The sequence below is a fragment of the Lepisma saccharinum genome, chromosome 7 (assembly GCF_977018435.1).
Source record: "Lepisma saccharinum chromosome 7, izLepSacc3.1, whole genome shotgun sequence".
Lineage (NCBI taxonomy): Eukaryota > Metazoa > Arthropoda > Insecta > Zygentoma > Lepismatidae > Lepisma > Lepisma saccharinum.
In genome coordinates, this window is record NC_139235.1 from 37906366 (window position 1) to 37978454 (window position 72089).

Here is a 72089-nt window from a genome sequence, read left to right on the forward strand (position 1 = left end):
AAGGTGAAAAATTTACTACGTCGCACTTACCGAATAATAATAAAGTGTCAACAATCGTCAAGATATTGCAAAAAACGCAGCTAAATTACTAAGTAAACTGTTTAACGTAAAATTGATAGCATTAACTTGAAATCTTCGGTGAACAATAAACACAACGACGTTATAGTTACGTCACAGCGCAAGGAATAATAGTAACTGTATAATAAGTAACGCTGTGCCTAGGCGTCTGAAATTGGGGCTCCAAATTTCATTCTAAGATTTATTTTCAGGTTAATATAGCAAAAGAAAACTGTTCAGCTTTCGGAAAATTCTCGTGTTTTCATCTGGGCCTATTTCAGGAATGGGCCTAATGCTGGAGCATCAATAGCACCCACCTTAATCCGGCCGTGCATCAGGTAAGCATTTACTTCAATATCGTCGAAATGAGCACTGCTCCTGAAAACAGCAAAACATAGGACAAGGCAGTATGAATTTCTCTCCATGTTGCAAGAGGAAGCTTTTTTGTAAGTTTATTATTAAGCTAGATACGATCTATAAAAATATGACTAATTATTTATAGAATCCTATGTATTTCTATCTTATGGACAAATTTTCAAGTTATGGCTCATCAAATGGAAGTTTCAACTTTTCCTAACACAAGCAAAATGTTCAACCTGTCTTGTTCCCGCTGATGTATTTTTCTATACCATCGGAAGTTTGATATTCCCAAGAGAAAAAGTGAAACAAAGTTTTTCCCCCTCCTACCACCAACCATCCAGTTCATATACCTCTCTCTTTCCCCAGCTTGCCGTGTGGAGAGATCGATAAGGGAGGAAGAGTTTCGGTTTCTCGCGACGGGCTGGACGTGAAAACTATTCCGCGTGACCTTGAAGTCCTGACAAGGGTTCAAGGAAAATGTTCTGAGATGGGTGGCCTCATGCACTCATTAAAAATAATCAAAAAACATACTTATATATCGCCTGGGCAATTTTTACCCATACGCACAGTCCTTACGGGTTAAGTTCACTTTATGCACAGCTAGGCTAGTCGAGGCTGGACGTAGATTTTAAAGTGGGAACCACCGTATCCTAGAACCACTTGATTACCACTAAGCGGAGTTTAAAGCACGATAGCTTCCCCGCCCCCTATTAAAGAGAACACGGATTAAGGGAATATGCCTTTCATCGGTCCTGCGTCTCATGTAGAATTGCTCATTAATGATGCGCTCGTGCTATTTTGTATTGAGTTGTACCTCTTCGTCATTTGCGTCGTTGATCGCACTCCAGCAAGATTGTTTTACTGTTCTGCTCTTCGTGTAGGTTCGTACGTGATTGTATTGTCGTGATGGAACATTGTCTGCTTGTGTGTCTGTCTCTAATACTATGTCAGCAGCTTCTTCTAATATCCATAAACACCAACCGGAAAGTTATTTGTATCGAACACATATTTTCGCCAACGCCTACCGCGGCACCGTGATGTCGCGTCGAGGGACGTGTTTGGAAAGGCGAGTTTATAAACAAAATGTAGCCGAGGTAATGTTCGGGAGATTCATGTGCGTAAGCAGTGGCGGCGTGAGGGTGCAGTTGACTCCTACTTTTTACCACTTGTGCCTCCGCACTATGCTAAACCCTATGCACAGTCGTGGAAAGAAGTACTTCCCCCATAAGACTACTGGTATGAAGGGTACGTGAGGGGAAGTATTTCTTACCATGACCGTACAGTCAACGGCAAATATAATGGTAGGCAAATTGACCACCACTATTTTCATTACTTGTATATTCTGCTTCCTGTGTTGTTTTAAGGAATGAAACTATGTTGGTTCGAAGCAGGCATTGTTTTCTGTTAATTGACGTCATTATTTTGTCTAATTCAGACCGAATGAGAATAGTGGTGGACAATTCGCCTACTGTTTCTTTCGCTGCTTTTAAATGGGATTACATTTATTTAGTTTTTCATGTTTGCTACGGTCCATGTGGCGTCCATTTCAAGTAAAAAGAGCTACTTTTGCATGTCAGGTGCTTACACACTGCGTGCCGACATTGCTTTTGGAGGAGCTCAATGAGTTGTTGTTTTAAGTCCACTTCATATACAAATAGGCTAATGGGGACTGAACCTACAGTTTCAAGTAGAATCCGAATCCTGCCTCTACCGGGTATCGAACTCGGAACTGTTGATTACAAGTCAGCGACGTTACCACCACGCTATCGGGAAGGCATTGGAGGGGTTTCAACCCCCTCGAAGTAGTACTAAAAATGAAACATGTATTATTAGCTATCATTGTGTATGTTTTTTATACCAGTAATATATTAATATACATCGCAAAAATTATCACTTTATTGCACTAGCTCTATAGGTAAATTTTAAGTGAAAACTAAATCGATTTTACATTATAATTGAAGGAGAAAATTTCATCACACTTGTCATTTTTCAAAATCAATATAGGAATATCAGGACTCGGAAAATTTGATACTGAGATTGGAAAGATAATATTTCTCTCTGTTACGAATCTGATTTTGGGAGATCCTTTTCTGACTTTTAGGTAATATGAACAATCAGGATTTCGAATGTTTCTTCTGTTACAATAGTTCTTAAAGAACTTCCCAGATGGCGCAGTGGTAGCGTCGTTGCCTTGAAATCAAGGTGTCCCGGGTTCGATTCCCGGTGGAGATACATAGTGGTTCGAATCCCACTTTAAAATGTAGGTCCAGTCCCGAAAAGCCTTACTGTGCATAAAGTGGACTTGAAACACTAACTTGGGAATGAGAATGCTTTATTCCAGAAATGCAAACATTTTCAATTCAGGAGAAAATTATAAAAGCTGGGCTTCCCAGATGGCGTAGTGGTAGAGTCGTTGACCTGTAATCAACAATTTCGTGTTCGATACCCGGTAGAGGCGCATTGCACAAGGGTTCGGATTCCACTTGAAACTGTAGGTCCAGTCCCGATTAGCCTTTCTGTGCATGAAGTGGACTTAAAAATTCGAACTCTGGAGCTGTGGCCTGCGCATTGCAAATGCAATGGAGAAATGATTGCAGGTAGGGCTGCCCTATGTAGAGGTGATATGATCAGCATCATGCTCCTGCCGAATTTACCTCTATTATCCCTGGTTGTTCCCGGGTAACCTTTTACTAGAGGCTGGGTGAACCCCACATCCGCCACATTCAGAGAAAAATTCCCCGCCTGACATCAACTATCCCGGGAATCCAACTCGAGGGTCAACGTAGCAGTAAAATATCTCATCCAACCGACTGCATCACCGCCGATCCGATACACAATTCCATTGGGTAATCCAATTGGTTTTGTATATATTTTCTTCTACCTAAATAAAACCAGTGCTCGAAGTGAGAAGGGAAGCGAGGTATGGAATCCCTCCACCTAGCAACATTTTAGCAGATCATCCACCCCCCCCCCCCCCCCGTTGTCTCATTGTAACCATGTTAAATCATAGGAGCAACTAACCCCAAACATTCCTCCAGCTAACATTCTGCGTAAAACTGTCCTTGATAATGTTAATTTAATTTTTTCGAACTACCATTTTTGCCATTTGTTTTTTGGTAATGCAAAAAATGCTTTTCCCAGTATTTCTAAATGGATTCTGACTAATGGCCGCGTGCACCAACGCCGATTATTTCGAAGTTCAGATGAACAAGATCAATTTTAATCCACTCTAAATGAACTTGGATTAAAGATTTGCATTGCACTAACGAAAAACGATGTTCAAGAGATTCCGTTCAACTGATCCGAGATTAATTTGTAAGGCTATACCTGATTGGTTGGCTAAAACAAATGACAATCAAGAACCCCATAGAATAATGATGTGTTAAAGTATCAACATGTAGGAGAAGAAAATAATTCGGGCTGCAAACTTCTCTGAATTTGAGAGATGTACTAATCAACCTTGTCAATATGTACAAGGATGTAGTGGAGTGTAAAAAAAATGATAATATTAAAAGAGAACTGACGGCACAACACAAAAGGAGAAGGAGAAAGCATGGAACCTTCTTCTACGGGACTTTAATGCCTTACGAAATGCATACGATTTGAGAGAACAGCGTAGGCTGAACCTCGCCCGCTCAAATAAATATATATTATTATTATTATTTATATTATTACTGTACTGTGGTAAGTATTTGAATGTTTCATTTCTTAATTCTTATATATTTATATTGTCGTGTCGTGTAAATAGCCAGTAACATGTATTTTCGTAAATTTATACAATCATATTTGCAACACCATGTAGCAATATCGTAAACATTGCTGTGTTCTATATTACCTTGCACGTAATATATGACATTTATATATGTTTTTTGTTCTGGGATAGAAAGTACAGTATTTATAAACATTACGACTTTGCACCACAGAACCACAAATTATTATTATTATTTTGGCAGTTTTTAGTTTACATAGTTCTCGAATTATCAGCATTGTACATCCAACATCTCTAGCCTTTGCACGCCCTCGATATAACTTTCCGCTCATTTTATATTAAAAAACAACTGCCTGCAGTCGAAGCGTCAGTATCGTGAACCACGATCAGACACCAAAACGGTCGCGAATGGCCGATCAGAAGATAAACTCGTTTTGATGTTCCTAGATTGCGATCAAGTGTTGAACCGTCTTCGTGCAATGGAATTTTGCAGTGATCCTTTCCCGATCCGAGTTTCAAAATTTGATCTTCGTTCGTGCACACGACCATTAGCCAACTTACGAGAGAGCTTTTCTACATTAAAAAATCAATTTCCACTTGAACATTAAGAAAGTTACAGAAGATAAAAAAAGAACTGGAGCTCCCAATTTTGTCTTTTACACACACACAATAGCCATATATATATTGCGACGTGACTCTGGTATAGCAGGAATCGGAGTCACGGGGGAATTAGCTTGAAATGAAAGAGGAAGCTTTTATTTACTCGCTTGGCTCTTGAGGATACCAGAGGTTATATTTTCAAAGGATGATGGTCACTCACCTTCGTGGTTCCTGGACAGTCACCCTGGTTCCCTTGGTGTCTGGACTCAGGCAGTAGGCTGGCGATGGATGGCGGCTGCAGTGGTCGGCCTTGTGGTCACGGTTAGCTCAGTGGTGGCAGCGAGCGGCTGAAACGACGGTGATAGGCAGCAACCCCCGATCGGGGTATGGAGAGCAGGAACGTGGTCTGCATTGGTGCAAGACGGGCTGCTTCCCAAGTAGCTGGACAATTCTCGAATGTTCCGAAGGGCTCTTCTTCAGCTTTATGGGGTTCTGTGGTCTCTGCTGAACGGCACCTTGGTCAGCTCAGGTGGGAACCTCCTGCTTGGTGAGTTTCCTCGGATGGTGATCGCTCAGTTCTCTCTCGTTTGTCTCCTGAATTTAGGTTTTATCGATCTTGATTTTGTGCCGGAAGTTGCTGACATTGCCTTATGTTAGTCGCCACTCGCTACTTCTTCCCGACGATTGCAACCCAGCGTTGCGGCGTTATTCAGCTGAAATAGCGGGAATTTGTTGCTATTTCCTAATCCTGGTTTTGGGGTGAATGTTCGGGGGTAATGTCCCGAAGGGTGAGCGACTCTCGGTGTTAGAGGCTCGGATCTTTCTTGGAGCCTGGTCTTTCATCAAAATATATAGCTACGAGATGTATGTATCGCGCTACGACGCTAGGGATCCCGGGTTCGAATCCTGGCCTGGGCATGTATGTTTGTGAATGTCCATTCATCAATTTCAGCATGTCATCACTCATCCCCATCTTTGCTAATTAGCCAAAGGTGGCACAAAAGGCGAAGTAAAATAAAGCAAATCAATTAATCAAACGAGATGTATGTATGTGCGTGTAAACAATACAAGTTCAGTAATTTAAACATACTCACGTGTCACTTGTCAAAAGTCTAAGTGAATGTTTTAAGACCACCCTGTGCTCGGATAACTAATGGAGACTGGATCCGTACTAATATGAAATACACTCCCAGCTGTGATCTAACCCATGTACCCTTGATTACAAATGTTATTTTCGGTAACACTGCATTCCTTGAACTCAGAAATCTTGGGTTCGAAATCCAAGTTAGACATTCATACGAGTCTCTCTGCCGCTGCTGTCCTGTGAGCAACTTGTTTGTTCGAAGGTGGGAAGTGGGGGGTTGCAAGGACTGCTCGATGGAGTCCAATAGTGTGACGTCACAGCAAACGACGCGCTGGGACTGAGTCTTCACAACAAGAAAACGTGTTTCTTCGTATCCAATTCAATGCTATTTTCGTTCTGAAGGGGTAGCTTTAATTATTGTGACAGCAGTTAAGGAACAAAATTGTGATATGCATCGTACATCAATGTAAGGATGGGATTTCGGAGAATACGTCTATATATTACATATACCTTGGATATGAGAATGTAAAGAATAAATGGAGTAGGAAATCGAGTAAAGCGAATGCTCCAATATAAATCTCATCCAATGGGCGTCGTCGGTTCAATCGCCTGAGGCTGCTGGTCTTCCACGGTTTCCCATCATCCATAGCGGTAGCGTGGCCGACTTCAGATCGGGTGAACTTCGGGTCGTCTTCGGCTGTGCTCGGAACTGAAATGTTTTGAAAATGCATTATTTTCTTACTCCGGTTATTATTTATCTTATCCTCTGTAAGGCATGTGTGATATATAGTCGTATTCTCCGAAATCTCATCTTTACACTTATATACGATACGCATCATAATTTTGTTTCATAACTGCTGTCACAATAATTAAAGCTACCCCTTCAGAAGGAAAATAGCATTGAATTGGATACGAAGAAAACACGTTCTCTCGTTGTGAAGACTCAGTCCCAGCGCGTCGTCTGCTGTGACGTCACTACTAATGGACTCCATTTCTGACATCTTTTCAATGTTGCCAAACTTACATGGACGAAAGGTCATTGAGTTCGAGTGCGTCTGTTGTGTATGTTGTTTGTACCGAAATGAAGGGCAAAACTGTACATAGTGAGAGCCGAGAGGTGATTTCGAACGTTGTTAAATTTTTTGACAACGAAGCGAGAGAAGGTTGTTACACGTTTCCGGTCAATCAATCTACAAAGCGTGCGGCGGCTGCAGTTTGAATGTCGGACACTTTCATAGAGAAAATTAAAAAGGAAGGAAATTCCGGGGGGAAATTTACGACACCAGGTAAGCACACGTCTGCCGAAAAGAGTAGAATTGTTGTAGACGACTTTGACAAGTGTTTGATTCGATGATTGATTGGTTTGATTGATTGGTAATTTTTATACGACTGAACTTAAAGTGCAAACAGCAAAACAAAAAAAAGTGCTTTCGAAATTAAAGAAAGAAATTAATCTTCGGGGTAGTCGTGAAACTCCTCGCAACATTATTTGCAATGACTTACGATTTTGTTTCCGAAAGTGCAAAAACGCGAGAACTGCTTTGGTGGAAAGGATTGACATCGTGTCTAATCGAGCAAGTTTTCTGAGGGCATTGAGGCAAAATGAGAATAGTGACGTGAAATTGCCAGTTATATATACTTAGATAAAACTTGGATCCATGAGAACTCCACGGTGAAAGAGTATTGGCAAGGTGAAGGCAGTGTACATTGTGCTTTATCAAATACCAGTGCTGGAAGAAGAGTGATCATCCTGCACGCCGGGAGTGAAAACGGTTTCGTACCAAACTCTCTACTTATGTTCAAAGTTAAACAGAAAACCGGGGTACCCTGGTAACGATTAGATAAGCCGGAGACACATTTCTTCAAATTTACAGGAGAAAGGACGAGAAAGTACTTACGGAATTGAGTTCTTGTGGACTTTCTGAAGCCGGGGAAATTGTTTTTTCGAATTGTGCAACTTATTTGGCCTGTAAGTAAGGTATTTTTCGTCATTGCATGATTTTGTGTAGGAACCCTGGTGTAGCAACCACGCGGTAGTTTGACAAGATCACTTGTCAAGGTTGCGTTGTGAAAATGTTCCCGGATATTGAAGGCCCACGAGAATTTTTAATTGAACATGGAATCGTGAAGGAAGAAATGGAATGTCCTAAATGTTCTAGTATATGTAAGCTACACATTGCACGGGATGGGAAGTGGCTCTATATGTGTACGAAAGTTAATTTTTTTTTGTTCAAATTTATTTTTCTAAATTTTCCTAACCTAACTGAACCAAACCTAACCTTCCGTGAATGGTTTGTGGAACAATTTTCGATTGAAAACGTTTTGTGAATAGCTTGTGCGGCATATATAGGTTCATAGGTTTGGAAACATCAGCTAACGATACTGCATATCAGCTGACGACAGACAACGTGAGTCAAGATTTGCCCGCCGAATTAGCAACGACCAATAAATAATTATAATGTTAAAAATAACGCTTTTTTCATGGAGAAAAGTGATTCCAAGTTGAAAAATGTTCCGCTATGCATATGATGTAAGTAGAAATGAAATTTTATTTGAAAATAAACGAGTTAAATGTGTCTCCGGCTTATCTAACTGGTACCCTTATTTCGAGTTCTCTACTTTTTAGGAGTTTAATGCGTTATAAAATTATGAGCGCAATGTAGTACGTACAATTGACTAGATTAGCTACTGTCAAGAGTTGACTGCTTTCGCACCAACCAGCAGCAGCCGAAAGACATAGGGCCACAGGCTTTCTGCCGCTCGCCGAGGAACCACGGCGGTCATCCTACAGACAAATGGGTGAGGGTGGATGGGGCAGTGAAGTGAGGGGCGGCGAAGTTGCGAAGATCGGCGAGGACTGAGGAACCAGCAAGTTGTTCCTCAATCAGCGTTGCCAATCACAGCAAAATGGTACTAAACCAAGCACAGTTTTATATTTGTTGGCACTTAGCACCCTGCTTTTGACATAATGGCAAAATCTAATTTCGAAGTTTAAGCAGCACTTTTTATTATCGTGAACCCACTCGACGACAGGGAGGGAGAAGAAAATCGAAATTCTTGAAAAATCTGAAATATCGTTTATGTTATTTTCGTCGGTTTTCATAGGTTCACATTTATATATTTCATAGTTCAAAGTGAGGAGCAAGGGCTCCTTGATATACCTTGAACATGGGCCTGCAGCTAACATTCTAAATGCAAAGGATAGTACGTACAAGCTATACGTGTGAATGTAATTGAACGCATTTTTCAAACCTTCCTCGGTTTACCATAACTTCTTCCTACGCTCCGAAAAAGTCACGAGTCGCCACTGAATGCAGGACTGGTTGAAAGACAATTCGATTAAATTTTCAGATAACCTTCGAAAGGCTGAATTATATGAGCTAATCAAAACCAACAAAAAGCCTCCGCAATATCTGCACTCTTGCAGCAGAAAACGGCCAAACCGTACTTCGTCTTCCACCATATCATTGCGATCTAAACCCTATTGAGTATGTTTGGGGTATCATAAAGGGTCGTATTGCATCACAAAATGTGCATCGTAATTTGGGCAGAGTACTGGAAGTTGCAAGAGAAGAATTTCAGAACTTCCCCAAAGAAGAATGGAAAAGGTCTTGCGAAGAAGTAAAGGGGAAACAAGAGGAATATTGGGTCCAGGACGGAATTGTTGAAGTAGAAGTTGACAAGTTGGTAATCGAAGACTGCTCGGAGGATGAAAGCGGCGTGGATTCGGATTCAGACGAAAGTGGAAGTGCCATTGAGGTTGACAAACGGTGCGATAATGACAGTCAGGTGAATGTTAGTGACGAGTCGGATTTGGGTTGCACTCCACTGTAAATGGTAAGTTTACAAGAAAATCATTCTTTAATAATTCTTGAAGCTTTCCTGTCGGCGAATATTGAAGAGGTTTTCTCGGGCAATCAGCCACGTGATTTCCGGATAGGCTTCCGAGCTTTCGAGAGCTAACGTCACTCATCTTCAGGGATTCACTTCACCTGGCTGATTGCCCGAGAAAACCTCTTCAAATCATTCTTTTTTTTAAAAAAAAAAATTGTAAGCTGTGTGTATATTTGACGGGTTATTTATTTACATAAATATTGTTTATGCGAACCTTGCCCCCCCAAATTTATATTAAGTTATCGCTTCTGGCCTGGTCCCCCCAATCGCCGCCACTGTCTCAAAGGATATAATTAATAATTAAATTGAAGATAAAATCTGTTTCTTAGATGGTAATATTTACTATCACATAGTAAGAATCACAACCATGACAACAGATTATCCATTCGTCTTCAACCACTGACCGCGCCACCCTGAACGTCGCGTTTTGCGGCATGTCCGCCAGAATTCCATCTGTCAGAGAACAGCTGTGAGGCAACTTGGCAACAGCGTGTCATTTGAGAGCAGAGATAAGAAGGATTTCCCCCAGATTCTCGTCTGTTGATGTTCACCGGGACAGAAACAAGTGGGGGTGAATTTTAGTTCCCATATTTTCCCGGGGGTTTTGTCTTCTTTGCTGAGCAGTACCTCTCACGTAAGTGATAAACATAGCAAATCATAGACTGAAATTTTCCTCAGCAGGGCCTTGAAAATACCTTAACATCAAATCCTCGCACTGAACAAAGATCTTGAATAAACACCACTCGATTAGCAGATGTCGCTGAGTTTCCTGATCGATTGAATACTGAAAGAACGCGGATAAACGAAAGATTTCAGGCAGAAGGAACAATGGACAATTCGAACAATGCTTTGAAGTTTGGTTAATATCAATATAACATCCAGTGGCGCAACCACAGGGGGGCAGAGGGCATTACCCCCCGAACCCTAGATGGCAATCAATTCTAGGGGTGCAAGAGGGGAAAATTTGACAGGCAGGGGCACCTGCAAGGGGGAAGAGAGGGCCAATTGCCCCCCCCCTAGATTTTAATTTTTTTGCAAATAAAAACACATTTCTTAAAATATTCTTGCTCCCTTCGCTCGCAATGTCATTTTTTTTGGGCATTGTAAATTACCAGAGAGAGAAGTAAGACTTTTTTCTTCCTTGACAATTTATATAATTCTTGCTGTTGGTTTATTATGAGGTGGATGAATTGATTATGTAATGTATTTAAATAATATATGTTGTACATATATGTATTAATGAAACTTCGAATACATACACAATTTAGTGATAGCATGTTGCATATGTATTTTCTTCTTTTAAGTCGCTCCATTTTGCATGTGTTAAACATAATGTACAAAAAAGTTATACATTTTATATGTACAATAAGAATTATATTGAGAATGCATTTATCATGCATTTTCTGCCATTCAGAAATACAATTTTTGTGCTTGTTTTCCATTATTTGTTAATGTGAGAAGGTTTTTTTTAAAAAAGGCTTTCAAATTGTTTGTTCTAACATAAATACTTTAGCACAGACCATTTTTGCATAATTTACGAGGATAGTAACGTTTCTGATAATACTACTACTAATAATAACAATAATATAATTACAGTATTATTATTGTTATTATTATTATTATTATTGGTACGTTTATCCTGGTACTTGCCCCCCTTCCCCCAGACAAAAATTCGTGGTTTCGCCTCTGGTAACATCTTCCTCGAATGTGAAGGAAATTGGAATACAAATGGTTACCGAACATTTGTGTTTGTAATATAGGGTTTACACAAAGTGTCTGACACATTTTAATTATTAATAAATCAGAGAATAATGAAAGTAGAATTAGTTGATTCCTTCTGGCAACAACCTTGTCTAAGTTCAATTGTTACTATAGCCTATTTTGGCTAAAATTAAGCTATATTTTCATATCTTCTGGTGGATTTAGCTAATTCATAGGTGTAGCAAATTGCCTAATCATGCTACGAATTCTAAATCCTCGTACTAAGATGATTAACAAGAGTATAATTCTTGAAATATTTAGCTTGGGAATATTCTACTCTCAGGGTTATGTGACCCCCCTTGTTAATTGGTTGAGAGTGTACTTGGGTTATGCTTCAAGCAGGTGGCTAGTCTTGTTTGAGAATAATGGCTAAGGTTTGGTTTTGTGTCTAACTTAGGTCAAGAATTATGTTGAGGTAGGTTATTACTATCTAACTTAGTTTTCTAGGTATGAAAAACTAACTACTTGGTCACTAGTTATTTTTTAGACACCCTGCTTTGCTTATACATTTTATAAGTACTTTGACTATTTAGTATTAAGAAAATTGGATAATTTTAAATGTATTCTGTAGTATTGTTAGAACTGAGTTAAAAGTTCAGATCAGACAGTAGTATTGTGGTCTAGTAAATAATAAAAAAAAATAGCAACTAAAATTGTTCGTGACTCTCTCATTCTTCACATCATAAACAAAAGTATTCTCTGCAATAAGAATAACACTACATAAAGTGTTGTCAGGTAGAGGTTCATGGAATTCACACACAATTTTGATATTTGTTCTGTCATTAACTACTACTTGTTTTCTTTTTGATGTGTTGATGACAAACATAGGTCTGTGTACCTTAAATTCGCTGGGAGTATAGTATACATCTATGTTTCCCTCAGTTACTCTTTTGTATGCAGTATTTGCTTCATATAATTTGAGGTAGTCATCTTGTGCTATATCAATATTATAATTTTCACTGGGAAAAATCTCATTGCGTCCATTTTTAAGATAAATATTTTTAATTTTGCAATTATCAAATTTGCTGGAATCTTTTTCCTGTGTGTTTTCTCTCTCAGTCTCGACCAACACAATTACGAAATCTGGCATATCATACTGTATACTACTGAATTGATTAGTTGCGTCAAATTCGTAATATCCACCAGAGGCTGGTTTTTGAACACACTGGTAAGTGTAAAATTCAATAGGAACTTGTGGATATTTATATTTGTTTTGTATTTGAGAACATAATTAGTTTCGTATTCCACTACTGGTATCCTCAGCTACATGGTCTTGATGATACACTTGGCTGCTTCAGGTAAGGTGTTGGGGAGTGCTGTACCATCTGCATTCAAGGTACTGTAACGCATCGAAGCATTATTATCATTGGCTGCCCTGCGAAAAGTGATCCTCAAACAACCTTTCCATATGATGTCCTTGTAGTCTGAGAAAAATCCTGGCAGCAGACGCATGGGGAATAGCACTGTGTGGTTCTTTGTCGTGATTCAAATCTCCCTGCCTCGTAATAGGTTGCATCTACTTTGGACAATTTCAGTGTTCCTATAGCAGTAGAACTAATGCCTGGATAGTCTACTCTATCTACCACAGTACCATGTTTTCTGATTTGTACTTGAGAGAACAAGTGTGGCACAAAATTATCTACTAGTTTTATATTTGCACCAGAGGGAAATGCCTCACCATTCTCATTTTTCACCACATCAAATTTAATATACAAATCAACCCTGTGAGGGTGTACAAAACTGTCTCCAACGTCCAAATCTATTTCAATCTCACGATTTGGCTCATTGAGATTAGCAAAAGTACGACGATTGGTAGGGAAAGACTGCAATTCGTAACTCTCAATATCCTCCATGTTAATGGTTATTTTCTATATTAATTTCTAGGTGCTTGTAGAAGCACCAGCAAAATCTACTACTTCACCTTTTTCATTGGTTACCACTAACTCTATGTAGTCTATACGATTGTGGGATAATGGAAAATAGATTGGTGGGGAGGGTGTGTAGATGATTGGCTCCATAAACTCAGAATTTGGTTTGAAAGTTGCTATGATTCCAGTTTGTTTGTAACTCCCTATGTTGCCATCGGAATTATTAATCATTCCTTCTGCTACATTACAATTGATATTCAGAGTCTCTATGGCCAAGAATTTAGGAATATTTCCACCTATGTGTTTGCTGGGAGGCTCAAGTTTTGTGTTATTCTCGAAACCCAGTAGTTTTCCAAGTGTACCCAGATCAACTGTTTCAGTTGCTGAAAATAATTCTACTCTGTGTGTAACAGAATTTTGTGATAGTAACACACCTCTAGGCAGATGAGCTTGTAATGTTGATAGATTATACTGACCAGGAGTGATAATATTTTTTTCATTTCCTACTGCAACCCTATTATTGTGTTCTATGATATTAGGAATAAGGTACATACTGTAGAAAGAACGAACAGCTATAGATTTAGGATAGACAATACCATTGTGTAAGCTGAGTTTCAATACTGAAGTCATTGGTGAGATGGAATACTCCCATGATGCTTTAGATGCCACAATGCTTTCTGGAAATCTTCAATTGATCGTTTATTTATTTGAGATAAGAGGCCAGCATTGAAACACATACGTGGCCACAATTTACATCCTGAACACCCTGAATGCGTTCGTCAATATAATGAAATTAGGAGTATTAAGATAACTGACTTACCCCAGTGGTGGCATACCACCGAAAGAATCAAAACAAAAACAATGTTAACGTGTTTGCAATAACAGATCCAGCGAGTACCTTGATTTTTGAAACTATCTAAATTGACTACACTACTTCTTTTGTATATGGTCCCTTGATGGGTATGGAATCTGACATGAAAACACCTCTGAAGTGTTTAATTCTTAGCAACTTAATCAAATTTTCAATATCGAAGTTAGATAATGGTTCTTTTTATTATATCTTCTTAGAGCATTACTGTCCTTGCCCTTTTCCCCCATTGCCGGATTATGACGTTTCTGCTCTTCCAGTTCAGCTTTATTCTTTTTTGCATGAATAACTGTTTTCGCTATGGCAGATCTACCTCCTGCTAAACTCCCCACAGCTCACAGAGCTGCCAAGATGGCTGGAATACTGAATATGAAACATCCAGTGTGTTTCTTTTTTCTGGAACTCTGCAGTCTTTTAGCTTCATGACGAGCATTAAGATCAGTGTGAGCATTGTAGGCAATATCATGGTCTTTACAAGCTGTATCCAAAGGATTAATTCCTCTGTCTCCTCTCTCCAGTCGTTGTTTTAGTTTGCTCCATAGACCACAGTATTGGTAACCAGGAGTGCATCTCAAAACGAAGTTTGTTGATGATGTCATTAACCAAACCCTTACCCTTCCAGAATTTAGGGGGTAGAGTATTGATAATTTTAATTAAGTATCATATGCCTTTACTGTCATTTACAATAAAATTGGCTAGTTTAGCACTAATCATATCCACAATGCCTATTTTTTCATTATGGAAATTATTGTTGCCAGCATTTTCCTCTCCTGCTATGACCAACAATCTATCTATGAGTTTTCTCACATCATCCATCCACACAAACTCTTTGGGTAGAGTATTGTCGTGTTTCATTCCACTACCAGTTTTGAGTTGGTTCCATATAGGTTTGATCAGATTCTTGTATTTTCCCCACTGCTAGATTTAACTCTGTTCTGACTGGCATCATTGTTTTGATACAGAGCATCAGATAGTATCAAATTTTCTGAGTAACTCTGGTAATCTTCATCTATATAATCTTTGGGGTGTTTCTTAGTGATGAATTCCCACAGTCCCACAGTACCAGGATATCTGGACCAGCTATTCTTTTCACCCAAATTAATTTTCACATCATCTCCTTTAAATGTGACTAGATTTTCCAAACTACTCCCTCGTTAGTCTCCATAGTTAGATACAATCCAAATAATTCATCTTTTCACAGTACTCAGGATATCTCTTGCAAAGGGACCCAACTCAATTTTCTCAGGTTCTCCTATGGCCTTAGTAGGTGGTTGTTGGAGTACTAGAGAAGAGTGAATACTGGATAGTGGTGTAGCAGGAAAATCGACATAATTTCTAGCAGCAAGAGGTACCATCTCATTTATGAGATCATTATTTTGTACTGTGACACCCTTAATTTTTCTACCAAGATTGCTGATGGCATTAATAATTGGTTGGTCTTCCTTTCAATATTTCATTGCAATTGTCTCTGGTAAGACTTGAACCACAGTGAACAATTCTGTGCTCCAATTTTTAGTAAAACCCTTTTCAAAATGGTATTTAAATTTGTTAACTCTTACTTGATCTCCAATTTTGTACTTGGGTCTCTTGGTTGTATGTTGATATTTGGGACAGTAAACAGTGGAAATATATTGCACTTCGTCAGATTTGGTTACCTCAGCAGGCCTCATACGTATGGTTCTATGTATAGAATTATTGTAATTATGAACAAGATTAGATAAAAATGTTAACCAGTTACCCTGCAAACTGAATTGCTTCCACATATATTTTTTTTAGTGTGCTGTTCAATCTTTCAACTATGCTGGCTTTCATATCACTGCATGTAGACTAATGCTGAATATTATGCTGGCTCAATAATTTGGTAAACATAGAATTGTAAAATTCTTTTCCTCTGTCTGTCTGTAAGTAATAGGGTATTCTGCCTTGCTCAAAATAGATTTGAAAGCCTCAGTGACACAAGCTCCTGTTTTAGATTTCAAAGGAACAGCTCAAGCATATTTACTAAAAGTGTCTATTACAGTAAGCAAATACTTAAAACCATGATTAATTTTATGCAATTTTTTCAAATTTCCTGTGTTCATTTCAATTAGATCTGACTGCAATAGATCATCCATTCCTTTTGTTACCACAGTAGTTTGTAGTTACGACGAGCTGGTCTGTGTAGTTCATTAACTATATCTTCTCTAGACATTGAGTCTGATAAGAGAAGATTACATAAAAGGAATTATCCTGTGACCATTTTGTTTTGTATGACCAAAAATATCATTAGGAATTTTGATAATGGTTATTTATTATAGAATAAGTGATTTTCGACCCCAAAACAAAGATATGTTTGTCGTAATCTTATATACAAAATTAGTTCTTGAAAAATTTGAAAAATGAAAAATTTGGGAAAATTTCAAAATTTGAAAAATTTTAAAAATTCAAAATTTCAAAATTTTCAAAATTTCAAAATTTGTAAAATTTGAAAATTTAAAAAATTGAAAAAAAAATTGAAAATTGAGAAATTTGAAAATTTGAAAAAATTGAAAATTTGAAGAAATTGAAAATTGAAAAAAATTGAAAAATTTGAAGAAATTGAAAAATATTTTTTTGAATTTTAACTTTAAAGTTTTTGGGTAGGACCATATACTACCATATTACTCTAAGATCATATACAATTTAAGATGGACCATGTTCATTTAATATAAAATATGTGAAAACAGGCATTCATAAACATAGTTTCTACCTATATAGTTCCTTGGATATTGTTAATGTGTTTTAAAATCTCTTATTTTCTAGTTCCGCAAATACTATTATATGTAAAAATAATTTCTATTTAACATAGCCCCTTGCTAATGGGAATACACAGACTATAGCTGCTTTGTTAGGAAAGTGAATATTACTTTTAACATACCCTGTTGTCTCATCCCGCTTTTAAGATACAACCTACCAAGGATATATTCTAAATAGTTCATCAAAGATGTAAGAACAGTTTCTACTTAACACAACTCATTGCTTATGGGAATACATAGACTATAGCTGCTTTATTGAGAATGTACATATTACTTTTAACACAGCCTATTGTCCCTTCCTATTTCAAAGGTACTCCATAATCCATTTTCCCGGCAGCTAGGAAAAAGAAGACAATGTGTAAAGGTATTAATTTTCCAAGAACAGTATTGACGTTTTACTCAGAGGCCAAATGTAGGAAACACGCACATCTCTCATTACCAAGAACAGAAAAACATGTTATATCATGCAAGGGAAGTTGGAATAATTCTCTCCTGAGTTCTCGTCAAATATCATTAGGCATTTTGATAATGATTATTTATTATAAGATGGGAGATTTTCAATTCCAAAAACAGAGGTATGAGTTTGTCTTAATTTTCCAGCAACTCTGTATATAGACAATCATTTGCAGATATATCATATATAGTGACAGTATCCATCTTATCATATTTAATACGATAGATATTACTCCCAGTAAATATTTTTATCTCACCCTTATTCTCAGGATTTATGGTAAATTTTAGTTTTCCAACAATAGTGAATTTGTAATAATTTGGATTGTTATTGAAAATATAAAATATTTTACCAGTATCATCATTGTATTCTGTTAGGATACTGTTCAAGTGGATAATTAGCAGTCCATTTAGTTTAGACAAAAGATCAGTGAGATTTGGTGGGGCTATCTGAACAGGTACTTCCATAGCTTGTTTTCTAAACCCAAACAGATTCATGATTATTTTATTGGCAATTATTACATTGGTTGCCATTTCTCAGGCAATAGTGACCCAATGGTAATGTATGTATCTCACATGAGAGAATCTGTCTCTTGTCATCCTCTGAATCCAGAGAAATTTTTCTCACTTTATTTGTAGTCAATATGTGATCAATACTTTGGATTCTCCTCTTCTTCCTCAGTTTGGGAGACTTAGTTTTGAGGCAATCGTAATAATCATCAAAGGAGAGTTTGTTCTTTACTGTAGTTCTACCCACTCCCTTGGCCTTTTTAATAGTGTCTTTCACTGATCTAATTAAATACATTTTTGCTCGTAATCCAATAAATTCTTTAATAATATCATTACTTTTCTCATCTTTTAGTTTGCCAGGCATCTTTTCATTGTTGGAAGGAATATCAAAACTAGTATATGAAGATGTGTCAAAATAATTAAATAACTTAGGGTGTTTTATGTCTTCATAGAGATTAGGTGTTTTGATATGATATAGAAAAGTATCTGTGTCCATATACGGAAGAGAAAGGTCATCTTTATAAAAAGGCTTCATTGTATCATAGTGAAGCTGCAGCATGTGTAGCTTAGACATATCCAGAACTGTAGCTCCCACATAGATAAGTTTGTTAAATTTGAACCATGGCTTCTCCATTTGAAAAAGTGTCAAATCTTCATGATATATTGTACGCAATTTGAATTTTGGATCTGTCACCAACTTATTACACTTTTTTGGTTCAGAGACTAGTCTTACATCTACATGCTTCCTAATATTCTCCATGTGTCTCTTTCAACCGAGTTCAAACAGCTGAAGCCTTAACATAATTCAACCATTTGGGTCAAACTTCAGTGTTGGTTTTTTGTGATTTGTGCTAATTTTGTATTATTCGGTCCAAATTTTGTTCATTTTTTATTATGTGCGTAAATCTTATTTGCTAGCTCTCGTGCCATGGGTCAATCTTCGTCAATTGGAAGAGCCACTAAAGAAGTACCTGGAGACGTAGCTTCCGCAAGGAGACTCACAGAAGGCGCGAACACATTTGCTTTTAGCTTGCTTAAGGTAAGTTCCATAAAAATGTGACATAAAACTTTCGTGTCATGGCTCTAATGACTCAACACTAGCTCACACAAGTCCCCCCCCCACAACAAGGACTGTGAGTGAGGTGCGGACCTGGCCAGATTAAAATTAAATAACAAAAATGAAATACGTTTGTAGGCCTAATATCATCGTGTTTGAGAATGCAGCTTAAGACAGTAGAGAAGATGGTTTGCCAAAAGTCCTTCCCACATTTCTATTCACTATAACTTTATAACAAACAGAGATATTTCAGTGAAATAAAGTTCGTACTTCACAGCGGTCTATAAAATTTTACCTGGCAATACTGCATGTCCGTTGTCCTCATTGCCATACCTCCCACTGGGCACCATTCACATCGATGCATTCTTGCAATCTCGTCCTGAATCCGAAATGTTCACCGATGACTGCATATATCTTTGCTTTGAGTTCATCCAGATCTCTTGGCTTTTCCGCGTACACTCCCGTCTTGACATATCCCAACAGCCAAAAGTCACACGGAGCCAGGTCTGGCGACCCTGCGGGCCATGATGTGGGTCCTCTGCGGCCAATTCACCTGCATCCTGGACCAGAATGTCCGACTCCCTGCGTTGTGTTTCTATTGAACTTGCACTGAGATATTCACGTCCTTATCTATTGTCTAAAAGGATTGGGGGAAAGACCTTCAGAGCAAAGAATGAAAAGGATTGTAGGATTGTAAAGTGTGATTCCGACAAGTTGCAGTGCCACAAACTACCAGCTCTTGCCTGTGAAGTGGAGGAACGGCAGACTGCTAAGGGGAGCCATATGACAACTGCTAATGAGGATTCGGAAGACAACGTTGAACCACCTACCCAGCAATACAAGCTGTCACAATAGACGTCGACCACTGATCTTTTTCTTTTGTATAAGAGCTTGTCTTATCCCCATTATTCTCCTATACACAGAGATCTTTATCTGCGTGTCTGAAAGTCGCAAATAGGAAACGAAACTCCATATACTAAACCCATGTAATCCAACAAGATGATGCTTTGATTTGATGAATTACCTCTCTGAGCAAAAGTAATGCCAATTACCAGTAGTCTATTCACTTTCTGTACTTGTGTGTTGCATTAAGAACGAACACAGGTATACATATTGTATTTACGACCTTTTTTCAGATATTCCGCCCTTACAGTTAATCTGCTCTCGAGGTACCCAGGGAGAGACGTGGAAGGAGAGAGATTGGATGAATGAAGGGAAGTAATCCAGGCCCGGAATAAAGATACTTGGTTCAAATAATAACTGAGTTTCACTTACTGACTTTAAAAAGTAAGTCCGTTTCAGTTACTGCTATTTGAAAAGTGACTTTACTTTTTTCACATATCGTAATGTTCCCTAGGAACGGGGATCGAATTCTGAGTAGCTTAATACTACTCGCTTGGCTTTTGAGGGCACACATGGGCCAACACGAGAGGTACACAAATAATGGAATGGCAATACTAAATGGATTTTACACTCCTCAAGCCTGACTTGGCATGATAAGGTAAAAACCTGTCTTTGTTGTAGACGAAAGAATCTGATCCGTATTCAACTCAAACTCAAGTCCCTTTAAGAGCATCAACTCAATTCCTTCCTCCTGATCATTCGAATCACAAAAGGCCCTTCATTTACTTTCTATTTCCTATTTATTAAGTCCCCTGACATTTCCTGACTCCAAGTCATTCACTCCTCACATTCCAATCTTAATCAAGCCTTTAGCAATTTCCGCGGGCCTGTGTTACTTTAATGCTTGCTCAACACTAGTATCTCTTGCTACTAGAATGTAATGTTGATGCTTGCTGACTTACAAAGATTCCTATCTTCTATTGATGAGTGATATATATTTCGTTATTTCTAAGTTACTTTACGATATGATCAAACATCAACATTTTTAAAGCATATTAAGCGAGAAGTTAAAAATGTATGCATAAACATTGAGGTTTGATGTAATGAACAACTTACTTCCCATAATGACATTACTAAATGTTTAAATTTTTAGCTTATTGGTTAAGATGTCTAAATCATGTGTCCGTGGCGAACATTTTACTGTTCACAAGAAGATCACTACGTTCGTAGAATTAATACTGTCGTTACTGGAAATAATACTTGATTTTCAGAAACTGGCCCAGCAAAAGGAGGAGAACCTGATTGTGTCGCCATGGAGTCTGATATGTGCTCTTTTGATGCTGAAGGAAGGAGCCAAGGGGGCGTCTGCCCAGGAACTCCAGTCGGCTATGAATCTCCCAGATGACATCCAAGTCATCAGGCAAGGGTATGCGAAGATAATTAGCGACATTATGGTAAGTTGTATTACATGTGGGAATGGTTGTTTATTTCATTCCAAGAGGTTTATGAACATAGTAGGAGCAATACAAAGATGCACACTGGCAGAACAGTACGAGAGGCAAACGGATAAAGGAAAATACTGAATTCCAAGAAGAGGTTATGGCCAGTTCCTAGTCACCGTAATTTGGGTAATGATCTTTTCCGTAGTGTCCTTAATGTACATTTACAACTTATGCAATTTTCTCGGTTTAACCAACTAGGGAAATATATAGATGTATGCTTCCCAAACTATTTCGTTTCAATAATGTTTCAAGATTTTTCCGCGGCGCCCAAGTCAGAATGTAGGCCTATCTAACACTTGCAACGCTCAGTTAGTGTGGTTAGGTTGCTTGCCTTAAGTTAAAAAATAAACACACATTTCAAATTCAGAAACATTTTACATGTAAAAAGGTCTAGAATCATGCGTAGTCTAACAATGCCATTTCAGTGAAAACATTGGATCATTTCGTGGCGCACACTTTGGGAACAACTGACTAGATCGTTGAAACTTACGTACTTCCTATTCCACATACCTGTACCTGTCCTTCAGTTCAGTACATTTAGCACATCGTTATCAAGCTTCTGCAATTAGACTTTTGATCTGACTTACCTTCTTGGATTGCCCAAGACTAGTGTATGGAATTTGTCAACAATTTCAGGGGTTGTCATCATCGGTGGGCTCCAGCTTCAAAATCTCCACGCTGGAAATTGCCGTACCAGTTATTCACAGTTCAGTTTGTTGGGGGTTTGTCACCCATTATGTGCAGAAACACTCTTGGATTTCTTTTAGAGTTTCCTTCTGCGGGAACTTCTTGACAGCTCTGAATTCAGCATTTGAAAATTCGACAGGTTTGTGTTAATTATCTTAGAAAACTAAAAATCAGAGACTTTTCGTCATAAAGTATCTCTCTTTACAGTCATAGTGAGAAAAATGCACCACGATTTTGGGAAACGGGTTATGAATGAGAAATTTTCAGCACCCTCTCGCATCTTCTTCCTTATGAAAGCTTGTCAGTAGTGGCGTATGGACCTTACCATCTTTCCCTCTCTGTCTGTGTGTCTGTCTACCATCCCTTTTCTGGGCAAACACTGATTTTCATTATTTATTTCTCAAACAATAATTACATTATCCCACCTACATCTTAACCCACCTTCCCATACCTATCCTGACGTATCCCAGGACCAACCCTTCCTGGAGCTTCCAGAATAGTTCCTTCTTATTGAATCCTCTCAACTATAACCACGCACTATTTATGTAATCAAATGTTACCTTCCTTTCTACATGGCTTGTATAATATTCTAAATTCTCTCTATATGCATTACTACACTACAATAATATCATGCCAGAATGCTTAACCATATTTATACTTATTGTAATATATATTCTGTAAATCGTTGCTGTTCAGAACTGCCGAATATCCCCGGTACTTGATACGTGATCCTGCAGAGTGTCTGTACAAGACACCTGTAGAGTCAAGACAACTTGTAAAATTTAAACAATAAAGAAAAGAGAAAAGAAAAACGGGGAAACCGACATTCGCATAAATAATAATTTTTCTGAGAATGGTCTTTTTAGGCAACCGAACATCGCATTCCCTCGAATGTATGTAGGTGGATGCTGGGCATTCTTCGGAGCCCCCCCCCCTCCCCTATTTCTATTGTCCCATTTTGAAATATGGACTGATTTATGTGTGTCCCTTGAACAGAGCACAGGTGCATCAAATGAGAAATTGATCTGAAGAGGATTATTCACTCATAGAGTGGGTGATCTAAACTGAGAATTTTTCTGAGAATGGCCCTCCTTAAATCTGCTCTGGGCCTCTCCAAGCTTGTAATCAGTGAGGACCTGAGAGGAAGAGGGATTAAGTAAAAGTAGTTAAAGCGTTGCGATGATAACATTACCCCCAATATAGCCTATGCCCAAGATGGGCCTCCCCTATGGCGCAGTGGTAGCGTCGCCTTGTACTCAAGGGATCCCGAGTTCGATACCCGGTGGAGGCACATAGTGGTTCGGATCCCACTTTAAACTGTAGGTCCAGTCCCGATTAGCCTTACTGTGCATAAAGTGGACTTAAAACACTAAATCAATCAATATGCCCAAGATGGAAATTATGTGGTGCCTTACGTACCTTCATGGTACCCAACTTTCTTTTACTTGAGTTTATACTTTTTGGCGCTTCCAGGAGATTTTTGGCTACTTCACTACAATTAACCGATTGGGCCTGTTCTCAACATGACCGGACACTTGTTATTTTCACATTTCATCTTGTGGCAATTTCTTTACACTCCAGTTACAAGAATCAATTTTGATTTTTGAGTTGTTCAATTAATCCATCTAAGTCATAGCATGATCGTTTCTTAGAATATACATTTGTGAGTGATAGCTTCAGATTGTGAAGAAAGGTCAATAAATTTTATACTCTGCGTTGGTTACCATGCGGACACGAATTTATTACTTAAATGGGAGATGAACATGGACTAAAAGTATAAATTGCTATGTTATTATTTTTGTGATCAGTTATGTGTAAGTTTACACAATTAAACCGGTGTTGTTTTGTTCATTGTTGTGCCCAATAACTTTTCATTTTATTTATAATAAGTCTATACAACTGGGAAGGAGACGACATCAGTGTTGTTGCAATAAAAAAATAACACTCTATGCTTAGGTGGGTCATAATTAGGTTGACCATACGTCCCGTTTTGACAGGGACAGTCCCGTTTAGGAGACGTGTCCCGGTCGTCCCGTCCATATTTTAAAAATCCTCAATATGTTCCGTTTTATAGAAATCTAGAAGTCAGCTCGAAAATTAAATCTAAATTTGAGACATATCATGCTCAAAAAGTCGATGCAATTTTTAAACTAGTGTCATAGAAACACTGTTTCAAGTTATCCATAGTTAGGTCGCGTCGCGTATTTTGTTTTGTGTGAGTTCCGTTATATCTAGAGCAGTGAATAAGTATGACAAAGAAGCGTACATGTAGTGTCAATGCGGGCCTGCACGAAGAATTTAAATTCCTGCATCTCGACAGAAAATGAAAAGACAATTCATAATGAATTAGTGAATTTTAATAGATTTTCTAGTTCAGAAGACGAAACAAAACCTTTCGATCAGTGGCAATTTGCAAGAGGAATCGTAACACAACTTCAAAAGTTTGGAAATGATAATAAAAATAAGGTGTGCTTGTCCGATAAATGGGTACAGATTTTTTGGTAAGTTAGAAGTGGACCACATAAATCATGTCCTCCTTCTGAATGCGGTAAGAATTGTTACAGTTGTAACGATACAATTGAAAGCCAACTGCATCCTTACAATCCAGAAGTGTACGTGACTGTAAAATCTTGCTTACATGTTTCAGCAATGAAGTCTCTTCGCAACATCTTATTTGACCGCCCTGAAAAATTTCAAAGTCCGGAATTCGTAGATTTGGCAGCATAGCGCTTCAGAGCCAACTAAGAGTAGCCAACTTTGCAACATTTCTTCTTCCTGAATGAAAACGCTCGTGATTTTTTTTCATTCTTTCACATTCCATAAAGTAAAGATATCCTAAAGCAGTAATAAAATATATGAGTAGACAAAAAAAAATGTTAAGTAGAAATACGAATGTTGAAAATATTTCAAGATTCTTCGTTCTGAATTTGAAAATAGGAAAATGTATGTGCATTGTGAAACACTGAACAGGTTCTCATCCACCTGGAAAAATTTGCGGTCACATTTGAATGCAAGGAGGCAAATTTACGATGATTTTATACGAAGTGTTTAGTAAAGATACCTTGCACAACACCAAACGATTCTGCAAAATGTGTCTTTTCCTTGGTTCTTGGCGAAAAATGGTTCGAAACTCCGGCACAATGTTGCTTCAATTGAGATTAACGTGTTTTACTGAGATTTCTGTTAGCAATCTCCTTGAGTAGTTGGTTAGATGACAGCACTTTCATTTTCTTACTGTTTTCGTCAAGATCGAAACATCGTAGGTTCAATTCCCACCCTTTCCTTATTATTTTTTTCCTTTTTATTTACCGAGTACGAACTGTTCTAATAACGTAATATAATATTATATGATAACATAACCCTACAGCTCTACAGCACCATGGCGGGCCTTGGCTTACCTACCGACTGCTGGTCTCCCTCCCACACTGTTCCGCCGTCACCTGTTATAGCGTGGAGGTCTCAGACCAGTATTGGGGTGACGGGTGATCAGCCCGACGAACCCCCAGCCGTTATTGTAGGTCTTCTTGACCAGGTTACGCTCACTCACTCGGAGCTTCCCAATTTCCTCACGATGGTGGGTTGCCACCGGCCCTATACGTAGGCCGAATAAATTCCGACCAGAGCCGGATTCGAACCTACGCCGTCCCGCAGCGAACGATCTCAAGACGAGTGAACGCCTTAACCCGCTCGACTACGGAGGAGGACAATATTATATGATATTACTGTAAATATTTATGCGATGCATGTTCAGTGGCGGCGATTGGGTTTCAAAACTGATGGGGCAAGGTGGGGGGAGGGGGAGGACAGTTTATTTCCCTTGGTAGATAATGTTTAGCATAGTGCTGGGTCATCTGCCCCTCCACACTCCATAATCGTCGCCACTGTGCATGCCTCAAGTAATGCTTCTACTAATGTTTTTAATCTTTGAGTGATTGGCAGGATTTTAGGAAATATTTTTTCTTTCATTCAGCTGTTGTAAGTTAACACATATTAAAACTTACATGTCAACTTTCTGCATCCGGAAATGCTGGACATAAATCGCATAAATATCAACGGAAATATCCAAGAAACGTACATAAGCATTGTCGTCCAAAGCCGTATACTTCCCAAAAAAGATTTTGCAAAGAAGTAGGTTTGAACCCATGACCTTCCATTCCATAAGCAAACGATCCCCCTACACCACGCGGTTCACATTATTTTATGCACTCGGTTCGGATCCCAGTCCCGATTAGCCTTACTATGCATAAAGTTGACTTAAAACACCATATTAAGCAATTCATCTCCTTCAGAGTGAGCCTTCTATGATATTGTAGTCGGCCAGCATCCGAAAATACAGTTCTGCTTCGCGTATACCAGAGTGTAATTGCATTTAATATTGTGACTAATTTTACTTTAAAACTACAGATTAAAGCGATAGTAGTGTCCAGAAAAAGAACCTCAAAGTAGATCTTCACATAAAGTATTTTAATCCATTGCCAAACGTTTCAGTTAAGAATAATATACTGCTGGACAATGAAAACCGGACACTTTAATATTTGACATCTGAATTGAAATTACAGCTCGCAGGTATATTACAGAATGTTTGGCAGATCATGTAGTACTATATGCACCATTCATAGGCTCGGACTTTGTTTATGCATTCGTACTTAATTCAGTTTCTGCAACATTTAGTTAGTCCTTGTACCAGAGCTTTTATCGACCCATTGCGTTATCACAAAAAATGCAAGTGTCCGGTTTATTTTGTCCAGCAGTGTATTATGCTTTTCCATTGACCGTATTTTCGATTCATGGTAAATTTGCTAAAAAGACCATTTCAAGAAATCTAAATATGTAAGTTTTAGTAGTAAATGCATTTAAAATGCACGAAACAACAGGGGAGGAGAAAAATAAACCTCAAAAATAAGTCAAAATGCAACAAAAACTGTTAAAAATACTGACAAATAAACTAAAAGCCAAAAAAGGCCGAAAAATGCAACAAAAAAATGTAAAATAGAAAGTGTTTTCCGGCTCTAACTGAAGGGAGACGGACATGATATCAGGTTTAGCATTGTTTTTAAGGGTCAGAAAAAAAGTTGATTTTTCATCAACTTCCGGACCCTAAGTAGTAATTATGACCATTGAAAAAGTTGGAGGTAACTTACTTAAAATTTTCTTGCTGAGGGATCGTATCGTCCCATATCTCCACTTCATAATAAAGAAAAACATCAAGTTGATATTTCGAAAATGACTTCGAGTTTTCCACCACGAAAATATGTTTTTCATAGTTTGAAGTTCGTTAGTATTATCTTTCAAGGTTTCAATTGTTTTAATTTCACACATATTTTATATTTCATACGTTCCTCTCTCTTTTGATACAGTATTTGGAAAAAAGCTGAAGCTTCTTGTCAAACGGGGTATGGTTCAAATGACTCCTTTTCGATCTCCTGTTCCCACTTTAAACAACCAACAAAATACTTCGTAACTAAACGATTGCTTGTTCAAATCACAGAATTTTTACACAATTTACAAAATATGACAAGACGCCAACATACATGTTCATCATTTTCCCTTTCAGCGTTTCTCGATTTTATCTGAATTCGTTTCCTCATGAAAATTGCCATGAGGAAATTATAGATATGACATTATGTGTGAATTGGTTTCTTCAAACTGGTAGCAGCTTTTAACATGAGCTACCTGGAGAAGAGGTAGCGTGCTAAGAAGTTAACATTGGTCTCTGTATTTCACGAGAGTAAAGGAAATAGTAAGAGAAAGTTATTTCGATGATAGGAGGAAGTTACATGCCACGAGGAATGCGCAGAATCAAGTTACATAGAGCTAAGGCTGTAATGGTGGTTTCGAATATTGCAAAGTTAGTGCGGAGAGTTTGTTATATCTGATACTCGTACTTTCTGTTCAAAGAAGACAAACATTTTAGATACAAAGCGTGACGAATTAACGATCATTATGAGGTTTTGAATTTTTTTTTGTCACTCACTATATAAATACTTGTCCTCCTCCGTAGTCGAGCGGGTTAAGGCGTTCACTCGTCTTGAGATCGTTCGCTGCGGGACGGCGTAGGTTCGAATCCGGCTCTGGTCAGAATATTATTCGGCCTACGTATAGGGCCGGTGGCAACCCACCATCGTGAAGAAATTGGGAAGCTCCGAGTGAGTGAGCGTAACCCGGTCGAGAAGACCTACAACAACGGATGGGGGTTCGTCGGGCTGATCACCCGTCACCCCAACACTGGTCTGAGACCTCCACGCTATAACAGGTGACGGCGGAACAGTGTGGGAGGGAGACCAGCAGTCGGTAGGTAAGCCAAGGCCCGCCAAGGTGCTGTAGAGCTGTGGGGTTAATATAAATACTTATTAGTAGTTTCTTATCGAATCGGCCTTCGTCGCAATAACAATTTATTTGTGTTAATTAGCGATTTACTATTAGTTTTAGACGCTTGGTAAGATGGTGGTGAGGGGATTGACAACAGTCATTACGAAGGAACGGCCATAAAATTACAAATCTTAGCAATTTGAACTCATTAAACACTCTCCTACGTTACAGTACTGCACTACATCACTACTTAACATAACTGTATATCTTTTTTTAGTATATCGAAATCAAATAATCAATATTTTAGGTATCAGTGAAGAACAAACAATACATAACTTAAATAACATTACATTTTGCATCCTGAATACATGTATGTGATTTGTGAATTAATCATGATGTTTGTGTTAACACAACATATGAACAATAACTAAAAAGAAAAGTTTTAACTTTAAATCCTGGAAATCTCCAACTTCTAAAGGGAAATATGCGCAGAAGGGACGTCCCTCAAGTGTGCATCGGATTCATTTTTTTTTAAATATTCTAGTATAAACGGTATCTGTTCAGCAAACAAAAAAAAAATAAAAAAGAAGAAAGAGGAGAGAGTGGGATTTGAACTCGCGACCTTTCACGTTTGATGAAAAATTAGGAAAGCAGTACCTAACCAACTGCTCTACCTCAACTTAATGACGTTAGACCCTTAAAAACATGTTGACGTTTATGAAGACTCCCACCTTGCTGTGTTTCAAGCACATTTTCTCGACAAGTCATGCAAATATATGTTTTTGGGAACTGTTCGATATTATGCAAGGTATTGTAAATAAAATGTCGCATAAACTCCTCACAAATTTGCTTCTTTCTGCACAAACTTGATGGCAATTTCCTCCAGGTGGAGAAAAACTCTATTCAGTGTTTCAAACCCCCCAAATTTCAAGTCGAGCAAGCAGAATCGTAAATATCCTTCAAGGTTCTTTTTCCAATTTATTATTTCTGTTTGATTGTTTATTATAATAGCGGTTTATAGTTTCTAAGTTCATGGAAAGTGTTAAATTGAAAACCTATCACCATAGCGTTTTTCGTCTAGTGGAAGGACCTACTCAAAGTTGGCTACTCTCACCTGGAGCTGAAGTGCAATGTTGCTAAGTTTACGATTTCGGGACTTAGATTTCTTTCGAGGCGGTCAAATACGATGTTGCGAAGTGTACGAGTTAACATCAAACACATTTTCGTATCATTATCGGCAAAAATAAACTAATATTGCAGGGACAAAATATACGAGCTTAAGAATGTGTTACTGTTTGCGCTCTACACATCCATTATGAAATATAAAATTTAACTTTTCTTCAAATTTGCAGAACACTAATTCCAAGAACAGCCTGAATATTGCGAACGCTTTGTTTTCTGATGAGAGTTGCGCGCCTTTAAAGGAATTCACCAAAACCATTCAGTCAGTTTACAAGGGACAAGTGGAAACCGTGAATTACAAGAGAGCAGAGAAGGCCACTGCACACATCAACTCATGGGTAGAGAAGAACACAGGCGGCGTCATCAAAGGAATCATCTCGGAAGGTGAGAAATCCTTCTCTATTCTTTGTAGAATAGGGGTACGGGAGCAGAAAGGTTCAATATGCTGACCAAGGCAGAAATTTATTTTATTATAAAACATAAACTAAACGTAACGTTTCAACCTTCTAGCAAGGTCTTCTTCAGACTCTGCACCAAGTACAAATGTAACAAGGTACAAAACAGGAAGATATATATACACAAACATTACTCCCCTCCAGACTATTATAAAATAGTTCTGGAACAATCTAACAGGTGGCTTTCCCTTGTCAACTGTACTTTCACCTGAAAGAGAATGTGGTTGGACTCTCTTTATCAGCGCCTAAAGGATTAAAAATAAGTAAGAAGGGAGTGGTTTGCAACACCAGGAGATGAAAGATATTGGTTCAGAAAATGGAAAAAAATAACTGATATGGAATGAAATAAGGGCAAGAAGAAAGGAGCTAAAAATAATAAAGGAGGACCTAACAAGAATTGAAAAATCTATTGAAGATGGTCTCACCATTTTTACGAGAGAATATACATTTTACGAAATGAAGAGCTGGCAGGAGAAGTTTAGAGAGAAAATAAAAATAAAGTTGAAGAAGAAAGGAGAGGGACTAGGATGGAAAGAAGAAAGAAGAGAAGAGGAAGAAGAGGAGGATACCAGAAGAAGAGTTGTGGTAATAGGGACTGTAGACCTATCAAAAGAAGAGGAAGCTTTTTTAAATCTAGGAAGAGGTTTCAAAGTTAAAGAAAGAAATGTAGATTACGAAGAAGTCATATATGACATTGAAGAAGCAGTGCTCCATATAAAAGAAGAACCAGAAAGAGACAAGATTAGAAGAACACCAGCCATACTGAAGAAGGAAATGAAAAAAACAAGGAAAAGTAGATAATTTGAGTCAAAAAGAAAGGGAAGGGATGAAGAAAATCAAGACAAGAGGTGATGTGGTGATAGAGCAGGCATATAAAGGAGGAGCAATTGTGGTGATGGAAAGAGAATGGAACGAGAGGAAGTATGAAGACCTAAAAGAGAACGGATATGAGGAGATTTGTGTAACAGAAGAAGAACAAACTATAAGAGAAAGGGTCATACATGACTGTAGGAGGAGAGGATTCAAGAAGTGCATAAGGGAGACAGGAAGACTAACAAGTTTGAAAAGCTTTCCAAATATACACAAGGAGAAGATAACGTTGAGACCAGTAATGGACTGCAGAAACAATATTCTTGAACCCTTGGAAAATTATTGAAGTGTTAGTAGTACTGAAAATCATAATTTTGGTACAGGCTTTTTCATAAATAATAGAATTATCTCGGCTCTTAAAACAGTAGAATTTATTAATGATAGAATATCATATGCAGTTTTACAGGGTAGGTGGTGTAAAAGTATTTTAATAAACATACATGCACCAACGGAAGATAAAGATGATAATACTAAAGATGATTTTTATACAGAGTTAGAACAGGTCTTTGATAAATTTTCTCAGTATGATATGAAAATTCTGTTAGGTGACTGTAATGCACAGATTGGCAAAGAAGAGACATTTAAACCCACGATTGGTAAACAAAGTCTTCATGAATTAAGTAATGATAATGGTATAAGATTGATTACTTTTGCAACCTCAAAGAATTTAATTGTGAAAAGTACAACTTTTAAACATAAAGACATCCATAAATATACCTGGTCTTCTCCAGATGGTAAAATTCATATTCAGATAGATCATATTCTCATTGATAAGAGAAGGCATACTAGTATAATTGACGTTCGTACTCATAGAGGTGCTGACTGTGCCAGTGACCATTATTCAGTAATTGCTAAATTAAGAGAAAGACTCTCAGTGATAAATCATAAGCAACAAAATCTAAAAGTTCTAAAATTTGATACAGAAAAGTTTACTGATGAAAGAATTAAGAAAGATTACTAAATTAAACTGTCAAATAGATTTGATGTTTTGCAGGATTTAAATGATGATGAAAATATAAATGAAACAGACGTAAATAAGAATTGGGAGCACATACGTAATGCAATAGAATCAGCAGCTAAAGAAAGTATAGGATACCATAAACCGAGAAAACGTAAGCCATGATTTGATAATGAATGTCATAATCTAATAGAAATAAGAAATCAGGCTAGACTTAGGTGGTTAAATAACTCTGATGATACAAATCTAAACAATTATAATAGAATAAAGCGAGAAGTTAACCGCACGTTTAGAAGTAAAAAAAGAGACTACTTGAAAAGCAAAATTAACGGGATTGAAACAAACAGCAAAAATAAAAATATCAGAGATTTATATAAAGGTGTAAATGAATTTAGAAAGGGGTGGCAACCTAAAGTAAACTTGATAAAAGATAAAGACGGTGATTTTCTAGCTGACCCAAGCGATATTCTAAATAGATGGAAGAGTTACTTTAATGACCTTTTAAATGTCCATGTAGGAGATAAATCAGAAGTAAATGAAGTACACACAGCAGAACCTTTAGTTCCAGAACCTAACGTGACTGAACTTAAAGTTGCTATTAAAAGGCTAAAGAATAACAAAGCACCTGGCATTGATTTAATACCAGCTGAGTTAATTAAATATGGTGGAAATTCATTAATATGTCAAATTCATAAATTAATTTATTTAATATGGAATAAAGAAGAAATCCCTCAACAGTGGAAAGAATCCATAATTGTTCCTGTGTTTAAAAAAGGTGATAAAATGAACTGCAATAATTACCGTGGAATTTCTCTACTCTCAACAACATACAAAATATTGTCTAACATTCTTTTAACAAGACTAACCCCATATGCTAATGAAATTATAGGTGATTATCAATGTGGATTTAAACGTAACAGATCAACTACAGATCAAATTTTTCACATCAGACAGACACTTGATAAAAAAGTGGGAACATAATCAAAATGTCCATCAGCTATTCATTGATTTCAAAAAGCATATGATTCGGTCAAAAGAGATAAATTATATAATATATTAGTAGAGTTTGGAATACCTAAGAAGCTTGTTAGTATGATAAAAATATGCTCCAGTGAAACAGAAAGTAAAATTCGTGTGGGTATTAATATGTCTGACAAATTTACAATTCATGATGGGTTAAAACAAGGAGATGCATTATCTCCATTGCTCTTTAATTTTGCCTTAGAATATGCTGTTAGGAAGGTAAAAGAAACTAAAGAAGGACTAAAATTAAATGGTGTGACTCAGTTGTTAGCATATGCAGATGATGTAGACTTACTGGGAGATGATGTGAATACAATTAAGAATAATGCTAAAATATTTTTCAAAACTGCTAAAGAAATAGGTTTGGAAGTTAACAAAGAGAAAACTAAATATATGCTTACAGGCCGAAACCAAGTGTTAGGTAATAATCAAAATCTAATTATTGATAACAACTCGTTTGAACCAGTTTCCAAATTCAAATACTTAGGAGTAATATTAACAAATGAAAATTATATTAAAGAGGAAATAAAAAGTAGACTTAATTCAGGAAATGCATGTTACTTCTCTCTTCATAAACTTTTGTCTTCTCGTTTAATATCTAAGAAACTAAAAGTTAAAATATACAAAACAGTAATTTTGCCTATAGTATTATATGGATGTGAAACTTGGTCTCTTACATTGAAAAAGGAACATAAATGGAGAGTATTTGAAAATAAGATCCTTAGGAAAATCTTTGGACCTAAAAGGGATGAGGAGACAGGTGAGTGGAGAAGGTTACATAATTTAGAATTACATAATTTGTATTCATGTCCAGATATTATTAGAATAATTAAATCAAGAAGACTTAGGTGGGCAGGCCATGTGGCACGAATGGGAGAGGAAAGAGGAGTTTACAGGATTCTTGTTGGGAAACCTGATGGTAAGAGACCTGTAGGCAGGCCAAGACGAAGATGGAGGGACAACGTTGAGATGGACCTAAGGGAAATCGGTAGGGATGGAAAAGAGTATATAGATCTTACTCAAGATAGGGAAAGATGGAAGGCCTGTGTTGCTGCAGCCATGAACCTTCGGGTTTAAGAAGGCTAGAGAGTTAGTTAGTTAGTTAGTTATTGAAGTGTTAGTAACACAGCAAGAAAGCAGAGCAGTTAAGAAAGGTGAACAAGTGGTGGACCTCATAAAAGGTCTTAAGTTGAATGAGATGAAGACAACAATGTTTAGCTTAGACGTGAAAAGTATGTTCACGAGCATCAAGAGGGGACACGTTTTGGACATTATTAAAAAGAGAATGGGAAAAGAAATTATAGGAGAATGGGATAGTGAAAGTGTAGTGAAGGCGCTGGAAACCATTTGGAATAACGGTAACAGTATAATGGGGGATAAAATAATGTTAATGAGTGAAGGACTGAATATAGGTTCTAGCCTAAGCCCAGCATTGGCTGAATTGGTTATGAATGAATGGGAAAAGAAAGTGACAGAAAAAGGAGGTGACAAAATGATTCTGTTTTGCAGATATGTGGACGATTGTATTGTCATATGGAAGGGAATGAAGAGGCAGCTCGACATATTTCCCAAAGAAATACAAGATGAAGAAAAAGGGATATTATTGGTACTCGAAATAGAAGAAGAAGATAAGATTAGCTACCTAGATATATTGATGAAAAGGAAGAGAGGACAAGAAATTGAAACTGCTTGGCATCAGAAGAAGTGTGCAGCAGGGGTATTCTGCCACAAAAGAAGTTATGTAAGTGAGGTGACAAAAATACATTTTATAAAGAATATGGAGGACAGAATCAAGAAAATATGCACAAAAGAATGTGAAAAAGAAGGCAAAATAAATAGCCTATGGAAACAGCTGGAAAAGAATGGATATGAGAAGGAGGATAGACTGGACATAAACAGAAGAAGAAAAAAGTGGTAGGGGAGAATTGGAAGAGAAAGAAAAAGATAGGAGGTTTGGAATAAAGAGTATAGGGAAGACCACAGAAAAGATATGCAAAGTGCTTAGAAAAGCGGGCATTAAAACTTACAGGAAGGGAGGGAGAAGGATCTTAAGAATAGCGAAGAATGCAAACAAGATAAAGGAAAACAGAGAAGAGGAAGAGGAAGAGGAAGAGGAAGAGGAAGAAGAATGGATTATCTACGAAGTGGAATGTAAAGAATGTCAGATGTGTACATAGGAGAAACGAAAAAGAGGCTGAAAGACAGGTTGAAAGAACATAGGGATGATGTACGACTTAAGAGAGAGAGAAATGCGATATTTAAACACGAGAGAAACAGGACATGACATAAAGTGGAATGAGGCTAAGCAGATTGGAAAGGAGAAGAGAATACTAGTGAGAAAATGGAAGGAGTCCAAGGAAATAGAGAGGAAAGGTGAAGAAGACACAATGAACTGGAATGGGGGACTGAAGTTAAACAAAGAATGGAAGAAGGTGTTAGAAAGAGTGGAAAGGACAAGAGAGAAAGAGGACAGAAGAGGGAAGAAGAATGAAGGAAATAGAGCGGTAGATAAAGAGTCCAACCACATTCTCTTTCAGGTGAAAGTACAGTTGACAAGAGAAATCCACCTGCTAGATTGTTCCAGAACTACTTTCTAATAATCTGGAGGGGAGTAATGTTTGTGTATATATATCGTCCTGTTGTGTACCTTGTTACATTTGTACTTGGTACAGACTCTGTAGAAGACCTTGATAGAAGGTCGAAACGTTACGTTTAGTTTATGTTTTATAATAAAATAAATTTCTGCCTTGGTCAACATATTGAGTTTTTCAATTGTAAATAAATTCAATTTCCGTCTGGGAGAGAAAGTCATCAAATGTGGATAGGTTTTGACCCGTAAAGAACATTTTTTATGTTTAAAGTATTTTATTTCGGCCCAGGAACCTTATTCCGGATGAATTTAAATACCGCCCAGGAACGTTTTTTTCGAATAAAATTAAATACAGTCCAGGAACCATTTTCATTCGGATCAATTTAAATAAGGTCCAGGAACCTTATTCGGACCCGTTCACCGAGAAAGACAACCGCTGATGCCGGGCCGCTTTCCGCCGAGTCTCGTAGCGAATGTCAGCTAATGCTCTGCATATATATATATATATATATATATATATATATATATATATATATATATATATATATGTGTGTGTGTGTGTGTGTGTGTGTGTGTGTGTGTGTGTGTGTGTATATATATATATATATTAGTTAATCTATGTGTATCTATGTACACATTTTGAATGCATAGAAATCCATGGTTTGGTAAACTAAAATCATGCTCATACACAGAACCCAAACCTTTCTCAGTAGTGAAGCAAGAACTTTTTTAAAGGGATGCACTGTAAAACATTTGGTGTTAGAACGACACAGGGATTGATCCCACTAGAACCACACCACATTTTGGTCTAATGTTCTCCGTAATGTTAAGATAAAACAGTTAAATACTTGTAATCAACACCATTCTAACAACACTGAGGTTAAACTTTGAACCAAAAGGAAGTTGTGCAGACTTTCTGTCGTAACATACCCCATCGGAACAAGTAGAATCTTGCTCAGACTTGTCAGAACCTGCTTCTAGATTTGTTGAGAAAGATGTTTCTACACAGGAAGCGGCCGTGGTTCACCTTGGGTAAGGTGAATGAAGGTCGGAGCGACAGGAACAAAATCAGGTAATCTAGGAAGCAGGGGTCTTTTGATTGTCATCACTGAGAGGAGAAACACTGCTAGGGGAGAGTCTATTCGTACCGAACGGGGTAAGTTACGTATCCCTTTTTCTGTAATCTGCCATTCTCAGTCAGAAGGATTGGGACTTAGACATCAGTCATGTCATTTACTTGCTTATTAGTGCACCCTCGTACACACACATCAAGTTCATTACATTTACTGATTAATCATTAACTTCATTTCCACGCATACACTTGTTTTACTGCATGCTGAAGGTAATGTCTTGTCGAATCTATTTCTCAGGTGACCTGGATGCGACAACGATTTTCCTACTAGTCAACGCAGTGTTCTTCAAAGGGAAATGGAAATCACCTTTTGTGACTGACAAATCGTTTCCACGTATGTTCTTTCCCAATGGCATGCACGGAGAACCCCTGGAAGTCGAAATGATGGATCAGTCGGGTAAATTCTTGTATGGAAGCTTAGGAGACTTGAAGGCCCAGGCTTTAGTCCTTCCATATGACGTAAGTTTTCATGCATTCAACATATCTAGGTAATATGCGAAATGTCCCAACCCTAATTTCGATCAACACTATGAAAATATGCAAAAGCTATTTACACCAGTTTCGGTTATTAATAGCAAAACGTTGTAGTCTTGTCCACCACAGGTACATTAGAAACTACAATGGCTAAAAATATAAAATTTAGCAATGTCTCTCCGTTGGAGTAGTGATAAGCCTACAACGTTACATTGTAACGAAGATGTTCTAGGTTCTATCCCCTTGAGAGACACTGATCCCACATTAAACTGTATCGATTAAACTATCTGGGCATTCTGGGTTTCTGACGAAGTTTGGTGAGCTAATCACTACCAAGTAATATGTAATAGATCAACTAAATTAATCGATCTGATATAATCAGAAATAATAGACCGTCGGACAACAAATCCCCCGCCCCCAGTTACTTATCTACTGGATAAGACATGTCCAGGAGTCTTGGGTTCGCATCCCGGCTTGGGCACGAGTGCTTTTTGTGAGTGCACTTCATCATATCATACATCATCCTCATCGTCGCGATTATCTGAAAGTGGCAGAATAGCGGCGCTAAATAACAATAGTCAATAAATCAATCAAGGTAAGGTATGTAATACGGTCATCTGTATCAAGTTGTCTATAAGTTGATTTTCAGATACCTTCAAGTTTGATGATTTTTTACAGAATGAATCTACAGACCATATGCATGCAAAGTTTCAACTTCATATATATGTGTTTGTGTGTGTTTGATGGTGTGTGTGTGTGTGTGTGTGTGTGTATGTGTGTACATATATGTATGCCTGGTTGAGGCATCAGGTCCCCCTATGTGAAGATCACTTTCCTAACGTGGTAATAGTTAAAAAGAAAAAAAATGTTACAACAATTGATCCAAGAGAGATAACGTATCGAGACTTGATGCTCTGGTTCCATTTCTTGACTGGAGTACAAACATGGTAGAGCTCACTCTGTAAGCTTTAAATATGAGAAAGAAACAATCACATAGTACGAGAATAAACAAGTTAGAGCTGTGTTTAGTGTTTAACCTCTATATGCTAGTAAAGAGAATCTGGCACATTGTCAGAAGCTAATGCCGATTTCCGGAAGAAACTTTTATCTTCATATTAAGCGTTATTGTATTTTAAACACGATTTCTATTTTGTAAAGCAACTGCATGGTCGCCACCAATGAACAGTGAGAGAAACGGGATTGCGTAATGGACAACTGGAGTTACCCGCTTTCCCTGCTTCGCTCTGGCAGCGTTGCCAACTTTTGAAAATGATAAAACCGTACGCACATGGCAAACGGACTCTTTAAGAATTTCTTAGGGAAATAATACGGATAAAGCAGCAAGTGCAAATTTGGACAAGCCGTACAATTAGCGAACGGACTAAGGTCTGGACCGTACGTCCGTAAATGCCATGAAATTTTTGTACATGTACGGTCAGGACCGTACGGTTCGCACCACTCGATTTCCCTCCTCCTCTTTCGCTATGCGCGGCCCTGCTCCACAGTTAGCTGGGTCAGGGTATAGTAAGTTAGAAACAGGTTGGCGCCCCGGAGTACCTGGTGTGTAGAGTGCGCAGAGGAATCGGTTCAAGCATCAACCCCTGAGAAACTTATGCTTGGACTGGTCCTGTACACGTCGTGCCCACTCGAAACGATGCCACGAAGATTGTCACGTGCCAGTTCCGACGACACAATGAAAAACGCAAGGAAGAAATGTTTCCCGAGAGCGACGACAGATGGCAGCACGCCATATAAAGAAGAGCAGAGTTCATTATAGAAACTTAAAGCGGAGAAGAGCGATTATACATATTATAGTAAATGCAAAATATATAAAGTGAGAGTATAAAAATTATAGAAGGAGTGAAAAAAATGTTGTATGTAGCCAATTAAAATAATTAAGAATATGCTCGTATATGAAATAATTATGAAAGTTAATAAGTGAGCAAATGAATTCAGAAATGTATCTCTCTCCATTCTGATCTTAGTGATCAGAATTTGATTTAATACCTCTGACGAGGAGAACATCGTCAGCTTTTGTATTTGTCCGTCCCTCATACATAAGGATCTTGCAAGATTCATGTAGGTGTATGTAGCAGCCAGGAATCGGGGACATAAAGAGTTTCCTGATGAGGTCCTTCATTTAGATTCGGTGTACGTCCGTCTTCTTTCTTTTAGTTTTTGGTTACATTATTTTCTAATTTAGATGTGACACTTTACTGTTGCTTTGAATGTATTGACCGGATTCGGCTTGCGACCGACCAGTTACTCGCAAGTCTTTAGTTAGTTAAGTAGTGAACACGTAATAAGAATGACAAAGAAGGAAATAAGCTACAAATAACTACTATTTTTTACCTTATATTTGAAAATTAATCTTCGTATCCAATAATCACTACATCACTATAGATTTTACACTATAATTGATGGTCTTTCACTAACCAATATCTACTTTTCTTCTTACGCTGAGCTGTTTCCTTCTTCCTGTCTCGGAGAGTATGGTGTGGTATTATAGCAGTAGAAATCACTTCCAATAACCATTCGTCGGAAGCGTACTTTTACTAGTGATTTACGATACCGTCTAAAGTATTCAAAAGTAATTTCACGACCCCCGGATAAACTTTGTTCAACCGCTGAAATATCGCAACGCGGCGTCTGATGGGACTACAGCCAACCGAGGAAGCCGTAGCTAACCGAGGAAGTCCACGTTAAGCTTTCTATTTCCCGCACTGAACTGTTTTTGTCCTTTTTTCGTCATTCACCTCATTACAACTCTAAGACTTGGGGTCCTAACACAATCACGCCGTACAATGTTCTCCAATCTCCAATGGCATTCAGTCTCCTGCCAGCTTGGCTACAACTATTTCGACACTATGGAATCCACTGTCCTAGTTGTTTTGCTTTGTTACGATCAAGGCTCAGCATATGTAACTAAACTCGCTCCCTGAAACCAAACACTCTTTCCACGCACAATTTCTGTTCCTCGACACCAAACTCTTATCGAAACAAAACACCCTTTCGTCCTACGTGTACGTTGTTATACGTGACCCAAAGTAATCGGTCACAGGCGGAAGGTACTCTCTTTGTCAAGGAAAACTTCCACCGTAAGTTTCTCTTTGCTCGTGGTCGTCGTGAAATCGTCTACAACTCTGGCTAGCACTGTTGCCAACTTAGCTCCTTTGGAGCCAGATCTGGCTCTTTCGTGCACTCATTTGGCTGTGAACCGTGGCACCCGCCCCCACTATGATGCAATCACTGGCTCCAGCACACATAGACCAAGTTTTGCCATGAGTATATGAAATTTTGCACGTGACATGATATTGTTATATTGGCTGCATCGCCCCCACCCCCTCTTACCTCCCCAGCTACTTTTATATAGTGCAGTGACTGAGATGAAGATGACAATATTGTTATCCGGGGATTCTTTATTTTCGATTTCAGTGGATTATTGAGATGGCTGATGCCGCCAAATCTAGACGGTGAAAACTAAGAATTAATTGTCATCACTTTAAAGGTAATGGTAATAACAGCATCCCCCACCCTCTTGACGACTAGGAGGCACTTCATCCAGCGTTCCTAAATCTAGCTCCTTGAAAGTCAACTTTAGCTCCCTTTAAGGTGAAATTTAGCTCTTTTATGCAATCAGGTTTGGCAACACTGCTGGCTAGCTGCGTATTCGTACTATGAGAACTTCCGAAGCCAACATGGAAGGCAGTTAGTAGTCGTTGTTCCTCAACATGTTGCCGAAGTCGCCGTATCAGGATCCTCTCGAGGATTGATGGGTTTGTAGCTCTTCAGGTTTCGTAGATTTTCCCCTGGCTTCAGGGATTGAGCAGATGTTTCAAATCTCCGGCTGGTCCGAAAAGTATGTTCTCAGGACGTCATTGAATAGTTTTACTAGGAACACCAGAGCGAGCTTTCGTGGGCGTCTGGAGTTGATCCGGTCTTATTACGTCCAATCCTGGTGCTTTACGGTTAGAGACAGTTCGGATAACGCCCACAATCTCGATAGCTGTGGACAACCTAGAGTTGACGAGCTGTATCTTTGCGGGTGACCTTGGCTACTCCGCGCAGTGTGTGAGAGAGATACGTTTATGTAGTTGCCACCTACTCGCCCTTTGGGTGGTCGACAGCAAGGACAGAACGCAAGGATAATGACGCGCAGCCGGTAGCTCCTCCCCTTTGCTACTGCGCAGCCGGGCTTGGGCAGAGTTCACCCGCAAAGATACAGCTCGTCAACTTTAGTTTGATATTTCGGAGGAGCGTTGCTGCACGTTTGTGTTGACTGGTGTCAGTGATAACTAGAGCTCGGATAGTTATGCACTAAAAAAAAAAGCAAAATATTCACTAAAAAGTGTAAAATATGCACTTTAAAAACCTATTTAATTTATAAATGTTGTATATTACAAACTATGAAAGATTACATGCCAGGCAATGAATATGCATTATTCTGAATGTTCATTCGCTATACATATTTTTTCAATTAATATGGTTCTGCGTTAAAATGAAACACAATACACTACAGATCAAGATCATGTTTGCATTTGATAACAACATGATGTCTCAAATTTTTGAAATTTCAACTCCTTTTGTTTTCAGCTAGAATAGTCTTATATTCAGAAAACACACGTTCCACTTCGCAAGATACAAGTGGACTGTATTTTAGGGCAACAAAGTCAGACACATCAAGTTCCAGATCATCCACAAGTTGTCCATTTCTATGCAGAATTTTGCAAACTTTCCCAATTGTTGCATACCCACTGTTCTTTTTCAATACTGCATCCAATTTCTGTACATACACAGGATCTTCAACCTGGACGAGGGCCTCTTTAACGTATTCTATAATTTTGATGCTTTATTGAAGTTGTAACTTGTTTGAAGTTGTTGAAAGAACAAAGACAGAGAAAAGATAAACAAAAGAAGACAAGCGAGGAGAAGAAAAGTAAATACAGTATATGCTCGGTGTTGGTTGTGGGTACAAAAATATGCACAACATCAAATTATTTTCATACAAATATACACCTGCATATGAAATATGAATTTTTAGTTAAAAATCCTTAAATATGCATTTGTATATTAGTGGGGGAGCATGTAGTTTCCCGTGGGATTTTTGTGGTGCAATAATGGGAGTTAGTTTTTCTGAAAGGTATTGGCACAAGGAAAACGAATATGGATGTTGCCAGTCCCAAAAATTGTGCAGGGGGTGGGGGTGGGGATTCAAAATGGCCGACAACTCGTTTCACCGAAACAGCAATATCTTCATCATTTATACGACTACAACAAATTTTCAAAGCTTTAAATACTTCTTGATACAGTTTATACAATTATGATTATTAGGAATAATGGGAATTGTGTAAAAACTAGCGGTAAAGCTACATATTTATTTTAAAAAAGCTTTAACAAGCTCATGTTATGCATAATTAAATACAAAAAAACGTTCTTTTTCAGATGGATTTCAGTGAACCAGAAACGAGGTTAAACATGGAAATCAGCTATGCACTGTGTATAATATGTCAACAGAAATTAACCGAAGGACTAATCACAAACCCCACCACACATGAAAAGGTTTTACAAAGTGTGCAAGAGAATGCTGAATACGAAAACGTGAAGTATATATCATCTAATATTCGTCTACGTGGAATGACTGCTGCCAAGCTGGCAGACAACAGGGCATCATGGCACCGAAGTCGTTATCATGATGTCACTCACAAGGGAAAATTGGAGCGTATGAAAAAGCGCTATGAAAGCCAAAATCAGCAAACACCAACTGTGACGGAAAGCAGCACGCCAAGACTAACACGTTCGCATTGCATTCCATTCAACAAAGATGAATGCTTCTTCTGTAATGGTGGTCAGACACGTGCAAATTCGCTCAGGAAGCTGTCGGTTGATCATGCTCAAAAAAGCCTGAGTGATGCTATTGCTAAAAGTGGAAATGAAGCCCTCCAGATAAAGCTCAATACAGCAATCAACCCTGAAGATGATCACGCTATCGAGAATAGATACCATTTGCCGTGCTGAGCAAATAATGTGACATGTACTACGATGTCCTGATATCAGTGCACCCAATATCTCTACAGCCCCTGAAGCTGCATCAGAGATTGAATTAATCTGTATGATTCAAGAGTGTTTAAAGACTGGTTCCTTGAGTATGGCTGATGTGCAAACCACTTATGAAGACATTCGTGTTATGAATAATGTCGGTTATCCATCTATAAGAAGGAAAGAGATTAAGAAATTGCTGCAGAAAAATGTTACAGATATTGAATTTCACCGTCCATCACAAAGAAATCAACCTGAAATTGTTAGTATGAAGTATGCATGAGATATTGCTATGACATCACAGAATGATGAAGATTTGGGCTTGATTATGAGGAGTTTGTATGATGCTGCTAGTTATCTTCGTAAGTCTATAATGAACACTAAGAAGTGGGAATTCCGAAGATTCCACAGCCAGATGCTTGTTATGGATGGGAAAGACAAAACGGTACATTTGTACCCCAGATGAACACGATGCAACCTGACCCACAGGCCATTCTGGAACTAGTGAAATGTTCATGCAAAAAGAGTAGATGTTCAACACTTGTATGTAAATGCAGACGTCATGGCTTTCCATGCACTGACATGTGTGAATGTGTGGACCCCGGCGATGATGTAAATAACTGTTTTAACCGGAATGGGGATAGTAGTTCAGATGAAGACAGTAAAACTGATTAATAAGTGTAATTATTATTTTACATTATTTTTATTTGGATGACCTCCTGTTTTCAAACACTTTGTAGTAATGATCTTCTGCAACAGATTATTATAATATTTAATTCATTTCATTGTGTTTTCGGTAACAAACAAATACATCAATATGATGATGCCATGGAGTTTTTCTGTTCTTGTATCTAAAATTTATGATGATGGCATAATTAAATAAAATAAATAATGAAAGCTACACAATGAATATTTTGTTTCATTCCAAAATATTTTTTATACTCTGTAACAGAAAGTAACCCTTCAACGGAAACCAGAAGAGCTATATTAAGCAATCCGTAAGAGGCTAACAGGTTCATTTATATAATTCGCAATATTTTAGTAATTGTATAAACTGCATCAAGAAGTATTTAAAGCTTTGAAAATCTGTTGTAGTCGTATAAATGATGAAGATATTGCTGTTTCGGTTAAACGAGTTGTCGGCCATTTTGAATCCCCACCTCCACCCCCCTGCACAATTTTTGGGACTGGCAACATCCATATTCGTTTTCCTTGGGCCAATACCTTTCAGAAAAGCTAACTCCCATTATTGTACCACAAAAATCCCACGGAAGGCAAATTTATTACCATTTGCCCCCCCCCCCCACTATATGCAATATGCAAAATGCATAATTATCCGAGCTCTAGTGATAACTAATCTCTGCTCTTGTTGTTTTTCGGCGTTGTTTTGCCTGTCTTCTTGTTCTGGATACCAGGTATCTTACTCATCGCGATTGCAGTACATGGCTGGTGCTTTCCTATCTTTCTTCTCAGAGTGTTCTGTGCCTGATGCTTCTGAGACGGTCCGGTGCGAAGTCATTTGTAGCATTGTAGTACTCTAGGTGATCGGCATTGATCTATCTCAGCAGGTAGTCTTGGTCATATATCGTCGTATGAAAACCAGAGAAACGTAAATCGAAATATAAGTTTTTTCAGTTTTGTTTAAAAAAACTTTTTTGAGGAGCTCGATTTACTACCTCATGGCGCAGTGGTAGCCTCGTCGCTTTGTAATCAAGGGGTCCCGAGTGCGATAACCGGTGGAGGCACGTAGTTGTACGGATCCCACTTTAAACTGTAGGTCCAGTCCCGATTAGCCTTAGTATACATAAAGTGGACCTAAAACACCAACTCAATCAATCAATTTACTGGTTCTTTTTAAGAGTCAGACATATTCCAAAGAATACATTATTCCCTTTCTCCTGTAAGTCTGATAAAATTGGATTTACGTTCTGGTTCTCACGTGCCGATATGTAGGTGCATCCTGCCTTTCTAAGGTCCACCAAATACATTGCGAGTGGGATTGGGGCGTTGGTCATCCCATCTCATCTCGATATCTGCTGCACATTTTCGACGTCAAAGTGCTCTTCAAGTGCTATCTTGATATGAGCGATGTCTATTTGGAGCTTCCTAACTACCACCTTTCTGCGGTGTATCCGTAGCATGGTCAACTTTTGCTGGTTACGAAGGTCCAACAGCTGCTCTTAGGAGCAGGCAGGTAACGTGCCACATCCACAGCCTGTCCTTTACTTCCCTAACCACTGCATAGGGTAGATTGAGGCGAATAGGGCCACTTTCAAGAAAATCACCTAGAACTGCTGTATTGAATGTTATAATGTAGGATTTTTTTTTACAGAAATATAATGAACCATATGTCTAGTACATAGTCCACATCAAATTTTGCATTTCAAAAATTTTATAATGTTATATAATATAAAAAAAAGAAATACATGCATTTCATAAGTGCTAATTTTTGGAACATTCCTTTTCTTATGTTCCTGGATTGTTGAGACAACGTCCGCAAGTAAACATTCCTGTTCTCACTGCCTGTTCTGCTTTCCTTACGTCATCTTCACTCCATTTCTGCTGTGTTTTACGATTATATTTCACCATCTGAAATAAAAAAGAACGAGAAAAAAGAACATTACTTTTATTTATCAACGTCAGGCCATTTACATACATTTCACATTTTAATCAGAAAAGTGGGCCTATTCACCCTGATTGCTAATATGTAGAAAAATGAGTTGGCAACCCTGCTTTGGTTCATTTCCGATAAAGAAAGAATTTATGACAAGTTGTCTCGGTCTTTGTTGAAGCTAAGAAAATTAAAATTTCTAAACTTTCAACAAAACAACAACGCCTAACAAGAATGAATATATGACAGAAATATTAACAATAGGCCATATTTCATAACACTTACCTTCGATTGTTGATGAAAACTGCTGCCCAACACAATCAGCATCCAACGTTTACGGAATCCAACTGCACAATAAACTTGTACAGACTCACAGTCGACACACGAGGTGGCGCCGGTTTCGCCTCCTCACTTCTATAAAATGTTAGATTGATTTATGTTGTGAGTGGCCCTATTCATCTGATGGCTCTATTCGCCCCAATCTACCCTATTCTTTTCCTGCCTTGGCTATCCTGGTGGTAAGTTGTACCTATTCTTGATGTTGTGTGTTTTTATTCACAATATCTTGGCTGTTGCAGTTTGTTTCCTCCATCAAAGGGCTGGAACCTATTCGAAGGTGTCAACGGTATCGACTTCGTGTCATTTCTTCCCGAACGAGCTTCTTTTTCTCTTTGTGATTTGAATGTGATTTCTTAGGAGAGTCTGGATAGTATCTCTTCCTCGTAGTGACCTCTTTGTTGAAGTATTTTATTCTCTAGGAGATTAGATTTTGATTCCGTGCGATCTCAATTTCTCCTGAATTTCTTCCTGGGTAAGAAGGATGCTCTCCCGCGCTTCTTTGCGTTCTCTATGCCAAAGGCGTGATTCGAATCCGTGACCCCTGGCGTCATAGCTCGATAGTCAAACCACTTCGCCAACGGGTGCGGCTGAAGCGTGGGAAGTAACTTCTTACAAGCATATCACACCGGCGCCCTTCGCTGGATCTTTAAACTCCGCCGACACGGGAATCGACAGAAAATCATATGAAATAAAATAAAGTCAGCTTTATGCAAAAAAGTACGTTTAACGACAAGATGGAACTGCCTCAACGGCTTTAACGATCGGAAATTTGAATCGCCTTTAAATAGATCACGATAACAGATCTCACCGCAGTTGTAGTCGTAAAGTTCGAGTTGTCTTCAAGTTATTGATTGAATATCGGTGTTACGCTAGAGTTAGAAGCGGGGAGTTGCGCTCCCTAAAGACGTCTCATTTCAGGGCCGTGCCTTATCTACCAAATCAGCGCAGACGATCATCTCTACAGGAATCTACAGGTAAACGAACATCCTTTTTATTGTTATCATGACCCCGTCCTGTCCAGTCAATAGAAGCGTTAAATATTGAATGTCGTTCGTGTTCTCATTATTTCACAGGGGCGAGTCCCCTGACATATAAAAGGTACCTCTCTAGAGGCGAGTTGCTTTAGGCTGGCACAGCCTAGATTCGATCCCAAAAATCCTGCTTGGGTTTTATATACGGCACCATGATTGGTACTGTGTTATGATTAATACAATCAGGCCGTACCCAGGATTTCTTTCGGGGGGGTGGGGGGGTAAGCCCGGAAACCTTGTGTGTGTGTGTCATGAAATATGTGTCAATTATTAAGTTTATTTATTTATTTATATATATTTATAAACATATATAAACAAATTAATTTGTTACATTTATAAAGTAGCAAATTAATTCCTTTAACGACTGGTTCAAAATATCAAGAAATTAGGAGATACGTGAAATGTTTTTAATGAGTATTAGGTATTATTTAATTATTGCTTTTTATTTAAAAAATGATAATTAAATTTTCATACTCTTATTGTTATGTTTTTATAATGGTGTAAATCTATTAATGGTCTCATGGCCCCCTTGACCCCGCGGGTACGGGCCTGAATACAATTGTTCTTTTCGGAAGACCCATGATTGGCCACCGCTGTGAACGGTGAGTATTTTCAAGCAGAATCCTAGTCTAGAATTGCTTCTAGCTACCCTACGTACATTTCTTTTCCTTCTGCTGCTCTACTTCTTATTATATGAAGTCTTATATCTGTGACTTTTATGTAAGATAACAAATGTGATGTTATTTTCTTGCGCTCATAGATTTTCCGGCTTTTCCCTTTGTTTACTAATAAAATAACTCTATCAATTCTTTTTATAGAAAGACCTATTCTACATGCTAATCCTTCTTCCCTATGAAAGCTCCAATGTGAATGAAGTACTTTCAAAGGTGACATCTGTTGAGGAGATCATAAAACAGATGCGCAAGACTAAAGTTGACGTGTTCGTTCCTAAATTCAAGTTCGAGAGCTTCCTGGACTTTGAAGCCACACTGAAGGAGGTAAGTAAACACAATTTACTTGTAGAAATTAAGTATTTTGATGATGCAATTTTCATTTTCATTGTATGTCGTAACAAACATGTTTCCCTTTTTGATGCGATTCAAATGTCTTAACAAACATGTTTACCCTTTTGACTGTAAATTGGTACAGTAAAAAGATGAAAAATGTTTGTTACAACACACGAATGAACAGTCAAAAGCCAAAAAAACATGTTTGTTACAACATTTGAATGGCATTAAAAAGGGAAAGATGTTTGTTACGACATGCAAATGACGTGAAAAAGGGAAACATTTTTGTTAAGACACACGAATTACATCAAAGGAGGCAACATGTTTGTTAGGACACAGGAATGACATCAAAAGGGGAAACATGTTTGTTACAACATTTGAATGACGTCAAACAGGGACACATGTTTGTTAGGACACAAACCAACTTGTGAGATGTTTGACGTTGACACACATTTCTTAAAATCTTCAATTTTGAATTACATTAATTACCGTAAACTCTTTTTATCAACTAATATTTTAGAAACAATTACGATTATCTTTACACTGCTTTGCTGGAAGTCTTTGACCAGAATTTATCCACTCAAATTTTTACTGTGGAATAGAATTTTACATGGTACTACTTGTTGTTTTGGTAATAGTTTCTTGTTTAAATCATTCATCCCTCTATGTTCATGCACTACAATGTACTTACATTGTCTGTTGGTTTCTCGAAATGATTTCAGCTGGGCATCGTGGACGTCTTCTCACAACAGAGCGCCAATTTGAGAGGAATCAGTGAAGACCCTCTCTACGTCTCCTACGTAATCCAGAAGGCCATTATTGAAGTTGACGAAATGGGGACAAAGGCTGCCGCTGTATCAGGTTAGACTTAATCCCTTTAAAAGCAACTTTTTAAGTTTTCTGTTATTTGTGATAACACAGTGATGTTCGTTGAATCGTGGAAACTGCCACTGCGAGTCAATACGTGGGGTGTTGCGACGTTCCACGCAGAGCTTTACTCCGCTGAATAAAAATCTGTATAAAATCGGTTTCGCAATGTGAATTGACAATGATAATGGATTTTAAAAACAGATGCAAAGAGCTTCAAAACAAGACCAAGATCCTATTTGTAAAAATGCCCAATCCTAAGAAAACATTTTCACAAAATTGATAAGAACTATTTTTTGAGAAAGTTAAAAAAATTTGAAAATTAATAATTGTCTTTAAAACCTTTCTAAAATGTCATCACGATCCTACCACCCATTCTTTATTTATATAATTTCAAAATGAGCGATCGCTTGCAAAACTTAAAAGAAACCACTTTTTTTTTTGTTCTCACAACGATAAAAAATAGAAGATCTACTCGAAATAAACATTGGTTAGCTCCCAAATTTTAATTTTGGGTGTGGAATTTTCTGCGTCTGGCAACACTTGGTGAGCCCTGTAATACCAGTATTATTATTATTATTATTATTATTATTGTCTTTGTCGTCGTTGTCGTTATTGTTATTTGAAGTAGGGTGCATCTACAATGGCACATAGAGATTCAAATCAAGGTAGCCAGGTGCAACCGATAATTCTTACAGAAATGTCCTTTCAGGGGCTTTCACTTCACTCATAAAATCGCTATTTCGAAATTACTTCAATTGCTCATATGATCTCATAACCCACAGGATGAGCGTGATGCCAATCTCACAAAACTGCGAATTCTGACTGAATTTCTAAAAATGTGTCCTCCCCTAAAGTTGAGATTCTCGTAAAACGTCAATCCGATTTCCCCCGGTGGAGGCACAAGTGGTTCGGATCCCACTTTAAACTGTAGGTCTAGTCCCGATTAGCCTTACTGTACATAAGGTGGACTTAAAAGAACAAATCAATTAATGAATCAAGTCAATCCGATTTGAATCATTGATTAATTTCTAGATTTTCCTATATTGAATGAAATGTAACGAGACAAAAGTAACGAAAAATATATCAATGGAAAAGCAAGCATTCATAATGCAAAAATCCCGGCGATGAAAATTGATGTTCTGTGGACATTTGAAACTCTCTGTGTAATACCAAGTACGCATTTTGCTAAATATATTTAATGCATTGTGTAATGTTGATTTTTCTTTCCAACAGCTGAAGGCTACACTTTAGGATACAATACATCTCAACCAGTGACTTTCATGGCAAACCGTCCGTTTGTAAGCATCATTGCGCATAGGGACTCTAATACAATGCTCTTCGCCTCCAAGATTGTGTCCCCGCAATGGTATTAAAAACTAACAAACTGAATGTAAATTGTTTGAAGATAAAAACTACATCAAATTAAATCCGCATAATATATACAGATGCGTTTAAAGAAAATTATGAGACGCTCGTTTTAATAATTGCATTGAAACATAAAGGTTGCAGAAGTATTCTATAAGCTGTAATACACTATGTTATTGCATATTATCTTGTTGATATTAATTGTGTGAATTACTAGTTTGTATGCTATTTATAACTTTAATATTGTTGCTACTTACAACAACAATTAAAACTTGAAAAAACAGTCAGTCACGTTTGTAACGTTTAACAATAAGAGTGTTAACATTCCGCCGCCAATTGTGGAAAGAGGAACAAAATCATTGTTGAAATTTTTGCATGAGGCTTACTCGTTATACCTTGAAATCTCAAGTCATGTTTTGTCAAACTCCTACAATTTTGGCAAGTCAACAATGGGGTCCAATAAGGATAAACAAATCCGGGAAAGCTGGAACAAATTTTATGATCTTCGTAAAAGTGTTCTTAACAACCCCGGCTTTGGCCGCAATCTTTGAAAAATGGCGCCCAGAATTAGTTTGTTTGCAAATATTTCGCTTGAAAAGCATTTTACAGCAAAATAGGTTATGACAAAAATTAATTTACATAAAATTCTCTACAAATATGTTCTATGTATTTTTCTTTTAGGATGTGCCGTTTACGTGCTAGAGGAGCGAGAAATTTCAACTTTTTATTCCTTCACCCCATTTTGCAAGAGCGGAACTTTCTGTTTTCTAATTTCTGCCCTCAAAAAATTCACGTAGAGGGTTATATATTTGCATACATATCTCCTGGGGGAAGCGTAACAACTTTTGACCTGAGATTTCGGCCAGTGTATGGACACCCATCATCGTGAGGAAATTGGGAGCTACGAATGAGTAATGTAACCCGGTCATGAACAACTGGGGGTTTGTCGTGCTTACCACACGTCACCCCGTGACTGGTTGGATGATCTCCTACCTCAGCAGGTGAGGCCGGCATTCAGTAGACAGACTCTTGCCCTTACGGCTGTTGCGCCATGGGTTACATGTATTGACATAAAACATGGTTCGCGCTAACCTTGTCCCCACCCAAAATTTATTTGAAGTGGGTGCTTTTGAACTTATTTACATATATAAATACAAATGAAACTAAAGTAGAATGGACACGCATTGTAGGAGAAGTTATACGCCATTGAGTACGATTAACAAGAGGGTATACTACGTATAACGCCGTATATCCACAACTATATACGAGGGCTGCTGGAAAAGTTTCTGCAATCAATATGAAAAAAGACATGTGAAATTCTGGGAATGGCTTTATTGCTTTTCTGCAGTTTAGTTCCTTAATCTTATTTGTACCTTTCGTATTGCCCAGCATCTCCACCACGTATCATTCTAAAGAATGATGGGATCAGAACCAGTCACTTGCAATTAATTGCTGGGTGATGTAAGTTATTCATCATTCATCCTCTGATGAGAGCATTCGTCATTGGCATGACGAGTTAACGCTTGGCAATACGAAAGGTACAAATAAGATTAAGGAACTAAACTGCAGAAAAGACAATGGTCACTCGTTGGGTTTTGTGAACCTTTGAACCTGAATCATGGCTGGGTGTTAGGATAGTTACCTGTCTATCTGATGAATAAAATATACGAAGTCCTCTGTTGGCTTCTCTATTGGTTGACCAGAGCGTCGTCTCACTTCTGCCCCACTGCTCTCCTAACCTCTTCTCCCTTCTCAACTCCAATCCAAAGTCCCTCACCTCTCAGCTTGTCTCCTCTCTATATCCCTAGGCCATCGAGCTCTTCCTCCATGCCGAATAGTGTTTTTAATTGCCACTATGCAAACCGCTGACTCCATAGGCAGAAGAAACTACCTGTTTCGTGAATAGCTCAGGAGGTTTGCATAGCACAACACTGTGCATTGTTTACATGCCTCAGAGGCTGAGACAACTGAGAAAAACAAGTGAATGCCCTGGTCAACGTGAAGCATTTAGAGAGGTTTTATAAAATAAACATATAATCTTAGGGATTGATACGGTATTCACCCTTAAAATCGATACACTTTTGCATACGCTCAAACCAATTTTGAAAGCATTTTTTTCCACTCTGAAGCTGATACCTCAGAAATCGCTGTTCGGAATGCATGAACAGCTGTTTCAGGCGACACAAATCGCTCACCACGCATCTTATTTTTCATGTGTGGGAACAAAAAAAGTCATTAGGTGATAAATCAGGTGAGTACGGACAATGAGTCATTAATTCGACATTTTTACTGGACAAAAAAATCAACAGTTTGGTGTGCTGAGTGGGATCTGGCGTTGTCGTGGTGAAGAATAATGCAACGATTTGGGTTTGTTTTTCGCAATTCATTAATGACCTCTGGCAAACAAATTGTTGTATACCACTCAGCATTTACAGTCCTTCGATCTTATAAAGCTATTGTTGCCACATGTCCGGTACAACCGAAGAAACAAGCAATCATTTGCCTGGCAGCTCTCCTCGAACGAACAACTTTTGTTGGTTTCGGCTCACTTTGAAACACCCAAACAGTAGAGTGTTTTGAGGGGCCAACACTATTACGGTTTATATGCCTCATTTACCCCCCTGATAAAAATACCTTCCTTCCCCCTCCCTGGGAAAAATCTGCGGACGTCCAAGTTTAGGGGGCAATAGTCCCCTTGCCCCCCAATGCGCACGCCTATGCCCCCCAGAGAACATAGTTCTTCCGCTACTATTAGATCATCAGATTTTTTAGCAGATCTTTTGGTTTCCCAAGGAACAATCTCCCGATTTTTTCAAGTCTGACCTGGCAACACTGCCCCGAACACCGATAACGGCAGGGAAGATGCGCGAACGCTTCAGGCCGTGTCCGGATTGGCAAGCGCTCCGTCCCGTTCTCTCCCGTTGCTCTCGCGTGCCGTCGAAGTCACGTCCAAGTCGTCCGAATCTACATGTCCCCTTTTAGTACGGTTGTCACTTTTCCCGCCAGGTGTCAGCCCGAACTTCACCCACCGCGCTCTGGGGCGCAGGCGCACCGCACGGAAGCAGAAGGCAGACGCCAAACAAACATCACAATGATTTCCACTTATTTACTACTCATATTAAAAATGTAACGTGCCATTTCATCATTTACAATTTTTCTATATTCAGTATTATCGATAAAATGTTAAAGTATCACTGAGTTTTACATCGTCTAATCAGTAAACGTTGTCTGTACAAAGTGAAAGTTGGAATATGGCTGCCAAGCGCAGGGTCACAGTGAGTTCAAGCGTGCATCTGTCGCTCCTCTCAGCTCTCCCCTCCGACTCCACGTCTGCCGCGGATTCGGACAACGGAGGTTGGCTGAGTCCCCGGATGGAACGGTGCTCTAGGTGACATCTGTTGCCGATTCGGACGCGGCCATAGGCTGTGTCCGAAAGCTGCAATACCATACTTGAAGCGAGCATACTTCGAGAGCATACTCGCAGTGTGGTCTTGAAGCCTGGAAGCGGAAAGCTTTCGAACTGCACTTCGACTGCAGCGCCTAACACAAGTGAGGAATGCAACAAGAGTTGTTTCGAAACTAAAATCATCAAACATCGACTGGATGTGCTTTCGTTACATTAAGATCACCAAATATCATTGTATATGTACAAATGGCTCAAGTTATCACCACGTGACATAAATGAGCTTGTTCCCAGATATTACAACATTAGCGATTAAATTTTTTGCATGCGATGATGTGAAAAAACGGCACCAACTTGCACGAGATGAGACACCCACCACCTCTCGTTTCCCGTGAACAACACACATGACTCGGCGTAAGTTTATACATATAACACAGCACGTTATTAATTATAGAAATATGAAAGAAATTTGCACTTCCAAGTTAATTTTCACACATTCCGCAACATGGTTTACGATTGCGGAAAAAAATTGTTTTCTCACTTTTAAACACTTCTTACTACAGAAGAAAGAAACAATGCAGATATGAAAAACTTGTTATAGCCTACTTACATTTCCACACAATGGAAGAACTACAACTAGCAGCTGGTTGACTTGCGACGTCCATTTTTTTAACAAGTGAAAAGCAAGCACAGATCGCAAGTGTTCAACGCTTGTGCACTGCGTTCTCTGGTCTTGTAGGCTCGTTTGCTTGGCCCTTTCGAAATGCACTAGGTGACGTCACTTCCATCAAGACTGTACTTTGTACCTTTTCGACACAGCCTTAGATGGAAGGTTCTTTTCCTTGTAGTTGATGTATAGAAATTCTGAAAAGAGTAGAGAAATTAATAAAGAAATAAGCAGTCGATAAACACTACGTTAAGATGAGGGGAAATTCAAGTCAAACATATTTTAATCATAAATATAGGCAATTGTATACAAGTCTAGCCCACGTCTTGTGGAATGGTTATTGTAATGTACCGGTCAATCTACAAGAGAAGCAATCAAGTTTTCCTACTTGACAATAGTATACATTGATATAAACAGCTTCTTTTCTATCTTATTGTGTATCGTGTTATGCACTTTATTGTAAAATCCTATGTTTATTATACAATGTGCTTTGTAATTCAGTATTCATCATTTTGTGCATCGCTAAATATAGATTTTAGGATAGTTATGATTTACATTTATTTATCTATTAATGCATTTTTGTACTAAAACGTATGGAAATGACAGTCATGTTTGCCTAAATATTTGTGTTCTAACTAGTATGTTCTTCAAAATATAAATATACGGATTTCATCCGTATTGACAGAATGCAACAGATATTTGATTAGGACACAACTAAAAGAAGCAGCTACGAAACAGCATCTAAAAGATTGGTACGGTTTTACATTTTATATAGGTCAATGTCAGTCAACTCTGTACATCACAATCACCATTGTGTCTCGTCGTAAGGACTGAATTTGAGCTGTATTTTGAAACTGCTATTGTTGTGTATACTTTATTCCTAATGAGTACCTACAGAACTAAATTTAAGCTTCATTATGAGTACAGATAGATTTATTATAATTCGCAGTGCATAAACCTCTAATGAAGTAAATTATGTTATTGACGAATAATATGATAAGCAAAATACCACAGTATACAATCAAAGTGCACTCCCACACATGGATTTGTTTATTAATTTGTTAATAGTTCACATCTCCTGATATTGCAGCTTTAATCATGAGTACCTTCTTACATGTCAATTTACACTATTCCATTACATAGAAATTAAATATGTAGCCATGGGCTGAATCGGCCAAAATTTCAAATTTTGTATTGTTGTCATCATGGTAAATTTCTGTTGATTTTATTGTATATTAAAGCAGTAGCGGCTTTACGCAGTCGCACGCACACCCGAATAAATCTGTAATGCAATTAATTTATATTATAGTTATTCATTTAACACCATTCACCTTCAAAACATCAAATATTCCCACGGCACTCCATCTTCTATTTGCTTCCTTACTTCGGCGTTTCTGCCTGTGATTCGTGTACTCGCGTCGACTAAGGCTTAAAGCATATCGCCCACTAAGACGCAGGGAAATGTGGATAAACGCGGCAACAGAAATCAAATGGCGTACTACAGCGAAACGCGCGGTCCCGAAACGTGGAATTTCCACGCCAGATGTCTGCAGGTCTCTAAGGTGGAACATTTCCGTTGGCCGCGCCTCCAAATGCCCTCTCGTGTAATTCCGTGTCTCTTCGTTTAGCTCCGGCAAACGTCATGCTCTGCCCAGCTGTAGCATTACCTTCTCAATCTGAAAGCCTCATGGCTTGCTCCGGTCACGTGACTAAGCGTCATCAACTGGAGGCGAGATAGCCGCCATGTTTGATTTGCTTCTTCGGAATCAATGTTGGACCTTTTTAGTGAATATGGAATTGTAATGCAAATTTAAGAACTGTAATCGAGTTTACATGACGTGTAAATATGCTTAAATGTGGAAGAGGTATGGTGTATAAGTCTTGGGTACTCAATTGCAGAGGCAATTACAATGAAAAAGGTAAGAGTAACGTTCACATTTCTTCAAGATGTTGTTAAAAATGAGAAATTTTTAGGGCAATTCCATGTGATTCAGTCACTACGAAAATATACAAGTTAAGTAACAAATGTTTTATACTAAAAAATAAATAAGAGTAATAGTTCATGATGTAAACATTTCATTTCGTACTCGTAAATGTGGACAACATGTCAATTTTTTTTTTAGAAATATCAATTAATTTACCCTGAATTACAAACGTTGGTTAATATTACATCTACCAAAGCAATTTGTTAGTATAAATTTTATGCAAGCATTCGATAAATTATTCATATTATTTACACAAATTTTCAGTTTCAAAATTTGCTTAATGAATGAAAGCTATACAACGGGGCAACGTTGATACATGTGTACATTTATTCTTATTTTATCCCGCTTTATGCTTCTTTATGTTAATCGGAGGCTAATGGAAGATATGTTGTACATTCAAATTCAACACGCTAAACACTGCAGTTGGGTGGTCGGCAAAAGTTTACCCATATGTGCTAACTGATTCAGTCGTAGTACAAAGACTCAGAAATATCTCAGGGCTTGCTGGGTGTAAAGAAAGACTAAACCAGGTTTATATATATATATATATGTAACAGTTTATTATAATCGTATCACAAAGATGTCCGTTAGCACATTTACTCACGTGTCTTTACCTTTACCCTTACCATTCACGTGCATTTACCTGTACCACCTTTATACTCGAAGAGATAAGGGGGGGAGCAGGGAACATCCAATTCATTCCTCACAGTGAGGCGCCAATGGGGAGTATGGGGACCTAATTTTATTTAGGGCCTGGTCGCCGTAGGTTGTCTGGAAACCCAACGCCACACTACCCTGGCGGGGTGCCGCAGGTTGATAGGGGAAGGAAACCTCTCGCAGTAAGCGGAGCGGGTCCTCTCACTCTAAAGTGGAGTTGTTCTCTCTCGCCAATAAGCGGAGTGAGGTATCTCTCACTCGAAAGTGGAGTGGGTTCTCTTGCCAAAGGCAGAGTTCAACCTCTCTCGCTGGAAGGCGGAGTGCGGCTTCTCTCGCCCGCAGGCGGAGGACAACTTCTCTTGGGTGCTTGGTCTCTCGCAAGAGCGGAGTGCAACTTCCTTCCTTCCTTCCTTAGGATGCTTGGACTCTCGCAAGAGCGGAGTTATCCTTCTTCCAGGTCCGTTGGTAAGAGAGATCTTATCGGGAGCCGACCTGAAAGCCAACTGAAGTCCGGGCCTCGCTGCGCTGGCTTTATACTCGCGGTGGCGCATGGGTGGTGAAAATAGTAACTACAAGTACGCGTTGCTAACTCATTTTTTTACATATTGCAAACTTCGTACTGAGAAACATCCAAGAAGTAACATTAAGAAAACACTAGTGTGAAAATCACTAGTTGCACGTGTCAATATAAAGTAAAACTGTGTGCATTCAGACAATATAATTAATAATGAGCCTCGCAGGACTCTTCAACAAATTGAACAGTATAAATGACAATAAATGATAACATTTACCAAATACAACGACCACGCAGGGTCTAATAATGAGCGAAGTTAATAAACGTAGAGGTGGACCCGTTAACATTTACAGAATACAGCGACCACGTAGGGTCAAATAATAATAAGCGAAACTAATAACCGTAGAGGTGGATCCGTTAACACATTTAAACATTTAGCATGCATTCTTCATCCATACCTTCTTAACAAAATATAATATTGCGACCTCGCAGGGTTGTTAAATGTGGCGACAACGCAGGGTCGTTACAATTTAATTGATTAGGTAACTTGAAAAGTTTACGGTCAACCTAACATGTTTTTTGTTTTATTTAATCAATTGATTTTACATACAAAAGTTCATACAAAAGCGGTTACGAGTTTTACTGTAGCTGATCAATATTCCCGATAATATTTTTCAAAGATATACAATGTTTAAATTTTTCCGCCAGGAAGTTTCTAACGGTTTTCAACTCTTCCTTTGTGCTATGGTAGGAATTTTTGTGGTGGCCATAGTGACTTACTGAATGAAAATTTTGGTGTAAATATTGAATATTATAAATTTTTCTTCTAACTATATTCGTCGGGAGGGTAAATGTCAAAATTTAACTTCATAAGAGAAATAAATATACCTTAGGCTAATTATCTACGGTAAAATTACGACAAGGAGTTTACAGCGTTAAGACGATCGCCTCCAGATGATGACGTCTTGACTGAGCGCTGTGGCCTGAACCTCAAGATGGTCTTGGCTGTAGCCGAGAGTGGAAAATGTTCCGCTGTTCGGCGCATGGCGGTGCGGTACATGGGCGGACTACCTTGGGAAGGGCACATGGAATTTTCCACTCGTAGGTTCGGGATGATGCGTTTCCGGCAAATCTTAATGCCCACTAAGCGTCGTCGCCTTGCAATCAAGGGGTCCTGGGTTCGATACCCGGTGGTAGCACATAGTGGTTCGGATCCCACTTTAAACTGTAGGTCCAGTCTCGATTAACCTTACTGTACATAAAGTGGACTTAAAACACCAGATCAATCAATCAATCTGTGTAGTTCCATGATGTACATTTCAGATTTTATGAAACATCTAGTCTCAAATAACACTTCTGAAATACATGGTTTACATCAAATTCAATTATTTATAAAATTTGCTTCTACATTACAAATTTCCAGGTGATAATGACAAGAGACTCATCACAGCATTTTGCTTGAAAGGCTTAGCCTATATAGGCGAATTTCATAGTGTAAGTCACATTAATTTCCGTATTACAGAAAATCCTTTGGTGATACAGCTAAAGTAATTGCAGATTCGAAGTTTGGAGGTCAAAATCTCTAAGAAAATCTCTCTTTTTTAAAAATCTTGCAGAGTGTAATAATATATATTCTAAAGAGTGGAATAGATTTAACCAAATAATGGGTAGTTCATAACTTCATAAATTAATAAGTTCATTAACGTCGAAAAGCATTTATCCTGTTCTTGGGAGATGGTTAATCCAGTGAATGTAAAAACAATAGTTTCAAGTTTCTCAGTTGATTCTTGTAATTTCTTTTGTACACTTTTTGTGGGAAGTGGTGTGCATAAACAACAGTTAGCAAGTGGTGGATTTGTAAATAATGCCCAGTTGATGTGGAACAATTTAAAATGCAAGGCATTTGGTGATTATCACAAGGCATATTTAAAACTTGATGTGACCCTCTTAGCTGATATACTGCAGGCATTCAGAAAATCTTCCATGCAAAATTATAAGCTGGATCCAATGTATTTTTACAGTGCGCCAGGCCTAGCATGGTCTGCAATGTTTTTGAACACTAAAATGCAATTGGATCTGATCCAGGATCAGGACATGTATCTGTTTATGGAGCAATGTATAAGAGGGGGCATGGTGCAATGCTCTCAGAGATATGCCAGAGCAAATAACAAATATATTCCTGATTATGATCCAGCACTGCCATCAAATTATATACTTTATGTGGATGCAAACAGCCTCTATGGTTATGCTATGATGGATAAACTGCCATATGCAGGGCTTGAGTGGGTTGAAGATTTCAATATTGAAGATCTTAAGGATTTTGATGATAGTGACTATGGCCTGTTCTTAGAGGTTGATCTGACAATTCCTGATGATTTACACAAGAAATTTTCTGATCTGCCCCCAATTCCTGAGGTTGAGTGCTCACCTGGCTCTAAACAGAAGAAACTGATGATGACACTGGAACCAAAACAGGGTTATGTCATATATTACAAGAACCTCCAGTTCCTAATGAATCATGGTGTTCAAGTGAGCAAAGTTGGCAAAGTTTTGAGGTTCAGGCACTCAAGATGGTTGAAGCCATATATTGATACAAACACAGAGCTTCGAACATCTGCAATGAGCCAATTTGATAAGACCTTGTTTAAATTGATGGTCAATTCTGTGTATGGCAAAACAATAGAAAATGTCAGAAAACATATTGATGTTAAAATAATTACTGACCCCAGCCGGAGCAAAAAATTGATAGCAAAGCCCAACTTCAATTACAGAAGAATTTATGATGAGCATATGGCACTTTTTAATATGAAAAAAACAAAGATTAAGTTTGATAAGCCTATTTATGTAGGGGCTGTGATATTGGAATTGGCCAAATTACAGATGTTAAAATTGTATTATGATGTGTTGAAGCCTTTTTATAAGGATCGTGTAAAACTGATGTACATGGACACAGATAGTTTTGTTCTTGATATTCAGACAGAAGATGTTTATTAAGATATGTCCCAGCCTGAATTGTTTAAATACTTTGATACCAGTGAACATACAGAGATTCAACACCACAACAAAAAGATGCCTGGCAAGTTAAAACATGAGACACTTGGTGATGTTATTGTGGCATTTGCTGGGTTAAGGGCCAAGATGTACAGCTTTGAAACATGTAGTGGTGCTGTTGCCAAAAAGGCCAAGGGCATTGGCAGACTAACTGTTGACAAAGAGCTTGAATTTGAAGATTACAAAAATTGCCTCAAATCATGTAGCACAATCAGAACATCAGAATCCAGAATTCAGAGTGTGGATCACTTGTTGACTAGCAATATTGTAAGAAAAGTGGCTCTGGACCCACATGATGATAAGAGATGCATTTTGTCATGTGGCATACATATTCTACTATGGGGTCATTGTGATTTGAAAAATGGCAATCAATGCCCAATCACAGAGCATGATTTGAAATAAATAAACATGCCTATGAACTTATTTGGGTTCAAAAAACAGGCTATTATGGACCTGCCAACAACACAACCCTCTTCTGATATAATATCTAAACTAAGTGCTTTGTTAATCATTCATCTGAACAGCATACTTACAGATGTTGATGATGAAACAGGTAAAACATTGTACATATTTAACAATAATTTAAATCATTACCAATTACCTGTAGGTGGTCAATTACAATTTATTACAACCCCAGAGGTAATGTCAAGATTTCAATAGGGAAAAATATTTATAGAATTAAGCACTCAAACATGATTTCTGGCACTGTATATACTGTTTCTGCTGGTGACTGCTTATATATTGAGGTCCCTGGATCCTATGACAAGCTTATACCTTTTTATATAGAATTAAGAATTAGATATTCAATAATAAATAACCACTAAAACAAAAATGCCTAATGATATATTTGACCATACAAGACATGAAGATCACAGTGATGAGATTCTGATGCTTGATGTCAGAGTCAAGAAATTAAGAAGTGATTTACAAGCTTTACAAACCACACTGAATGCCAGTCTTCAACTAGAAATTACAAATTTGCAATCACAATGCATGGACCCTCTGCTTAAAATTGATTCTGAACTCAAATTATTGCTTCAGAAATATACTGATTTGGCCACTTTGGATAATTTTCAAAGTTTAGAAGAAGCTGTAGCAGCTCTTCAAGCCAAATTTAAGACCCAGGCCACCAACTCTGAGCAATTGAAACAACAATTGGAAGAGCAGATTAATAATGTCCAGGCACAGCTCCAAACAATTGTCAAAAGCATAAAATCACAAGATGATTTTGATCTAGTGATTTCCACTCTAAAGGAACAGATTCAATCACTGGAGATACCAAATCTGGATCCTCTGAACAATGCCATAGCCGAGGTTAAAGAAAAAATTGAGACACTTGAAAATTTTATGAACAACTTGCCATCTTCTGATGCTTTGAGTGCAATAACTCGGAGTGTTGCCAACATTAAGCTGCAACTTGAAACATATGAAGATTTTGGAAAAATTCAAAGTACCATAACCCATCTTGAGGGTACAATAGCAGCAGTGCAAAGTGATTTGACAAATATACAAGAATCTCTAGAATCCCGCTTGCCCGATATTGTAGACACCCTTGCCAGTGTCCAGCAACAGATCACAAAACTTGAAAACCTCAACACTGAATCTGAGCTATCTCATTTTCATCACTTGATCGATGATATCCAAACAAAGCTTGAAATTTTACAACAATCAACACCCTCTCAGGCAGATATAGCCCTGCTCCAAGATGCTATGCAAAATGTGGCTGATGCTTCTGAATTAAACAATGTGAAATTGGCACTTGAATCTTTGCAAAATACTGTATCAAATCTGCCTACATCACAGGAACTTAAAAATATTAAGAGAGCTGTGAATCGCATATTGAAATCAGAAGATATCAAGAATATTCAGACAGAGATCAAACAACTTACTCAGACAGTAGCCACTCTACCAACTAATCAACATATTAATGAACTGCATGCCCTGTTTGAGGATATCAGAAGACAAGTCCATGATCTTACTGCTCAAAATTCAAAATTGGCAGTTGTCGAAAATTTACAGCAAATTGTAGCTAATATCAAGCAACAGTTAGGGACCATGGAATCCAATCAAGCAAATGCTCTGTCTGTTTTTGCCATCCAGCTTCAAGAGATTGTGCAACAATACAAGAAACTTGTTGTGGACATAAAAATCAAGCCAGGCCATGATGATGTTGTTAGGACTATCAATGAGCATCTTGAATCTGTAACAAGTAGATTCCTTACAGCAGAAAAAGAAATAACAGGCATAATCGAGAATCCTAAACATACAGTAATTCTTGAATTGTACAGTATCCCCAACAAAGAATATGATTCACCATTTACACCAGGTGGCAAAATATATATGCTGTCCCCTGCACAATTTTATTACCAGTTTTTTGTTGGGGGCACACTGAGACCAATCAAGATCAAATATTGGTTACAACCACAGGCACACCACTACCCTACCTTATCAATAACAAATGCTGACAACAAACCAAAAATCACCAGTGTAGAGTTAGAGGATTTTACAGATCCCAATACATTAGAAACATCTTATGCTGAAGATGATGGCTCTCTGGAATTTAATATACAAATTGGAGACAAACTGTATTTAGAAAATCCTGTAGTATCAGCTGCTGAACACCCTATAGTTGCAATATTCTTGTTTACATATTATGTCTAGACAAATTATTGTTGATGAATTACACAGACAAGCCAGACATAATTATAAGAGACTGCCAGTAGTCACAAAAGGCATAGATGATTTATGGCAGTGTGACTTGGTGGAAATGGCAAGTGGACAGCTGAAAAACTTTGACAAAATCAACAAGGGCTACAAGTATCTACTCACTGTCATAGACACATTTTCAAAGTTTGCCTTGGCTGTGCCGCTCAAATCCAAGACTGGAAAATGTGTTACAGAAGCCTTCAGGACAATCATCAATCAGAGTGGAAGATCACCGCGCTATTTGCAAACAGATAATGGCAAAGAATTCTATAATTCTGTGTTCCAACAATTTATTAAAAGCCAGGCAATACAACATTACTCGAGTTACAGTGATCTCAAAGCCTCAATTGTAGAGAGATTCAACAAAACCCTAAAAAATCATATGTATAAACAATTCACACTTCAAGGTAATTATAAATGGCTTAATATTCTTCCAGAACTTCTACATAAATATAACAACTCGGTCCATTCTACAATCAACATGAAACCCTCTGAGGTAACTTCATCTGATGAGCAAAAATTGATCAGAACTGTTTATTATCCTAGATACCAGCCAACAACAAGAAAAACCAAGTACAAGGTGGGTGATCAAGTAAGAATCAGCAAATATAAGCACTTATTCAAAAGAGGCTTTACAAGAAACTGGAGCACTGAATTATTTACAGTGGTTCAAATTAAACCTGGGACCCTTAACACATATATAATAAAAGACCACCGAGGAGAAATTCTCAAAGGCAGGTTCTATGAAGAAGAACTCAGCAAAACTAAACAGCCTGACACATATCTCATAGAGAAAATCATCCGCAGAAAAGGCAACAAGATACTTGTCAAATGACTAGGTCTCCCAGAACAGACTGGATCGAGGCAAACAAAGTGATAATATGAACACCTGGGATGTTATAAAGAGGCTGCCAGAACCTGAACAGCAGATTAAGAGAAATGGCAAGTTGCTGCCTGATAATATTAGGTGTCTTATTGTTGGGCCATCGGCTTGTGGTAAAACTACACTAATGATTGATAATTTTTTATTGGCACCCAACAGGTTAGACTGGAAAAACAGGCACTTGTATGTCTTCTCTAAGAGCTTGGAACAATTAAAATATCAGCAGCTGATGAAGCTATATGACGGACTGGATATAGCCACTTTTGAATCAGATGTTAAGCCACTCCATGAATGTCTCGATAATTCTGTTGTTGTGTTTGATGACATTATACTGGATAATCAAAACAAGGTTAGAAATTTTTTTACACAGGGCCGACACAAAAACATTGATTGCTTCTACCTGGCACAGACTTTTTCAAAAATACCGAAGCAGCTGATCCGAGACAACAGCAATTTTATATGTGTGTTTCATCAAGATCATACCAACCTCAAACACATACATGATGAATATGTAGGTGGGGACTTGAGCTACAATGATTTTTCCAAGTTTTGCAGTAGGTGCTGGAACCAGGACAGTTATGGGTTTGTCACAATTGATATGACAAGAAAACCCAATAGTGGCAAATATAGAAATAAAATCAACAATTTTCTAGACATTGAAACATATATAAATAACCATGAAAAGGCTAATCATTGATGATCTTAAATTAAGAGATTATCTTGTAAAAAGATTTAAGGGATGGAAATCAGAGAACCGAGGAATCTATGAAAAACACAAGCAAACAGAACAGCCTATTATTGATGCTATTAGTGAATTAGGTAAAAATATCAAAACTGTTACAGAGCAAAATCAAAATTTAATCACAGAGCTTGTACCTGTAGCTGCTAGGAACATATTAGATTATCCAATCACCCCACTTTCCAGTATTCATACACCTAGTCCTGTTGCTCCTCGAAGAATTGAAGCTACTCTGGATCCTATTGAATTGGGTCTTCTTGCTCAAAAATATTTAAGCACACCTAAAGACAACAAAGATGAGGTCTTTGGCTTATATGCTGACACAGAGCGTGATGGTAGCATCATACATAGAATTGGCAATTTCAGAGTAACATTTATGGGAGATGATCTGATTGTATATTCAGAATCTCATCTTGGAGAAAAAGGCGCTTTTGTTAAGTATCCTGGAACACCTGGATTATGGGAATTGATGACTAGGAAAAGGCCTGGCAGCTATACAGATCAAGATTATGAGCATTACAAAGAAATATTAATAAAATCAGATGCTCTATACCAGAACAATGATCCCACACAAAAAAGAGTCAAGTCTAGCAGTGGAGCAAAATACAACAACTTAATCAAACCCATATGGTCACAAGGTATCAAGACAGGTAGTGGAATCAAACAATACAACACCCTGCCTAAAGAATTTGCGTGGGTTGATGATGTCAGGAAACTTGTAGATAGGTTGCTGGTGATAGCTGGGGAGGAAAATGCTGGCAACCACAATTTTTACAATGAAAAGGTTGGAATTATGGACATGATAAGCACCAAATTGTTTAATTTTATAGTGAATGACACTAAGGGGATTGGATATCTTATAAAAATTATTAATACTCTACCACCTAAATTTTGGAATATTTCTGAGGGTCGGGGGTTGGTTAATGATATCATAAACAAGCTGCCATTTGAACTACACATTCCAGGCTATCAGTATTGTGGTCCAGGCACAAAACTAGATCATAGATTAAACAGAGGAGATCCTGGTGTTAATCCCCTAGATGCTGCTTGTAGAGACCATGACATAGCATACAACACACATTCTGATCTTGACAAGAGACATGTTGCAGACAAAAAATTAGAAGAGGCTGCATTTGGTAGATTTGTAAGCAAAGATGCTTCTTTAAGTGAGAGAATAGCAGCATTGGGGACCACCATAGCTATGAACACCAAACAAAAACTGGGGTGGGGGTTGTGAATATGTATATAATAAACCTAGGATGAAGGCCAAGGTTGTTATGTATCAGATACCTTATGCAGGTCTTAAATCTCTTAAAACTATTGACAGTCTTTTAACCAAAAAGCAGCGCAAGAAAAAAAAAATTATTGTATTGCCAAGGACCATGGTATGAAATTGTTGCTTACCACCCCCAATTAAAAAAAATTACAGCAATCTAGAAAAAAATCACATGTGGGTGGATTTATATTTACTATCCCGGCCATCTTAGCAGCACTTGGGGCTGTTGGGAGCTTGGCTGGGGGATCAGCTGCCATAGCAAAAACAGTAATAGATGCCAAGAAGAATAGGGCAGAATTAGATCAATTGAAGCGCCATAACCTGGCCATAGAGAAACAAGGCAAAGGTGTTAAGAGAGCCATGAATAAGTTTAAAAAAAACAAGAGCCGCTTACAAACCAAGATATTGAAGCTTTAATCAAGCCACTGGGCATCAAAAATTTTAGAGGTGTGTACATGTCTGATTCTTTGCCAGAACAACCACTCAACAAAGAGTGTGGCATAGTTAATTTGGATAAGTTTAAAAATCAGGGCACTCACTGGATTTGTTATCTTAAATATTTAAAAGATGAGGCATTTGTGTTTGATTCATTCGGAGGTGTTCCACCTGAAAATTTAGTAAAATATCTAAAATCAGCTAATCTTTATTACAATAATGCCCGTGTTCAAAACTTCAAAGATGTTAATTGTAGACATCTGTGTTTATCTGTTCTTAGATATCTGTCTCAAATAAATAAACCATCAATTGAAAATTTTCAAAAAGCCTTGTGGTATTTAAAACATCATGGGGGTATTCCATCTCACCAGCCAAAATTCAATATTGAAGCTCAGATTACATGATGATATAGTGTATCCCAAAACAATAGCTCTCAGAGCATTTTATGGCATGTACTTGATCCCTAATATCACACACCACAACAACACAATTGCAGTAGGGGATCAAAAAATTGTCATCACTCCAGGGCAGTATAATCTGTCCACTCTAAATGCTCAATTACCCAGAGGTATAGTATTAACTCAAAATTCTGTCACTCACAGAGTAGAAATTGTATCTGCTACAGAAACAGTGGATCTGGGTACTATAGGAGAGCTGTTAGGCTTTGAGAACAACACAAAACTTGAAGCAGCCATTAAACACACTGCTATTAATATACCTAAATTCTTAGCCATAGAGACTCTAAATATTCACTGTAATGTGGCCGAGGGTATGATCACCAAATCAAATGGCATAGGCACTCACAAACAAACTGGGATTATTGCAACATTCAAACCTAACAATGAATTTATGGAGCCCATCATCTATACTCCATCACCAACATTATATTTTCCTGTGTGCCATAATAGAATAGATTACATTGAGTTGATGGTCACTAATGAAAAAGAAGAATTAGTTGATTTTGCTGGAGCCACAACAACTGCAATCATAGAGATTAATATTTAAATAAAAATACATACAAAAAAAATGGAAAATATTGAGAGTTATGAGCTACAATCATTCCCCCCAAATAGGAGGACCTTTGCAAATTTAAATCAAGCCAACACAGAGATTGAGGTTGATCTTGATGTAGGGGATGGCTTTATACACCCCCACAGAGCAGATCTATACATCAAATTTGATGTTGTAAAGCTCGATGGTACCGATTATCCGGCAAACACAAATATAAGATTGGTGGATAATTTTGTGCCACATCTGTTCTCTGAAATTGAGATCAGAAAACATGGTGTTGTTATAAACAGAGTGGATTACCCCGGGATTACCTCCACAGCTTTGGCCACACTAAAATTATCCAAAACCGAGGCTTCTTACTACAAAATAGGTGGATTTGAGGCTGGTGATAAAATTATATCTAAAAGCCACACAGTGCTGTTCCCTATGCGCCTGTTGCCAGGATTCTTCTCAGATTACAAAGATATTATGTGGAAGGGTGGTTTAAGAATTACATTTAGAAGAGCTGCCAATGATAATAATGCTTTGATGAGGTACAGCACATTAAACTCTACAGGGGAAGCTCTGCCTAATACCCTACCTGATGAAGGCAAGTGCATTATTCAGACTATGGAGCTAAGAATTCCAGTTGTTGAATATGAAGCCAGTTATGCTCTTAAATACAAAGCTGATATCCTAAAAAATCCACAGATTCCTTTACAATTTTATACATATCAATGTGTACAGAAGCCTGCCACTGGTACCTATTATGAGTTTGATGCTACAAATTCATTCTCCAGTATACAATATGACATGCCGGATTTTGTGGTGGTTCTGTTTCAGACTGGAAGAAACAATAATCAGGAAAAAAATTCAAGTAAATTTGATAACTGCAACATCAAGAACATATATCTTAAAAATGGCAGAAATGAGGTGTTCCCTAGAGAAAATTATAATTTAGACATGTCCAAGGATGATTTTCTTAAATTATATGAAGCATTTACAGCATACAAAAGGGTCACTACTGGCAATACAGACATGTATTACACACCAGATGAATTCAAAATACAGAGACCCATGTTTGTCATCAACACTTCAAAAAGGAAACAAGTTGTGGTTAATGACAGGACAAACATTAAAATTATCTGTGAATTCCACGATACACTCCCTGATGACACCATATGTAGTGTTATTCTTATAGGTGAAAAATCATATATTTATGATGTAAGAAATGAGAGAGTTACAGAGCAATTCTAGAAGATTTCTGCATATTACATTGTCTTAGTACTAGATATGCAAGTTGAGCCTGGTGCCCAATTAAACTTAAACCGGAAGTAAATATGTGTGGGTGTGGGTGGGTGTGGGTGAGGGTGGCTTAATTTTAGGTGTAGCCAAAAAAAATATCAAGAGGGGCATATTTTTGACAAGCTTATGGACAACAATCTCACAGATGTAGCTTTTGTAAGTGTAGGCAAATCAATCTGAGGGGGGTCATACTTTCACGAGAAATTCCCGAGGGCATTTTTACAAAAATCTTGGATTAGACAGGGTTCCACACTTGAGCAAAAAGCTCATATGGGCATGTTGAGCTAGTTTTAAGTGTAGCCAAATCTGCTTGAGGGGGGCTCATACTTTATCGAGTTTATAATATGTACTTTTATACTACTAACAATACATTCAAGATTTATTTGATTGATTGATTTGGTGTTTTAAGTCCACTTTATGCACAGTAAGGTTGATCGGGACTGAACCTACAGTTTAAGGTGGGATGTGACATCTGTGTCCCTTTCCTACGAGACCTGTTGATTACAAAGCGACGACATTAACACTATGACATCGAGAAGGCCTTCAAGTATTTGTCTTTGCTTCAGAAATATTTGGTTTTAGCCAAGACAAAGAATTTATCTAGAAGAGATTATGACGTTTTAATTCAGACCAATTTTCTTTTAATCCGCGGACCTGCTATCATTTGGTAGTTGATAAGGGCTGTATAATGTGACGGGCGTATGACATCTTGTGTAGCCTACATGCTAAATCAATCACAAATTTGATAAAACCTTTTATTATTATTACACCTGATACACTACCACAGGTGATACAATTTTGTTTTTATCTTCTTCATCATCACAACGTTAATCCAAATTCTTCACAAACATTGAAATGGTTCACTGTGTAAAACCGTTTTTATACGATTCAATTGTTATAGAAAAAGAGCATTCATGATCCAATAAAATCGACAATTGAAAGTCGTTGAGCAGCGTTCATATTGGAAATCTAGAAAGGTCTCAAATTACACCCGTACACGATCAAAGATAAATTTGACAATTTAATATTTTACCTAAAGGTGGCTGAGGATTCGACGTACTGACCCCACGTCACCCCGTTACCGGTTGAAGATCTCTAAACGTCTATGTAGGATTGTAGGAGGGAGACTGGCAGTCTGCAGATAGGTCAAGGCCCTTCCAGGGCCGTCGAGGCTTAATTCTCTGCAGGAGCAGTTGATAACGACAGGCAGTTTGAAGAACTTACCACCCCTCTTCTTGACCTTGAACTCTGCTGTTCACTTTCATTCAAAATGGGCAGCTTTCTGTAAAATGAGTTTAAATAGTACGTTCTTTTATACTCATTTGGAAATTGAAATTTTATTGCTGATTGCTTCATCACACGCCAGTGTTAGTACTAAGAAGCCAAAGGGTCCTAGGTTCGAATCCTGAGTAAGGCTCTTCATTATGTGTGTCCTTTCACATATTTTTACGAATTCGCCATTCAGAATCCTCACTAATCTGCGATCCTCTACCCCAAATAAAATACAACAATGGACCGGACAATACATACAATTAATGGTTCCATGGTAACAATGCTACGTGAGATGCCTTGACAGTAATACATAGTGTCATTAAGTTTTGAATGTTCTCAGTGGTAATTTGGAGTCTTTCCAGGAAACAGGTGGGTTCAAATGTGTTATTCTACAATACGATTCAATTAGAAGCATGTGTTCTCGATAGATAAGGAATCTGATTTTTCCAGTAACGTTCCAGGTTCGATTCCCTATTGGAAGTGTTTCTAGTTGTGCATTGTGCTAGTTGGTCATAGAGGCTTCTGACAAGAACTATGCAGAGAGATGCATTTTGGATCTGTTAAATATTTGGCTATTTATGTCAATGGACATTTCTCAGGGATTGATTCATTAGGTTTATTTTACTTTGCCTTTCTAATACTTTTGGCTAATCACGAAGAAGGGGATGAGTGATGATATGATGAAACTGATGAAGTGACACTCACAAAGAAGACTCGTGCCCAAATCGGAATTAGAATCACGGCCCCATGGCATCGTAACGTGCTGTGCTAACAGCTCCGTCACGAAGGTCGGCAAATTCAAGAGAATGTTGATTATTCCATGTGAACTTGGTTACAGAACTGGAAAATATAGGCATTGACACCAATCAAAGTTTTGATTGATTGGGTTGGTGTCTTAAGTCCACTTTATGCACAGTAAGGAATCGAAGTGTTGTAATGTGATATCTCAGTGTGTAAGATGTAGAACAGAAAGTTCTATTCCTTGTTCCACCAGGATCGGCGGCTCAAGGTCGTCTTCTTATCGCATTTTGTTTTTCCTTAAATTGCTGCTAGTCGCTAAGCAGTGAGGTTAAAGTGGTCGTTATTTTGTTCGTCTGTACATTGCTGCCATCTAACCTAAATGGGCTCAACTAGCTCAGCTAGCCTGCAGTTGTAAGCGACACGGAGATAGTGTATTGAATTGTGCTCGTTTTATTATATTATTTGTGGTCAATGTTGACGTAGGATTCTATTATGGCTCAGATGTTGAAAAGAAATAATCTTTTTTTCTGGGCCTTGAAGCCAACACTAAACAGACAGTAGTCAGTTTTCCTCTTAGGACCAGAAAAACATTGTTTATATTTTGCTTTTTTTTCATTTTTCGGTCTTTTTTGCTTATACGTCATTTTTTATCATTTTTGGCTGTTGTTGTTTCATTTGTAATCACTTTTGAGGTTTCAGTTTTGCTCCTTCTCTCTCTCCCTGTTGTTTCATGAATTTTAAATGCATTTGCTAGCAAAACTTTTATATTTAAATTTCCTAACACGGTATTTTTAGCAAGTACGCCATTCATAAAAAATAAGGTAAATTTACTTTTCCTTCAGTAAACTTAAAACGTGGAGTAGCGTTTCGTCCGAAGTCCAGGAACAGTCAGCTTACGGTTACCTGAACTAGTAGCGTTTCGTCCGAGGGCTACAATCCTAATAGTGTTTAATGAAGCTTTAAAACCTATTGTTCATTGCTTAGGTTTACAGTGCGTTAATCCATACGCGATTATCCTACGGATAATCCATAGATATTTTAAGATATTTTTAGAATGTTTAAAAATTTAAGGCCTAGTCCGAAAATTAAATTACAGCTTGCGCTTTGGCATTTATAATGTGTTACACAAAATGCTTGATATAATTATTTACTTCAATTTTAGCGGCTGTTGCTTTGTCAGTTAATTTAT

The 72089-nt window shown here is 38.0% G+C and overlaps 1 protein-coding gene across 1 annotated transcript; it reads left to right on the forward strand.

The window, feature by feature from the left end:
• The first annotated feature begins 21001 nt into the window (after positions 1-21001).
• Positions 21002-50492, forward strand: LOC145990429 (serpin B6-like). The gene is made up of 6 exons (XM_083126122.1): positions 21002-21289; positions 29686-29899; positions 36782-37002; positions 47853-48032; positions 48764-48902; positions 50145-50492. The coding sequence occupies exons 1-6, from the start codon at positions 21002-21004 to the stop codon at positions 50282-50284; spliced, it is 1182 nt and encodes a 393-aa protein (XP_082982248.1). The 3' UTR covers positions 50285-50492.
• Positions 50493-72089: the final 21597 nt, after the last annotated feature.

Bases quoted from the DNA above. Each gene is read 5' to 3' on its own strand.
- LOC145990429 (XM_083126122.1), top strand. From the start codon at position 21,002: ATGTCTAAATCATGTGTCCGTGGCGAACATTTTACTGTTCACAAGAAG. The intron at 21,290-29,685 runs GTAAGTTGTATT...TCAAATTTGCAG, and splicing joins AGATAATTAGCGACATTATG to AACACTAATTCCAAGAACAG. The intron at 48,033-48,763 runs GTAAGTAAACAC...AAATGATTTCAG, and splicing joins TTGAAGCCACACTGAAGGAG to CTGGGCATCGTGGACGTCTT.